The sequence below is a fragment of the Adiantum capillus-veneris genome, chromosome 28 (genome assembly GCF_014529385.1).
Source record: "Adiantum capillus-veneris isolate H3 chromosome 28, ASM1452938v2, whole genome shotgun sequence".
In the NCBI taxonomy this organism is placed as follows: domain Eukaryota; kingdom Viridiplantae; phylum Streptophyta; class Polypodiopsida; order Polypodiales; family Pteridaceae; genus Adiantum; species Adiantum capillus-veneris.
The window spans coordinates 128,855,547-128,927,635 of record NC_140958.1 but is presented as its reverse complement, the minus strand read 5'-3'; the positions used below and the strand labels follow the sequence as shown (position 1 = coordinate 128,927,635).

Here is a 72,089-nt window from a genome sequence, read left to right as displayed (position 1 = left end):
ACGATTGGTTATCACAATTCCCTCTTAAGTGCCATGTCTTAAGTTCAAGAGATTTGAGGTCTCTTAATGTGTTCCTTTGGCATTAAAACCTCTACCTCTCTCTCTCTCTCTCTCTCTCTCTCTCTCTCTCTCTCTCTCTCTACATTGCATGATGGGCAGACGCGTCAAGCGCTCAAATTTCTTTAAGCTCTTTAAGATGAATATGGAAGTAGAGTCACCCATCAAATTTGAGGGCTAGATTTTCTTTATGGACTTCAATAGTAAAAGTAGAGTCACACTTTAAATGACATATGGATACCTCCAGGGCTCATCTCTCTCTCTCTCTCTCTCTCTCTCTCTCTCTCTCACACACACACACACACACACACACATATTTGTGCCCCATGGGAGGTTGTAACTAATTTTCAATAGGTGTGCCCATCCTTTCTTAGCATAGCATATCCTCGAGGTGGTGAGAGAGTAATCGTGGATATATTGGGGATTCAACTTTTCCATGTTTATTATGCTCTTCCATTTTGGGGCTACAATTGAAATTTTTTGGCTAAATTTCAAGCTTGCCTTGAAGAAAATCGGTAACATTTTGTAAGTTTTAGTGTAAATATCCTCAATTCTTTAAATTTCAACTTCTTTATGACACTCTCTCTCTCTCTCTCTCTCTCTCTCTCTCTCTCTCTCTCTCTCTCTCTCTCACACACACACACACACATGCCCAATTTAACTCCAAGACCATTCGACTCTATCCCTTTGCACAAAACTACAATGTGCAATGTGCACATTCTCGGGGCTAGAAGGACAATTATACATAGAGGTGCCAACTGCAATATTTTAACTTTATATTATATAATGCGTGGAATCTTTGAAAGTTCTACATTTTTTGAAGCTCAAGTATATATTTCAAGGCTAGGTGTGCATTTGTATAGAAAGGAAAAGGGAGTTTTTTATCCTCTGCACTATCTAGCACGGACACATTCAAAGGAAATGGATGGTGGGGGTCATTCAAGTCATCTGATTTGACTTGTTGAGTATATTCAATGTGAAAAAGTAAATTTGGTCCAGCAAGTAAATTTTAGCCAGTCAAGATTGTCTCGCACCTTGCACGTCAAACCCTTGACTTCTCTCGTTCAAGGCATGGACTCTAACCACCACGGCCGCATGCTTTTACTGAAGATCATGGTACTCCAATGCATTAAATTGTAAGTGCGGGCTGCTTAGTAAATTCGTGTGTCAATCGCATGGTCTACAATGCATGCACATGCCACCCTTGATCCCATTTGAGCATGCACATGCCATGTAGTGCTCGGTGTTCTTTATGGCCTTCAAAAATGCCAAGTAGAGCAACCCTTTACAAAAATAGAAGTAGTCACCCTTCAAATTTGAAGGTTGGAGTCAATGTTCGAAAAACATGTGTCTTAGATCACGGACACATTCAAATGAAATGGATGGTGGGGGTCATTCAGGTCATCTGATTTGACTTGTTGAGTATATTCAATGCGAAAAAGTAAATTCAGTCCAGCAAGTAAATTTGAGCCAGTCAAGATTGTTTCGCACCTTGCACGTCAAACCCTTGACTTCTCTCGTTCAAGGCATGGACTCTAACCACCACGCTCGCATGCTTTTACTGAAGATCATGGTACTCCAACGCATTACATTGTAAGTGCGGGCTGCTTAGTAAATTTGTGTGTCAATCGCATGGTCTACAATGCATGCACATGCCACCCTTGATCCCATTTGAGCATGCACATGCCATGTAGTGCTCGACGTTCTTTATGGCCTTCAAAAATGCCAAGTAGAGCAACCCTTTACAAAAATAGAAGTAGTCACCCTTCAAATTTGAAGGTTGGAGTCAATGTTCGAAAAACATGTGTCTTAGATTCACCTTGAGCGAGTTGAAAGCTCAAAGAAATTGGTTGAAAGGAGGGGGAAAATAAAAAAATCCGCTTGAAAAATTTAAGAAAATAGAGGTGCATTGTTAAAAATACTATTATTTTGAAAAATTTCCTCTTTGAACCTACCCTAAAGTAAATTTTGTATGTTTGTAAATTTGACTTTTCCCAAACATTGGCCCAAGTGAAACTCCATGGCCTTGCCAAGGGCTATAAATAATATAGATATAGATGAAGTACTAAGCTTTTTGACCTTTTGAAGAACTCAAAAATCAAAGCTATGTCTTTTCATTTCTACCATCATAGTTATTAGTACTTACCCTTCACTTTTGCAAACCAAAAGTTTTTTAAGGCTTTTTTTGAAATGAACCAGAGTGTGACATGTGGATGTCCTCTCTTTTCTAGAAAATTTTAAGCTCTATTATATATAATATAGACTAGTATGTGACCCGAGCGTTGCCGCGGCTACATGTGCGTCAATTGAAGCAACCATTGTTCTCCTTCCCTTCACAAGGAGGGCAAATGCCTATGATTGTCATGTGGTCTTTTATAGCTCTTTAATACACTTGTGCATCAACCACCACTATAACTACTTTCTAGATGACAATGCATGACAACACACAAAGTCTAAGTGCCCTTCACATTCACATCAACCAAGCACAAATCTATCTTTTGGATTAACACTATGTCTACGTTTTCGAGTGTAAGATCGCGAACAACTAATGAAGTGTATTTACTCTCCACATTCTTGTGAATTGACCAAGTACAAATCTCCTTCTAGTGGTCATGCCAAGCTCCAACATACTCCTCCTAATCATGACAAGTTTGCCCCCCCCCTCCCTCCCTCTTCTCTCTATCTATGGGTGTGTGTGTGTTGAGTTCAAGAATTATCAAGTCAATTTAAGGTCTCTTGGGAATGAATTAATTAAAGGGCTCCCTTCGCATGATGTCTTGTCTTAACATCCTATGTTTCTCTCTAAGGAGGTAGCGAATTTGAGATTAGGCTAGAGATGTCCCCCTCACACATTTGATATGGGACCTTGGTGGTAGTGGCCCTCTAAATAGACTAATAGAGAGCTGCTATCCTTATTTGGATATAGTGTTTGCATTGAACGACAAATTCTTTAGATGCATTAGCATCCTCTTTCACCATCCTTACCAATCAAGGCATTGGTCATGATAGCAACTCTCCCATGCTCCTCTCGTGTAGTTTTGGTCTTTCATTTGGGGCATCATAGTCAACTAAGTCATCAACTGGTATTTTTTGGCACTTAGGATGCATGTACCAGCCATGACGCAACATGCCAACATTACACCACATAGTAGTAGAAGAAACTTTGCCATTGGTATGCACAACTAATTTGGTGAGCAGTGTGTTGTTTGCTTCTCAAAGGTAGTATTTTATGATGGGTGTGTGACGCGGGGTGTTGGGGTATAAAGCCCAATGTGGTCGCCCAGGTAAGTGGGCGGGCCGCCAGGTATGTACACATATTCTTTTGTAAAAACCTAATAAGAACTCACTATGCTCTATACATTACAGTAGAGCGAGTTCACCATATCATCGTGCTCTTCTTCTCGCACTCTCTCTCGCGTCGCACTTCCGCTCTACTCCTTCAACTGGTATCAGAGCTCAGATCGAGGCTCGGGGCAGCACTGCAGGAGGCTAGAGTCACCAGCTCAGATTGGAGTGAAATTCGACAGGCGAAGACACGGCCCCAAATCTCGTGGGAAATCTCGAAGGACTTGGTGTGCTCAGAATTGCATTCTGAGGTCATCTCGGTCACCGTTCGGCTTCGACAAAGGTCTGCGCAGGCCATTTTCGACTACGTGGTCTCGGCGGGTGCAGATCCGACTCTGCAAATTTGGGGTTTTCGGCCTACGACTGCAGGTACTGAGGATATCAACACTCCCAGAGTGTTGATTTGTGGTTGTCTACACATCGAAGGACGGCTCACAGTTCTTGGAGGCGTGTCACATACGACACGGGCGCATCTACACACAGACTGTAGGCGACATCCACTAGTTCATCAGGTAGCTTGTGTTTGCTGCTTGATATTCCAAATTTCATCCTGACATTGCAGGTACTTCCACATGGGATGTATTGTCAGAGATGATGTATGTCTGTTGAGGGTTTGCTGGCTGTGAGTCACGCAGCAAACAACCGCCGCAGCGGCTACAGCATACAGTGGGAAATTTGTGGATGTATGACTTTGTGGGAAGTCTATGTACTGTCAGATTTACTGCAGCATTTGTTGAGGGTCGAGTGAGGTTTTATTGAGCTGGGGGATTCTCGAATGTTGAGATCCTTTCGGTGATACAGGTCTTGGAGCGATCCCTCGAGCACCCTTAGATAGGCAGCTAGGATGTATTGACTGTGAGTTAGACAGTTGGGATTGCATCTTTGCTTTACTGCCGTTGAGGCATTGTCGCAGTCTATGCTTATAGGACAGTGACAGGACAGTGAGAGACAGTACAGGTGCAGGACAGGTTTACCCGCATCTTACAGTGTCAGAGAGACAGTGTTTTTTGAGCTGTTTTTTGGTCTGTTTTTGAGTACACTAGAGCCATTTTACAAAGAAGACTCTGCCAAAATTTATGCAGAATCTGAAGCTTTCTTGGTTCATTTGACAGGTTGATATTGGTTCAGAGGTCAGTTTACAAGGGAAACTCTGGCAAATTTTTCCCAAGAAAGTAAACCACTGTGAAGCGTAGCTATGGTTGGATCACAGGACACTGCTCTTTACAATATCAAGAAGCTGGATGGAACCAATTCCCCATTGTGGAAGAAGCAGATTTGGCACGTGTTGGTACAAAAGAAGCAGATAAAACCTATAAAGCTCAAGGGGATAAAACCAGAAGATATGGACGAAGATGAATGGAGCGAAATGGATGAATTGGCACTTTCTACCATTATGCTGACTTTGGCAGAAAGCGTTTACTTCAATGTAGGAGACGAGATATCGGCTTATCAAGCATGGTTAAAGCTCAGTGATCTTTATGAGAAGCAGAGTGCAGCTTCACAGGTATACTGGCTTAAGAAGCTTGTTGACTTGAAGATGAAAGAAGGGACACCTATGTCCAATCATTTGAATGAATTCAACACAATCTATAGCCAGTTGTCAGCTCAAGGTGTCAAGTTTGATGAACCTGTTAGAGCTATGTTCCTGTTGATCACATTGCCGGAAAGTTGGGACACTTTTCGCACAGCTTTGAGTAATTCTGCACCTCCAGATGTTTGAACATAGCAGGTGTAGAAGGAAGTCTTCTTACTGAAGAAACCAATAGAAATACAATGGACAAAGGCAAAGGAACAGCCTTAGTTGTCAGGGGAAGGACCAAATAAAAGTACAAATGTGGAAAGAGGAATCAGTCTCGTAGCAAGTCCCGCAGTGCTAAAGGCAAGAGTGACATAGAATGCTACCATTGTGGCAAGAAGGGTCACATGAAAAGAGACTGCAGAGAATGGAAAGCAGAAAAAGGCAAAGAGAAAGTTGAAGACCATAGTGAGAAGAACAAGTCCTCAGTGAAGATTCAAGAAATAAATGTGACAAACACTGTTGCAGAGGATGACAGTCTAGTGTCAGGAGACATCTACTTCTTGAAGAATACAATGGACTCAGCTCTTCTTACAGCATCTGATGGAAATGCACTGAGTGACTGGATTATAGACTCAGGGGCATCACTTCATGTGTCTCCAAACAAGGAGTGGTTTACCTCTTATGTGACCACTAAAGATCATGTTCGTCTAGGAAATGGGCAGACATGTGAGATCTTAGGTGTTGGAGATGTTCAATTGAAGTTTCAGAATGGCTCTTCTTTCACGCTGAAGAATGTGAGACATGTTCCCGCAATTACAAAGAGCTTGATCAGCACAGGTTTACTTGATGATGCTGGCTACGTCACCACTTTTGGACAGAACATGTGGAAGATATCCAAGGGTTCTATGACAGTAGCACATGGAGTAAATTCTGGAGGACTTTACATGATTTATGTATCAAATGTCTCTAAAAATGTAATCAATGTAACGGAGCAGCCGAACGTTTCTTTGTGGCATAGCCGGTTAGGAAATATGTCCAAGAAGGGAATGGAAATCTTGTCTCGTTCTGGTTATTTGCTTGGCTTTTCATTTAATGATTTTGAATTCTGTGAACATTGTCTGTATGGTAAGAAAACACAGCAGCCACATAAGCATAGAAGCAGTAGAAGAGATACACAGTTGGCACTTGTTCATAGTGATTTGTGTGGACCTATGCCTAGCCTATCTCTAGGGGGAGCTTCTTACTTTATGACATTTATAGATGATTACTCGAGGAAAGTATGGGTTTACTTTCTCAAGCACAAGGATGAAGCCTTTAGTGTTTTCAAAACGTTTGTGACACTTGTGGAGAATCAGAGTGGCAAGAAGCTTAAATGCTTACGCACTGACAATGGTGGAGAGTACGTTTCAAAGGCCTTTCAGGACTTTTTTGAGTCAAAAGGTATAAAACGTGAACTTACTGCTCCTTACAATCCTCCTCAAAATGGTGTTGCTGAGAGGATGAATAGGACCATACAAGAGAAGGTCAAAAGTATGTTGTCTAATGCATAGCTACCAAATGGGTTTTGGGCTGAAGCTGTATCAACAGCTGTTCATCTTGTAAATAGATCTCCTAGCAAGGTTTTGCAGAAGGATTCAGTGCCAGAGATAGTATGATCAGGCAAGGTGCCCTCATACAAGCATCTCAGAGTCTTTGGCTGTGAGGCATATACTCACGTTCCAAAGGAATTTAGGAACAAACTTGAGCCAAAGAGTAGAAAGTGCATCTTTCTAGGCTATGGTAATTCTGGTGAGATGGGGTACAGACTTTGGGATCCCGAATCCAGAAAGGTTTTCCGCAGCAATGATGTTCACTTTAATGAATCCAAATATCATACTAAACCAGAGAGGGTTGAGGAGATTAGAAGAGTTGTCTTCCAAGAAGATGGACCTGCACGTGCAAGACAAAATGTAAGGGCTCAAGAGGAGCAAGGACAAGATAGATTGGAACCACAGGTTGTGGCTGAGCCTGAGCCACCTATTGTGCATAGATCTGGACGTGTCACGCGACCTCCTGATAGGTTTGTTCCATCTATGAACTATGTCATGTTGACTGATTGCAATGAGCCTTCATGTTACAAGGAAGCAGTGCAAATGAAGGACTCCGGGAATTGGCAATTGGCCATGCAGTCAGAGATGACAGCTCTGCATAAAAACCAGACATGGAAGCTAGTTAAATTACCACGGGGCAAAAAGGCTCTACCTTGTAAATGGGTTTACAGGTATAAGATCACCGCTCATGATAGTTAGCCAAAGTACAAAGCAAGGCTTGTTTCCAAGGGCTTTAAGCAAGAACAAGGCATTGAGTTTGATGAAGTCTTCTCTTCGGTGGTCAAGATGACTACATTGAGATGCTTTCTTGCATTGGTTGCCATATTAGATTTGGTGTTGCACCAAATGGATGTCAAGATAGCGTTCTTGCATGGTGATTTAGATGTGGAAATTTACATGCAGCAGCCAGAAGGGTTTGTTGAGAAAGGCAAGGAAGATTGGGTATTCCAGTTGTTAAAGAGTCTTTATGGCTTAAAACAATCACCGAGGACATGGTACCATAATTTCCACAAGTTTATGCTTTCTCAAGGCTACAAACGTAGTGAGTTCGATCACTGTCTATATACAAAGAAGGCTAAGGATGGCAGTTGGCTGATCCTTATTTTGTATGTGGATGACATGTTGATTGCTGGCAAGCACTTGGAAGAAATTTCAGCTTTGAATTCAAAGATGGCAAAATCGTTTGACATGAAAGACATGGGTGAGGCAAGTCATATACTTGGTATGCGCATTGAGAGAGACAGATCAAAGAAGTTGATTTGGTTATCTCAAAGAGAGTATATTGACAAGGTTTTGCAACGTTTCAATATGGAGAAGGGAAAGGCATTGAGTGTTCCATTGCCACCATATGTGAAACTTAGCAAACAAGATTGTCCTGTGTCTGAGGAAGAACAGGCTGAAATGGATAAGATTCCATATGCGTCTGCAGTGGGTAGTTTGATGTATGCAATGATTTCTACTCGCCCAGACATTGCCTTTGCAATGGGATTAGTAAGTCGATACATGTCAAACCCAGGCATGAAACATTGGGAGGCAGTGAAAGGAATATTGAGATACTTGAAAGCTACAAAGAGTATGCGTATATGCTATGGGAGTCAGGAGCTAAGTGTAAAGGGTTTTACAGACTCAGATTATGTAGGTGACTTAGACAACCAAAGGTCTACGTCAGGGTATGTCTTTACATTGGCTGGTGGAGCAGTATCATGGCGTTCTAGATTACAAGATTGTGTTACTCAGTCTACTACAGAGGCTGAATATGTTGTAGCATCAGAGGCATGCAAAGAATCAATTTGGCTTAATCGACTAGTAACAGATTTGGGAATCAAAGAAGAGATGCATGTGTTATATTGTGATAGTCAAAGTGCTATACAATTGGCTCGCAATCCAGTTTATCACTCAAAGACAAAGCATGTGGATGTGAAGTATCATTTCATCAGGGAAATGCTCGAGGATAAGCAACTTCAGCTTGTCAAAGTTCACACCATAGAAAATCCTGCTGATCTACTTACAAAAGGACTTCCCTCAGAGAGCTTTGCGCATTTTCGCAAGCAGTTAGGTGTAGGGTAGTACATCACTTCTCTACATCTCTTGTATATTAGCTTGTATAGTAGCTTCTCTCACACTTAAAGTACCACATTGGACTTTAAGTGGGAGGTTGTTGGGGTATAAAGCCCAATGTGGTCGCCCAGGTAAGTGGGCGGGCCGCCAGGTATGTACACATATTCTTTTGTAAAAACCTAATAAGAACTCACTATGCTCTACACATTACAGTAGAGCGAGTTCACCATATCGTCGTGCTCTTCTTCTGGCACTCTCTCTGGCGTCGCACTTCCGCTCGTACTCCTTCATGGGGGTGATTGCATGGCTATAGAAACTTTGTCTCTATATGTGGATAAATATCAAAATTCACAAGTTGGATTGCACTCAATCTAGCTAGCATGTACACTTGCATCTACCAAGACTCATCGCATGGATGTTAAGGTCTCTTGCAATTGACCATAAGCAAGTTAGTAATGTAAGGTGCATATTGTTTGTTTGTGTACATTTGGGCACCATTGGCACCTTAAAATGTGAGGGCAATGAAAGCAGAAATGTTCACTCAATCGTTTCTCTTTGCAAGAGTTTTGGGAATCATGCTAAAATAAAGGACGTGCTGCAAAATACACACACACACACACACACACATGCATGCATGTTCTTCTTTGAGAGAAAAGACTGTATTCAACCATTCACATACTTGCCCTTACCCATATTTTATACCATAGCAACCATTTGGCTTAGTTCCCAGTCCCTTAAATGTGAGACAGAGCATTGAGGCACTACATGGAGGAGAGTGTCTTTTTCTACACGAATTATATCCCTTAACAATTTGAGAGTGCGCTCATCATACCCTACATGACTTCTCAGCTTTTGATGACATCAAACTTGCTTTACCCACATATTAGTCCATATCGTGGCCTACATACCTTTCTCTCCTAGCCACTTCATGGATTCAACTTGTCAGTGGCCACCCTTATATCCATAGTCTTCAAGCATGTTACATGTTGTACTCGGTCCCATAGGTCAATCTAACTTTTAAGGATGATCTCCCTCTCTCTCTCTCTCTCTCTCTCTCTCTCTCTCTCTCTCTCTCTCTCTCTCTATGCAACATGAAGACTTGTTGCCAACAATGTTTGGATTGGATAAGGTTTGCTCAAACTCAATAGCTAAGAGTTGAGATTAGTCAGTCTCAAGATTAATGGGTCTCAAACCACATCAATAGAAAGAAAAACGTCTTTCTCTCTCTCTCTCTCTCTCTCTCTCTCTCTCTCTCTCTCTCAGGTTGCATGTCTAGTTTGTAGTATTAAAATGAAGCATGTGAGAGGCTAAGAGCCTGGTCACATGTACCAGCGAGCCTGCTTTCTGGCCAGTTATGAGCCGGCTCTTCTCTCTCTACCTATCTAATTGTGGTAGTAAAGAGCCTCAAAACGAGCATAGCGTTTCACATGGTTGACTTTTGAATCCCTCTTGGTTATCAGGAACCTGCTCAAGATCTGTCTTATCACTAAGTCAAATCAAGCATTTATCTTTGAAGCCACCGGTTTTCTTGACTTGCAAACAAAGCCGGAAGACTATTTAGCCATTCCAAAGTGACCAAGCTCTAAATGTAAGCAAATTGGCATGGAGGCAAGCCTACAATGGAGGCACATGCATGGAGGCCGCTCTACTATAAGAGACCAGAGTCATCATTTCTAGGGGGAGGCAAAGGGCCCGCATTAGGTATGCAACACCAAGGAGGATCCAAATGAGCAAAGGATTGCTAACTCCAAAATCAAGGCCAATACCCTCGACTGGCAATGATCATCTCCAATGCAATCACATCAGTGTCCAAGAAAAATCATTGTTTCAAACATACAAAATTTCTTTCCTTTGATTTTTCAAGAGGAAATTTAGAAAATTAGGTTTTTTCGCAGGTTTTTACACTATTTTTCTCTATTTTGGGGCGGAATTTCTCCTTTTCCCCTTGCCCTCAACCGACATTTTTGAAATTGAAAACAACATGATATTAAGCTGAGACACATTTTTTCAAAACACTGAATTGAAGACCCTCCTTGCATGACCATTTGCTGTGAGCACTGTAGCACCAGCATGTAATGCCACTTGTCCCCTTACAGAACCCCTTTTTTCTTGCCTATGTAAGGAGTTCGAGATGTGAGAACTTGGGAAAGCTAAAAAGCTTGGATGGTCACATTGGAGCTCTCAACATTTGCATCCGTTGATGACTGACCGAAAAAAGACAAAGAAAGTGTGGAGATGGATGTGGGACTCTCTCTCTCTCTCTCTCTCTCTCTCTCTCAGATCTACAACACACACGACAGTGCCATAAAAAATGAAACCTAATCTCTCTCTCTCTTAGACCTGCAATGTGTCGTCTCTCTCTCTCTCTCTCTCTCTCTCTCTCTCTCTCTCTCTCTCTCTCTCTCTCACACACACACACACACACACACACACATGTTTGAGGCGGACCAACTTATCGATGTGTGGCACATCTTGCTCCTCCTTATTTTCTCAAGCTCCGAAGTAGAGCCACCTTTACAAAAACAAAAATAATCATTCTTCAAAATTAAAGGCCTTAGTGAAATTCCATGGCTTTGCTAAAGAGTCAATATATATATATATATATCCGAGAAGTCAAAACTAAGTCTTTTCATTTTTTACCATCATAGTACTTGCTACTTACCCTTCAGTTTTACATTCAAACCAAATGTCAAAACTAAGTCTTTTCATTTTTTACCATCATAGTACTTGCTACTTACCCTTCAGTTTTATATTTCAAACCAAATGTTTCTTATGGTTCTTGAAATGAAGGAGAGAGTGACACATGGATGCCCTCTCCTTACTTGAAAATTTTAATCTGAATTATATATAGTATAGATATATATATATATATATATATATACATATATGTGTGTATAAAATAAATATCAATAATATATGTGTGTGTGTGTGTGTAAGTATGTATGTATGTATGTATGTATGTATGTGTGTATATATATACACACACATATATATATGTGTGTGTATATATATATATATATATATATAATTTATTAGAATTATGCAAGGTAAAGCTTTACTTTAGCATTCTAAAAGAATAGAATGCAAGAGAAGTGAAGACATGAGAGGATGTGAAATGAAAGGTGAAATAAAAAGATCCATTTAATATTTTAAAACAAAAAATAACATTTAAAACAAGTTTCAATCATCGCTGAAAACATTGAAAGTATGGCTAACTCAACTCTTGTATGAGGCTTCTTTTAGAAAGTCAAAAAGTGAAGGGTAAGTACTTAGATGATAGAAAATAAAAAGACTTTTTGACTACTAATTGTTGATTGTTGGAAATGTGAAGTCAAAAGATTATCTGACTGCTGATTGTTGATTGTTGGCAATGTGAAGTCAAAAGTTAGGAGTCAAGACTCAGTCTTGGTAATTAAAAGTCAAAAAATTAGTACTCTATCTATATTCACAATTCTTGGGATGGCTATGGAGTGTCAAGGGTGACTACTTTTGGTTTTTGAAAGCCCTTCTTTGAAGAATAGCTCTACTTTGCATTTTGAAGGCCATAAAGAACTCCTCTCTATGTGTCGCCCAATGAACCTCTCTCAACAAGCTTGCACGGACCTAGCATCTGATAAATGATCTTCGATCTCGATGCTCAAAACTCACATGTTGCATGCGTGCATCCGTGTTTTGTGTGTGTGTGTATGTGTGTGTGTGTGTGTGTGTGTGTGTGTGTGTGTGTGTGTGTGTGTGTGTGAGAGAGAGAGAGAGAGAGAGACCCATTCTCTATGTGTATATGAGAGATAGAGTCAACACGCCATTCCCTGACGTATGGAAGTGTTGTAGGGAGGCCTTCTCCATTTGCATTGCATTAATTAAGTAATACGAGCATGAAAATTCAGCCATGGGAGTCAAATGATTTACTATGGATGTCTTGGGACACATTGTGTGTGCACATGAGTGTGTGTGTGTGTGTGTGTGTAGCTATTTTACCATAAATAATAATACATAATTGAACATTTTACATTCAAAAGACGGCTACCTTGAGAGAGAAGGAATGACAACTATAAAAATAACTCAGTTTCAGAATCATCTTTGTACAATGTTTATATGAATGAAGTATCATTCCAGTATACAGATATCAAAAGTACTTCCCTTGTCAAAAGTGTCTGTGTAATCAGGTAAGGACAACTGCTTAAAGCCAAAAAAAACCTCCAAAGATAAGATAGAATCCTTACCTGCATCCACCCAAACAAGACAACAGATATGTTAGTCTTGAATGTGTTTTACAAGTATTAAGTGGACTATACCAGTTGTTATCCATGTCCATCTTTAACAAGTTTTTTTAACAACCTTCAAGCCTTAGTCCAAAGTATTTATTTTATCACCCAAAGTGTAAGGTTTTTTAGAAGGCTATACTACCTTTAGAACTAGCTCCATTGATAAAGCTTCATATTCACTTTGTTATAAAGCAAAAGCAATATAAATGATATTTCTTTTAAGAATAATCAACAAAGTTTTTAGTATTTACAGATAAAGTTTAACCCTAATTAGGGTTCTATGTCCTTTTCCTTCCTCAAATGTTACTTACCTTCATTCTCCGATGAGTAAGCCAATTAGCAGAGATCTTTAGATATAAACACGATGTCTAGCTAGACCAAGTGTAAAAAAATTAAGTGTGTGTTTTCTATGTGCTTTTTTTAAAGAAAATATTTCTTTGTTTATAGCACTACTAAAACAATATAGCCTCAAAAAAACCACCAAGTCTAGTGGTAGTACGCATCCGGTAAGCATTTAATCCAAAACATCCCCCTGATTGAACTTTTATCATAAAGTTAGTTACATAAATGGGAAACACCCCCGCTTTTCCACAATAATTCATGCGCTAAGAGAGCAATTGGTATTTTTGCCAAGTCCAAAAAATACCAGTAAACAATAAGGTATAGTTAGTATGCTACAAGCCAATCGGCTAACCCCTAATCCATGTACAATGTTGCACCACATAGTAAGCAGTAGCGGTCATCCAGCCCTTACTATATAGATTTAGTCAGCCATATGATGGATTATACATGTTTTAAACAGCAAGGAACATTACTCCTCGGGAGTGTCATATTTTGCCAAGACCCACCACACAGTGGTTTTAATTTCATCAGGCTATGCGGCTGATTATGCCCCCCAAAAAAAAAATTCCAGATTTTCAGTTAAGTGCCATTATCAAGAGTAAAAAAACAGTGAATATCGGGTATAGAAAACCCCTTTTTTCCAAAAAAAAAATATGTACCTGCAGTTAAATAATGACCAGCTTCGGAAAAAACCAATAATAGTACCATAGTAATGCTCCCAAAAGAAACCACCTTTACCATGTAATGCCAGTCAAAACCAACCACTGTAGTGGTCCTTTACTAAGCTGAAGAATGAGGAACAGAGCCCACCGAACAAAGTTCCAATCACTTATATCATGCTATGCTAAGTATAGTCATCTCAACTATTTAAGTACACCATTTGCTAAGTACATGCATTTTTATGAAACAACACTTTACCATTTAATCAAAAAAATGACAGTAACGAGATTATCGATGTTAAACTTATTGACCAACGTGAGTTGGCTGAGTTGTAAGCTCCATGCTTGGTGCAACAGAGATGAAAAAACACACAGTCCTCACTCTTGACGCAAGTAAAACACACGAAAACCTAAGTGAGGGGTAGAATGCTCCCACCTCTTTAAATAGAAGAAGGACGACCGCCCTCACTCATGGACTAATTGTTAGCAGTGTATATTGAGTTAATCAAACTCCCCCTGGGGAAATGTGGAAGAGTAGCCGCCCGCAATGTCATCTGGCAAAGTAGGTTAAACTCAAGCACCTCACGGCATGGTAAATGACGGTAATAAGTAATGCATTCATGCCTTGTAACCATCATACCCTTCTAAGGGTCATATCCCATGTTTTAAGAGTAGTAGGTCCCCTTAAATAGAACTTAGAGTATCGACAAGCAAAATACACATTAATCTGATGCTTAAAAAGGATACCAGCAAGTGGTTGAATGTTTGTGTGTGTGTGTGTGTGTGTGCGTGTGTGCGTGTGTGCGTGTGTGTGTGCCAGCAAGTGTGAACTAAGCTAGGAAAGTTTACTCAAAAAATTGCCAGCAGGTGGTGAAATGTGTGTGTGTGTGTGTGTGTGTGTGTGTGTGTGTGTGTGTGTGTGTGTGTGTGTGTGTGTGTGTGTGTGTGTGTGTGTGTGTGTGTGTGTACCAGTTCTAAATATATAAAATTATACGCAAGCGAACACTAACTGTTCACAGACAACAATTCTAGAAAAGTACAGTGTCTTTGCACAGTAATTTATTTGCAGTTGAAAATAAATTATGTACAAGGTAATGAAGATAACAAAATATAGCTCAAGTATCCTTAAACCCAATGTCTGGGAAATCTTGTATAACACTACGAGATCCACCATTTGTTAAGAACTAGACGTTTTAATCAAGGAAGGTAGCCCTCACCTACACACATAGCCACAAGAAAACAGTTCGTTAGCACATGACTGTACGCAGGTGATGCTGGGCATCCCAGTTGTTATCCATGTCACCATAAAAAAAACATAGTTCTTAACTTGAATAATTGATTTTTAAAAAAAAACTTGGTAAGAGTGAAGATCCTTGGCTTCTCAGCCAATCTAATACAGACGGTACCCAATCCCATAGAGTAGCCATAAATTTTGTTTTATTTTTTCTCAAACATAACCCTTATTCCCAAAGTTCCTTATTTTTATGTTATGTCATTCCTACTGCTGCCATATTCCAGCTAACAAATGTATACAACGATATGTTGGACCACTTATTCATAGTGAGCCAACTTAGACTCGGTCCGGAAAAAAAAAATTACCAATCTCAAGTTTATGCCCAGCAAGAGGGAACTGTATGCCATGCTCAACACCATATCATGCATTCCTTCCTATCAACTATCAGAAGTTAGGGTAGTAACACTAAAGTAATCTGTGAATTCAGAGTATCCTTTTAGTTAAATCCGGAAAAAAAAATTGCAATAAAACACATCAAATTTAACCAGCCAAGATCACTTAAGGTCACTATATGTTTTGCCTTGTGGTATTGAGATCAAACTTACTAGTAAGATGTTAGGTAAGGCTAAGTGCCTATATACTTTAAATGAGAAAAAGAAGCCAGCAGAAGAAGTTAAAAAAGGAATTGAGAAGCCAAGATTCGAACGAACTTCTGCCATCAGAAATCTGTCACTTCTCTGAACTAAGTGATAGGTTAATCAGAACCTACCTCTATGACAATGCTGAAAAAAACCAGTTAGAAAACTTGCTTTTTATTTAACGTTAGTCCGGTATGTGAAGTCAGCATCAAGGGCACCATACCCGAAGCCAGCACACAGAATAACCTTTTTAGCCGCTTCAGTACACTAGGCTACCAGTAAAGAAAGTTGAGTTAAATAAACTTTATTTAATCTTTATAGTCGGGTATGCGAAACCTATCATACCCTACTGTAAAGTAATATGCCTGGCCATTATTTCCAGAAAAAACAGTTTTGAATGTCCTTTGAATCCTCTCAATTAGGTTTTTTTTTTTTTAGCACCAGATTTTAGTAACAAATTCAATTCCGGGTAAGTCCTTATTTCCGAAATTACCTCAGCAAAGTCACCAAACTAATACAACCACTTACATAAATCTCATTCATTTAGTGTAAGACATGTTATTTTCAGATCTGCAGTACACCATTCATGAGTACCTTACCCATTTGAGTAACAATATTACCCGAGTCAACACTATATACCTTTCATGTCCTTTATCCTCATTTTTATGCAGTCAAAGGATACGACATACACCTGGTAATCTGCTTTTTTCCAAAAAAAAATTATATAGGACATACAGAAAAAAAACAGTTAGACAGTCTCCATTCATTTTTATAATTTTATTTCCATCAAAACATTACCCAGTAGATACTGGTTTATTTTACCGCATTCTTCATGCCAAGAAGAGCCATGTTTTGGAGCCAGTCTCCCAGTACTTTTACAAAGCAAAAAACATCTTTAGTCGAAGCAAAAAAACCCCATTCCATATACTTTTCTCCCTCTGAATTTAAGAACAGTCATCCGAGCAAAAAAAGCCGTCTACCTACCTGGTTTTTTTTAAACCCAAAGTATCATAATCATTAAAAAATCTTGTTAACCTGAAGATTCAGGAGGTAATTCTAAGTTTAACTTGAGCCATCCATGCTTCTTCCTTTACCAGTAAGAGTCAGATTCCAGAGCTAGGTTATATCTATGTATTTTTTTGTTTATTTTATGAAAACAAACACCATCAGTCAAACGGATAACACATGCCAGACTCTAGAGATAATTTCAGTTTGACACAAAAAAGCAAATCAGAAAACATCCTTTAATTTATTCCAAGTTTCTTTATTCCAAAATTCGATACCTGTAATCTGAGTCTATTCAGTCTGAGGTCAGCTCATGTAAATAACAGTACTCCGACTCCTTAGTATTTATAGCAGACATAAGTTTCTGACATTATAAGCCCACCATTTTCAGCCTATTTATTTTTTTAGATCTTTGTGAATATCTGGCTCTATGTAAAGACCAACAAGACATACATCAACAAGTTGATCAAACCCAGCTTAGCTTTACATTTTCAAATGCAGTCCACTCTATAAACATGCCTTTAGACACGCTCAAGTCATTTTATTCCATTTCCGACAGAGTCAGACTCAACCACTCAAGAAATGATAAAAAACCAGATTTTTCTTTCCCCATCCACTGATTTCACGGACATACACATTAGTCAAAGCAAAACCATAACTTGCATTGATGACAAAGCAAGCCAATCGTATATATCTCCTCATACACCATTCACATGAAAGCTAGGTATCCGGAGATAATTTAACAAGTTTATTTTAAGAAATTTCCAGAAAACAATCTCAGCAAAGCAACTTAGTGTATAAAGAAATTCCTTAGAGCAAGACAGAAATTTTCTGTTAACCTGAAGATTTGGAGACGATGACGCCTCCACACTGGCTTTCTCCAATTTTTTCGGCATGCTTGAGCCACAGCCACCAGTAGATGGAATACGCCAAGTTTTGAAATAACACACGCAGGAAAATGATAATAGAGACGCAGCTATGTGAGTATGATAACTCACCTTAGAAGTCAAGTTTAGATAGTTGATGCTCCTCTGCAGCAGACGCGACAGTTGAGTTGGACCAGAGCAATAATGAGCTCCTTTGTGGGGGCACCAAAAGATGGAGAGGGGAAAAGGGGGAACACACCCCGCAAAGAAGCAGATTGTCTCTCTATAGATAAGGATATACACAACACCCCAATCCACTAGATTTCACCTTCAAAACACTACACTCACCATCGTTTGCACATAACACGATGCACACATGGATTGGCAGAATGCCACACCGCACTCACATTCCACCGATGTCTGTCTCTACCCTCACACCATATACACCAACGCTCTAACTCACTCTCTCCATGCACAGGAACTACCGGTTTTGGGTGGACACACACTTCCACAAACCGACACCGCAAAAAAAAGACGAGAGCAGGAGAAAGAGAAGGGGGGAAGGGGAGAATCGACACCGAAGAGGAGCAATGTATACTCTCTCTCTCTTCAAAAAAACCCATTTACATGGGTATGAGTGCCCAAACACCACCGGCTCAACAAATAGAACACTACAAAGCTTTACTTCATCAAAGAACCATGGGGGGCGAGCCCTCGTTGGCTCCCCAGTGTTCCGTTGCTTCCACAATGAGCTCAACTCTGCAAGCACACCCTCCACAAGAACAACTTCCAAAAAGCACTTCTTTTGACGTCCTCAAAAGGACCCCTTGGTCGGCTGCTGAGAGACCCCCAAAAAGCCACAAAAAAATGAGCAAGAATGTGTTTTATAGGCCCCATGTTTTTCAAATTTTCTATTTTTTTCCCAACTTTCTAAAAAAAGGGACTAAGCACAAGCATTGGTGCTAGCCGCCAGTGCTTTTCACGTGAGCTCTTACTTCTATACTATATATGAAGCAGCTTAGATGTTTTGAGGCAGGAGAAGGCATCCATGTGTCATTCACTTCTTCACTTGAAAGAAAATCTTACAAAATGTCTCACTCTTATGAATCTTGGAATGTGTAAACCTTTTCAACTTTCAACACTCAACCTATCAAGTAAAAATAAAAAGAAGGTTTGACTACTTTTCCAGGCTTTACTTTTCCTTTTGAAAGCCAATTGAAGGGTAGCTCAATTTTGCTCAAAATTTAAGAAATTGTTCGTATGTACGTATACTAGCAAAATTTTGTCAAGTTACTCCAAGGCAAACTTGGAATCTAGCTAGGATTTTGCAATTAATACACTAAACCCCAATTTTAATTGCATTCCAATCTTGAATAGCCTCAAAATGGAAGGATAAAGTGTGTGTGCATGTGTGCGTGTATGTGTGTGTGTGTGTGTGTGTGAGAGAGAGAGAGAGAGAGGTCTCAAAAAGAATGCCAAATCGTTTTTCCTTCATCAAAATAATTTTAAAGTAAATCTATCTATTCTACTTCTTTATGGAATTCTCAAGCTCTTAGCCATGCCACGCGTTGAGGAAAAGAGCACCTCTCAAACGTGTACACGCACACAGTCAATTTATGGTAGCAGGAGCTTGGAGAAGCTGACACAATTCCGTGGCCTTCTCAGAGAGAGAGAGAGAGAGAGAGAGAGTTGCTTGGCATCAGTTGTTTGCAAACATGGGAGTACACGTCAATCAAAGCATGTGTGTGTGTTAAGGGAAAGGGAGAGAACACACACACACACACAGATGTGGCATTAAGTTGGATTGTAAAGACCAATAGCTCGGGTAGGAACCATTCAGACACTAGGTGCTCTCCCTTGTGAACCTGGCTAGTGCTTACGTGGGCGATCCATCCTGCGTGAGTGGTAGCCTTATGCTGATTACTAAGCTAAGCTACGCTAATATGAGTGATTATGTGAGGAGATGTACATCTTTCTCGTAAGAATACTCCTTCTTCCTCCCAATCTAATCTCATACCCCGCTAACTCACCATCTTCAAAGGTGTGTGAGATCTTGGGTCTGAGATTGTGAGGGAATTGATATTGTGTTTGATAAGTGTTTTGCTTAGTGCATGAAGTTTCCATCTTCATTTCACTAGCTAGTATTGAAGGGCCCGACCCTCCATCACAAAACGACTGGCTAAGGCTCAAGGAAGATAAGGAAGACGAACAACGCAAAGCACCAAGGGTGGCAACCCGTTTGAAATGCCGGTTAGAAACCGTGCAAGAAGAGAGCAAGAGCTAAAGAAGGGAAAGAAAGAATCTGCCCAAGTGCCAGTAAAAGAGACGAAATCACAGAAAGCGGCACGTCTAGAGTGGATGTTGGAAAGCTTCAAGGCAGAAAGAGCCCTCAAAGGACATTTAGACGAGCTATGGAATCCGTCTCTAGAAGAAATGTCAGGATCATCGCAAAGGGTGCACAGAGACAGATTCGATGATTACATTAATAATTTTGAGATTCTTGATGCCACAGCAGACAATATCGCACATGTGCCCTTTACAAAAGAGGAAGTGGAGCAAGTCCGACAGAAACTGCTAAAAGACCAGGAAGGCCAAGAGAGAGAAAGGAAGACAAAGGTGGACAAAGATTTCAAGAAAAAGCAGACAACTCCACCGGCCAGCCCTGAATCCAACCCACCGCCCTCACCACCTCCTCATAGTCCTCCACAAGAAGAGAAAAAGGAGCAAGACAAACCAGAAGACCAAGAAGAGTCAAGGCAAGAACAAAGCCAGGAGCAAGAACCAAAGGAAGAGGCTAAGCCTAAAAGTGAGCAGCCAGAGCCAAATGAATCATACAACACATTTCTAGACCTACTAGCTACCGGATATACAAAAGAAGAGGTTGCCACAGTCGCATTCGACTTGGCAAGCACGGATCCAAAGAGCAAATGCAAAGCCTACAGTTAGTAGAGCTAAAGGAGATGGCCACTGATACAATGGACCTGCACCCGCCCACCAATGATTGGGATGTGGTGATGACAAAGCTAACCGGGCTAAGAGCACAGTCAATGGCCTCAGAGAGTGAAATGGCAACTCTCAAAGCCACTGAAGTGCAGATAAAGCTGGAAGTTGACACTTTACAAAAACAAAGCCAAAGGCAGATAGAGAGAGAAGCAGAGCTACAAGCCAGTCTGGCAAAGGCATTGCAAAGATGCAAGGAAATGGAAAGAGAAAATCAAGCAGCAGCTCAAAGACTGCAAGGAGCCGAAAAGGAGTATAGACAACTCTGCAAGTCATTGACAGATGCACAGAGGGAAAGGGATAACCTAACCCTACAACTTACTGAGGAGTCCAAGGAAGTTTAGGCTACCCTATTTGTTGGCTTGGCAGCGTGCAATAGGTTGAGTGGCATGTCATCATGTTGGCTCCCTTTTTACCCATGAGATGGAGCTCTTCACTCAGCTAGTTTGAATATGTAGCTAAAGTGCATCGCACAGAGAGAGAGAGAGAGAGAGAGAGAGAGAGAGAGAGAGAGAGAGAGAGAGTTTTATTGATGTGTGTGTGGGTGTGAGGGCTTGTGTGTGTGATGATAGAGAGAGATTTTTATTAACGTATGCACGTGTATGTAGGTGGGTGGGTGGGGTGTGTGTGTGTGTGTGTGTGTGTGTGTGTGTGTGTGTGTGTGTGTGAGAGAGAGAGAGAGAGAGAGGTCTCAAAAAGAGTGCCAAATATATTTTCTTTGATCAAAATAATTTTTAAGTAAATCTATCTATTCTATTTCTTTATGGAATTCTCAAGGTCTTAGCCATGCCACGTGTCGAAGAAAAGAGCACCTCTCAAACGTGTGCAAGCATGCAGTTGATTTACGGTAGTAGGAGCTTGGAGAAGCTGACACAATTTTGTGGCTTTCCTAGAGAGAGAGAGAGAGAGAGAGAGAGAGAGAGAGAGAGAGAGAGAGAGAGAGAGAGAGAGAGAGAGAGAGAGAGAGGGGGGGAGGAAGTTAGGTGTGTCCATGCTTCGCTCCTCTGCCATTTTTAGAGATGCAGATGCGTGACCTATTCTGTAAGAGAGATTAATTGTGTGTGCATTGTCTACCTTTTTTTTCTCAAGGAAATCTTGGCTAGATTCTAAGCTTGCAATCAAGAAAATCGACAAAATTTTACAAGTTTTAGTGTGAACATCAACAAATGCTTCAAATTTGGACCAAAAAATTGAAAGTATTTCAAGGGTGTTCTTATTTTAAAAATGCTTTTGGCAAGCATTGTGAGTACTTCATGTAGCAACAACATCAAGAAAAGGCAGGTAGTCAACAATAATAAATACAGAAGAGGTACGCCTCTAACTTGTTGGATTAAGTCTCCAAGGAAGTCAATTTCTATCATCACTACAAGTGTGCACATCACTCATCTTTAATTCCCTTAGATCCCCTCGAGAGATTGTACCTTTCAGCTACCAGTCAATTTGATTTATGATTTCTATAGATTCATACCGATTTCAACTATTTTGTAATGGTTTTTCTTGATGTTTGAAGGTGCTTACATGCTTCACACCTCTCCTCTCTCCCATTACACTTGGGAAACCTCTCCTTTGGCACACCAAAGAGCTAGGGATATGCTATTGAGAGACCCTTATTTACATGTCTAGAATATCATTGAAGCCAAGTAGGGTGCGCACACCCACCAAAACACCAAAAAGGCAAAGAGTAAAGGCTAGAGTGAGAGGGGTTGGAGTGGCATAATAACACCATGGACAAAGTTTCCTCACACTCTCAACCAAGCACAAAACAATATCATCATCATAAAACTTTCAATTAGATTAGAAATCCAGGATTAATGTACGTAAGTCAATCCATCTATAGTGAAAAAATCTATAAACCAAGGTATTGTTCTCCAAAATCTGCATAGTATCCACAGAAGGCACCTAAAAAAGGTCCATGATTAGAGAGACATAAAGGATCATCACAACCCGCCATGTCGGTTAGGAGCAAGTACATATATCTAGACCACCAAAGTAAGCACATATAAGCCATGCCAATGCTATGAGCTAGACAAGTATGCTACTATAACCAAGTCAAACCTTCCAAAATGGAGTAGGCCAAACAAGTTTTTTAATAGAAACAATGGCTTTGACTTGATTGGTTTCAAGAAATAGAAACTACCATTTTTACTCTTCATAGAGTAGAATATTTTAACTTGGTAGTCTTTTTTTCAAGCAAAGACTACATTTAACCTAACAACTTTTTTTTTTGTTGGAGTATAATAATAGCAGAAATTTGTCTAATAGTGTCTCACAAAGCCTTAAAACTCCTATTGTGGTACAATGTTCACAAAACATTGTCTAATACTGTCTCACAAAGTCTTAGAACTCCTATTGGAGTACTATGCTCACAAAATCATTGTTAATTATTATATAAATTTAGAGAGAAACTAACACTCTTACTAAGGTTGTCATCAGAGATAACCACTAGCCTAACACTAGGCTTTACATGCAGACTCATTAGTAAAGACTCATCTTACTAATGAGGTAGTGGACCCATACTCAATGGACCTACTACCCATTGAGTATGGTGTCTAAGAGAGGATAGGGCATGCACACACATAAAATTTAGTTTACTCTAAATGTTTTCACAGAATCTCTCAAACCTGGCCCTCTACCAGTGAGCTGCTAGTGTCACTTCTCGCTAACCTACTCAGCTGTATAATTTAACACAAGTTTAACAAAAACCTTTCTTCCTCGTGTGCTTTCTTACCGACCAAGGTCAACACACACACATACACATATTTTGTGTTCTCAAATGATCAACATACATGGTTTTAACTTATAAACTATTCCTCTATCAAAGATTCACCTATCTCTGATGTCGTAGACCACTTTTTAACTCAGCGTTTTAATTTGAGAAAACACAAATAAATCCCTTATTCATATTCTACAAACATTCTTTAAGAAATGTAGCATTAAAGGTATTATACTATCCACAAAATTCGAGTATAAATTGCATAAAGCACACCATGCTAGCTTCATTAAACAGAAAGAGGTTTTCTATAGAGATTCTCCCACACATTGTCTATATGTATCTCAACATTTGAGAAAATATCAAAAGCATGCTTATTACCTAAAATTTGTGTAAAAAATATTTGCACAAAGCAACCTTCAAATTGGGATCAACCTTTCTATGTCAATCGTTCTGTTATTGATGTTATGAGCGCGTATAGAGCTAGTAGAGAGCAAGAGGAGGCGCTCACAATGTACAAGAACTTGGATTGGATGATAAGCTTAATATTGATTACAAGATTTAATACTTTATTAAGAGAGCTAGATACAAGACTTGGATTACATGACTTGAGTACAAGACAGGCTTGATTGCAAGGACAAGACTTGAACATAAGAACTAGAAGAGGGATTTCCTCATAGGAGGCTCACAACTGGTGTTGGCAAGACTGAGGGGCTTGTGGCCCAAGACCCCTATTTATACTAGTGCTTGAGGAGATTAGGACTTTCTAGGTTCTTTTTAAGGAGGTTAGAATCTTCTAGAACCTTCTGGATCCTTCTTCAACTTTCTAGAGCTTTCCAGAAACTTCTAGATTCTTCCGGAATCTTCTCCAAGCTTCTATAAATTCTTGATCCTTTTAGTTCTTCTAAAACCTTCTAGATCCTTCTTCAAATTTCTAGAGCTTTCCAGAAACTTCTAGATTCTTTCGATTCTTCTGGAATCTTCTCCGTGCTTCTAGAAACTTCTAGAATCTTCTAGATTCTTCTCGAGCCTTCTAGCAATGATGTAGGCGATGATGTAGGCAGCGACTGACTCTCAAGCATCCATGACATTACCCCCTCCTCTAGCGACGAGTTCCACGAGGAGCAGTGGTGTTCCTTGAGTTGGGTTTCCATGGATGTTGTTGAGGGAACTCTTGGACTTTGAGAGATGCATGTTATAGATTGTGTGCTGGTTCCCAGGTTCGTTCACTAACATCATAGCCTTTCCAATGCACCAAGTACTGTAACCTGTCACGCGAAACTCGAGAATCTAGGACTTTCTCGACCTCATATTCGTCATGTCCTTGAATCTCAACCGGAGGAGTTGGTTGTAGGGCTCTTCTTGGGATCTTAGATGTGTGACAAGGTTCTAGGACTGAGACATGAAAGATCGGATGGATTTTCATGGATGAGGTAAATCGGAGTCAATAGCTGACTGGATTGACTTGACGGATAACTTTAAATGGGCCAAGCCTTCGATAATCACGCTTTTGACAGGGACGAGATGAACGTAGATCACGTCGGAGGAACCACACTTTATCCCCTTCTTTGTATTTTGCATGCTGCATGCGATGGAGATCTGCACTTTCCTTATTATACTTGGATTGAGCTTCTTTGATATGAATTATAAGTTCTTTGTGAATTGCAGATAACTGTTGTGTAAGATGAATAGCAGCTGGATTCTTGACTTGATAGTGTCTGTGGATATCTTGTTTGGAATGTTGACCATAATTAGCAAAGAATGGAGTGTGACGGGTGGAGGCATGAAAACTATTATTATAGGAGAATTCTACTAGTGGTAGGAGCTCAACCCATTTATCCTAGTGATAATTGATAGTACAGCGGAGATACTGTTCCAGAACTTGATTTACTCTCTCTGTTTGTCCATCACTTTGTGGGTGATTGGCTGAGGAGAGGTTGATTTGTACTCCGAGTAGCTTGAATAAGCTTTTCCAAAAGCTAGACATGAGTTGTGGGCCTTGATCAGAAACTATGTCATCCGGTAATCCGTGATAACGATAGATATGCTGTAGAAAGAGTTTGGCCGTACCTTTGTTGGTGATGGTTTTAGTGGTTGGAATGAAGTGTGCCATTTTTGTAAACCGATCCACGACTACTAAAATGGAGTCAAATCCTTGTGACAAGGGTATCTCTACAATGAAATCCATGGAGATGGATGACCATGGTTTGGTTGGAATGGGCAAGGGATGGAGTAACCCATGAGGACGATGACGAAGGGCCTTTAATCTATTGCAAGTGTCACAAGTTCCTACATACTCCTTGACAAGCTTCCACATTTGAGGCCACCAAAATTCATAGGAGAGAAGCTCAATTGTCTTATTAATCCCAAAATTCCATGCTGCTGATGGAAGATCATGCCGTTGCTGAAGTACCTCCAAGCGTGTTGGTCCTGGAGGAATATAGAGAAGACCCTTATAGTAAATTAGTCCATCGATTCCTTGAAAGTCCTCATTAACCTCTTGTCCTTGTAGTTGTTGTCTAATGTTCTGAGCAAGTGGGTCTTTGGCAATTTGCGTCTTCACCTTAGAAAGAAAAGTAGAATCTTCAGGATCTTGGCTCATGGTGGCGTTTAGCTTAAACTTATCAAGTTTCAAAATCATTAACTCTTGTTGATCAAATGTTGCGTCGCCTTCTCTAGGTGCAAGGTAGGATCTTCTTGATAAGGCATCTGGCTTAGCTTGTTGACGGCCAGGTCTATAAGAGATAAGAAAATCAAACCTTGATAGGATACCACTCCACCTCGCTTGGCGACGATTCAAGACACAGGATGTCATGTAGTATTCCAAATTCATGGAATTTATAATTGATTTCTGCAGTTGAGAACTTGCGGGAATGAAAAGCCATTGGATGTACTCGACCATCCTCTCCTGCTTGGGATAGAATAGCGCCAAGGGCAAAATCTGAAGCGTCTGTTTCTAGGATGAAAGGCTTTGTAGGATCTGCGTGAATTAGAATGGGTGCGCTCGTGAAAGCTTGCTTGAGAGTCTGAAATGCTTTCGCGGCCTCTGAGTCCCAGACAAACTTATTATGGCCTGTCAACCTTGTGAGTGGTGTAACCACCTTGGAGTATCCCTGTATAAAGATACGATAAAAATTTGCAAATCCGAGGAAACATTGAACATCTCTTACCGAGGTGGGTGTCTCCCAATCAAGGATGGTTTGAACCTTCTTTGGATCCGTGGAGATTCCCTTTTATTTCAGGAATTACATAACCAAGAAATTCCACCTTAGATTGATGAAAAGAGCACTTCTCCAACTTTGCATATAACCCTGATGCACGAAGCTTTTCAAGCACTAATCTTACATGGTGCTCATGCTCTTCTTGATCCTTGGAAAATATCAAGATATCATCCAAATATATTACCACAAAATAATCCAAATACTCTCGAAATATATTGTTCATTAAATGTTGAAAAACAGTTGGGACACTTGTGAGACCAAATGGCACGACGGTATATTCGAAGTGGCCATACCTTGTTCGAAAGGCTGTCTTCCATTCATCACCTTCTTTGATTCTGACTAGGTTGTAAGCACCATGAAGATCTATTTTTGTAAATATTCTTGCCTTGCCAAGGTGCTCAAGAAGCTCTGGGATCAAGGGAAGGGGATAGCGATTCTTGATGGTGATCTTGTTTAGGCCCCTATAATCCACGCACATCCGGAGAGTTCCGTCCTTCTTTTTTACAAAGAGTGTTGGAGCTCCTGCTGGGGACTTTGAATGCCCTATGAACCCCTTGGCAAGATTCTCATCAATATTTTTCCGTAATTCTACCAATTCATCTTGACATAGCTTGTATATTGGGCCAAAAGGGGGTTGGGTTTCCTCCTGAAGTTTTATAGCACAATGATAGGGTCGATGATCCGGTAAGAGATCTGCATTCTTCTTCTCAAAAACATCATTGTAATCTTGATATTGACGTGGCAATGCCTCCATGATTTTTGTTGTCGACGTGTCGGTTGGTGTTACAAATATCAGAAAAGTTGGATACTTTTTGGCTGCACGCATGATGACCTTGGCTCCAAGATATGTGGGCCTATTATGCCTTCCCTTCTTCTTTTGGACTTTGTGTGGTTCAATTCTCCGAGCCCTCCAATCGATGTCAGGATTATGTAATTCAAGGCACGGTAGCCCAATAACAATTGGACTCCTTGGGCTTTGTATAATATTGAACGCTATTCTTGAAACATGCTCCTACAATGTTACTTCAGTGACTTCTACAGTTGTTGGATTAGACTTCTCCACAAGTGGTATGCCTTGTTCTTTTGCAAATTCTTTGTCCATGAAGCACGCCATTGCGCCTGAATCTAGTAATGCTTCACAATCCATGTGCCTACCCGGCATATGGATCTTGACTGGTAGCATAAAACTTGAAGTGGAATCAGCGGCAAGAAAGAGACATTTTTTTGCTTGTCTTTTGTCCAACCGGTCGGTCTCTATCGGGGTTGGACGTCCATGTTTTCCGAACACGTTGAGGCCATTTTACCATGATCCTTCATCCTTGGACACAGTTGAACTCTGTGCCCCTGCTCTCCACAATACATACTTAAGCCATTAATGCATCGCCTTTGCTTCTCCTTGGCTGAGAGAGGTTGAAACCGTCCTGAATCAATTTGCATGGGCTCAATGCTTGATTCATGGCCCTGGTGAGGTGTGTAGCCATTATGTGTCACTTCTATTTGGGGTCGCAATGATTCCCCAAGACGCCTCTCTTGTCTCCTCTCGAATAGTCGATTATCACGTTCTATTGCTTGAGTGATGAACTCGCTTAGTGTGTGAACCTTTGGCATAGTCAATAAAAGATTTTACATCATCCTTTAATCCCCACCGAAATTGGCTAATGAAATATTCCTCATGCCAAGTCGGATCACAAGTGAGATGTTGAAATTCGGATGCATAGACGGATGTAGGTCTTGATCCTTGGCGGGGATTTCTAAGTTTGGTTTTAGCAACCCTTGCTCTATCAGTATCCCCAAAGGTTGCAGAGAACTCCTGCACAAAAGCTTCAAAGTCATGAAGAAGAGGAGATTCTTTTTCAAGTAAGGGAGCAAACCAAGAGAGAGCCGTACCCGAGAGGAGGGTCCCAATAAGGCCTACTTGAGAGGCATCATCTGGATAACGCTCTCGTTGCATTCAAATGAAGAGACGCACTTGTTGGAGAAAACCTCTGAACTTTGATTTAGTCCCATCAAATTTTTCAGGCATGCTGACCTTCGGCTCCTTCTTATGTTGTTGAGAATAGCTAGATCTTGCAGCTTGTGCTTGATGTGTGCTTGTCTCTTGAAGCTCTTGAATTTGACGTTGAAGATTTTGCAACACCGGTCCCAAGATTAGGGGTTGCCCTGCTTGAAGTTGAGCGTTACTCTCGCGAAGTTCTTGTAACTGAGCTTGGCAATGCGTTGATGACACCTTCCATCGTCGGCTCCATGATGGCTTGAGAAGATTAAGAGATGGTAGTCTTGCCAAACTATTATGAGCACGTATAGAGCTAGAAGAGAGCAAGAGGAGGCGCTCACAATGTACAAGAACTTGGATTTGATGATAAGCTTAATATTGATTACAAGATTTAATACTTTAAGAGATCTAGATACAAGACTTGGATTACATGACTGGAGTACAAGACAAGGCTTGATTGCAAGGACAAGACTTGAACATAAGAACTAGAAGAGGGATTTCCTCATAGGAGGCTCACACCTGGTGTTGGCAAGACTGAGGGGCTTGTGGGCCAAGACCCCTATTTATACTAGTGCTTGAGGAGGTTGGGACTTTCTAGGTTCTTTTTAAGGAGGTTAGAATCTTCTAGAACCTTCTTGATCCTTCTAGTTCTTCTAGAACCTTCTTCAACTTTCTAGAGCTTTCCAGAAACTTCTAGATTCTTTCGGAATCTTCTCCAAACTTCTAGAAACTTCTTGATCCTTCTAGTTCTTTTAGAACCTTCTAGATCCTTCTTCAACTTTCTAGAGCTTTCCAGAAACTTCTAGATTCTTCCGATTCTTCCGAAATCTTCTCCATGCTTCTAGAAACTTCTAGAATCTCCTTGATACTTTTAGAACTTCTAGAATCTTCTAGATCCTTCTAGATTCTTCTAGAACCTTCTAGCGATGATGTAGGCGATGACATAGGTGATGATGTAGGCAGCGACGGTTGACTCTCAAGCATCCATGACAATTGAAGTTGCTATTGGGACTCTGCTATTTCAAAAAGTTATGGTGGTCGAGTTTACTTTTTAGGGTCGAGTTTATTTTCGCCTACACGTGTTCACTTTATCACGCTACGAAGTGGATGGTTAAACAAGCAAACCCATACGAGTGTGTGGTTAGCACATCCACCTGCCAATGGGGAGGTCGCTAGTTCGAACCCCAATCGGGAGGTGAGAAAGTCATCGTCACCCACTTTTATGGAGCGTCCATGCCTCTCGAGATCCTGGCAAATCTCTACCCCTGGTCGATCCCATGACTTGGGCTTCATTAAATACTCCGTGCCACTTAGTGTTGTGGACAGTGGACCTCTTTTAAAGTAAGTAATTGGAATTTCAAGTAGTTTAATATCTATTTGTTTATCTCTCGCCTTTACCATTTACTTTTGTAACTAGCTATTCATTTGCACCATAAATTATTAATGGTGCACCTCTTTTAAAGTATGTAATGAAATAAGTAACTTGAATTTCAAGTGTTTTTATAATTATTTGTACCACAACTTACTAATGGTGCACCTCTTTTAAAGTAAGTGATGAAGTAGGTAATTTGAATTTCAAGTGTTTCAATATTTATTCTCTGTTGAAGAAAGCACGAGCTTTGCACTTCCTACTTTGCTTGCTTACAAGCAAAGTCCTCTTTTCAGGTGGGAGGAAACTATGGGAAAGGATAATCAACAAACTTGGTGAAGTGAGATTTGGAACGAGCTCTTTTTCTCCCTCCACCCCTATCGTTCACTACCACCATATGCCACCCCTTGTTGCATATACGACTGACAGCAAGTGGTCCTTTTTTTGAGCCATCGTAACCCCTCTTGCTCCTCCATGTTGCACCAGCAACTTCCAACCCCCCTTCTCTCTCAACCTCCAACTGTCCCTCTCTCTCTCTCTCTCTCTCTCTCTCTCTCTCTCTCTCTCTCTCTCTCTCTCTTTGTGTGTGTGTGTGTGTGTGTGTGCACTTATCATAGGTAGCACCATCTCTATCTATCAATCTCCATCTCTTTCATTAATTTTCTTTCGTAACGTCTCTCTTTCTTTCTTCCTTCTTTTCGTCTCTTTCAATCTCCAACCTCTCTCTCTCTCTCTCTCTCTCTCTCTCTCTCTCTCTCTCTCTCATACCCTATCTTTTTCATCTCTGTGCATTAAAGGGAGGCGGATATGGAACGAGCATGAGCATATGACACTGCATCCCTTTTCATAGCCTCTCATATTCCCTCATGAAATGCATTTTAAACTAAACTAAACTAATAGCAATATCTTTTGCATTTTGTTCAAGGAATCACATGACATTATGTTGATAGAAGGGTGTAAGAGAGAGATGCAGCTAAGCAAGGTGAGAGAGAGAGAGAGAGAGAGAGAGAGAGAGAGAGAGAGAGAGAACATGTTTAGAGTGTAAGAGAGATTAGAAACAAAGGGATAGAGAGAGTGTGGACATGTTTAGAGCGTAAGAGAGAGATATAGAAACGAGGGATAGAGAGAAAAAAATATGTTTGGGGGGACGCACACAGAGAGAGAGAGAGAGAGAGAGAGAGAGAGAGAGAGAGAGAGAGAGAGAGAGAGAGAGAGAATTATGCAAGAGAGGGAGAGAGGGAATGGGTGAGAAAGAGGAAAGAATTAAGTTAAAAAGACATGTGGAAGCCAAGGAAGGGACAGAGAAGTAGAGGAGGACATGGTGGTGAGATCGAGGGAGGGAGTGAAATCAAGGGTGGGTAACAGTGTGTGTGTGTGTGTGTGTGTGTGTGTGTGTGTGTGTGTGTGTGAGAGAGAGAGAGAGAGAGAGAGAGAGAGAGAGAGAGAGGGGAAGAAGTTAGTGAGGAAGAAATGTGGAGGCATGGAGGGAGAGATCAAGAGAGTGGAGGACAAAGGATATGAAGGATAAGAGGAGATAGGTGGAGGTGGTAGAGGAGGCGAGGATGGAGAAGAAAAGTGGGTGGCTTTGGTGACCAAAGAGGGTAGCAATAGTGGTGGCCAAGTTTGTGGTGGAGGAAGAGAGGGTGGAGAAGAAGGGTGGGTGGCTTCAATGACGAAAGAGAGCGGCAATAGTGGTGCACCGGTGGGGTCCTCCCAAAAAAGATAAAAAATCCTAAGTCGAAAGACATAAAAAAGCCAACATAACATGTATGTGAACTTGAAGTGTAGATACACCCTCTTTTACGGTTCTTATCGAAAATCTCATTGAGCAACTTTGGGTGGCCTTACTGGGTGTGATCCTACAAAAAGGCTTGCAATAAGAACACTAGTCAAGCTTGATGCTAGGAGTAACAATGAAGTCGGCTACAAATCCAAGGTGATTCTTTGTTGGTTGTTAAGCATGTTTATGGTGTTTGGCAAAGAAAGAATCCTTTTTTTCTTTTTGGTAGTACTCACCAGTTCGTGAGTTTAGACTAAATTAATAACCAAAACATTTACAAGACAACCTCCTGCACAACATGTGCCATGAGAGCCAGCCAAGTGAGCTTAAGAGATCATCCAACCCCACCCAAAACGAAACCATCCAAGACACCATTACATCCGCTAACAAGAGGAGCCACCCCGAAACAGACAGGCAAGGAGATCAACACAGACAAGGAGATATACGTACAGATGAACAGGGGGCCACCCTTGATACCAAGATCCTGAGAGATTGCCACAAGAAATCTACCCTCTACCATTGGGCACAACTCCACCCATGCAAGATCGGTGAAAGACACATCGGGTATCAAGAAGCACGCCGCAAAAGGGAGGAGCCAAATCACTCCATCATCGGCCACAAAGTTGCCTCCACCAAAAAGGGCATGAGCACACGAACCAAAGCACCGAGCACACCCGACAAGAACCGATGCCGAGAAGCACAACTTGCAAACTATAAGGGGAGCCATGTTCCTTCAGAAGTCTTTGTTTGCAACCACAGAGCCTTTGGTGCCCGCCACCAACACCAAAGACTCACAAGCAAAGCAACACCAAAAGTTGAATGCCCTTTGCCCTCCCAAAGGGAGGTGGGAAGAGCGAACTCCCTCGCATTCCAAAAATGTAGGGATCGGCACAGAATGGCCGCCAGCCCAACCCTCACCCCAAAGAGAGTCGCTCCGCTCGACCCCTCACCCTAATGGGTGTCACTACTCACCAACGCCAAGAGAATAGACCTCCAACAAACCACCACACAGAGATGCCCTGCCACCGCAACACCATCACTGACCCCCTAGTCCATGGCCTTGCAAGCCAAGCTCCACGAACCTTAGGCCAAGTCCAAAACCAAAATTTAGAGCACAAGATCTTTAACGTAGGATTCTTTCTTAGCATTTTTTTTGTTGGCAAAGAAAGATTCCTATGTTATAAACCTTGTGCTCTAAATTTAAAGGTTTGTTGGACGTTAAAGACCTTGTTTTAAAGGTTTGTTAGATCTCCCCAATTTCGGAAAAATAAAAGCGCGAGTTCAGTCAAAAGACTTTTTGTGTCTATACAAATAAAGAAGAGATGGTCCAATGCACATTCATACATTTGAGTGTTTCTTTTGCTTACTTTCTCTCTTAGAGCGTCCTTGCACTATTTAGGTGGTGATTTTTTATTTTTTTTTAAGCCATTTAGGTTTGTTAAGCGATTTGAAGCCTGGAAGATAAAGCATATAAATAGGTCATTCGATTAAGAAGACCATGGAAGGGAACGTCTCTCTTGTGAGAATTTTTTATTAGTTAGCATATTGCCTATATCCATTGAAGCATCCAAAGACTAATTTAAACCCCCTAATCTGAAGGTTTTCCATAAGTATAATGCACCCTTTTCTTGATAAATTTATGACGCCCCCTGTACAGAGACTAGTCTACCCCCTTCAAAAAATGCTTTTTGGTTCCAGTTTTGAGGCATGCGACGACGAGTGCCTGTGTGGTTAGCTGGGTCGTGGTAGCATCCTCACTATCCGATCTACTGTTTGAGCCTTGACTCTAAATCCCCCCCTGGCAGTGTTGAAACTGGTCCCGTTTTCTTTACACACAATTTCGACGTCGCCCCATACATCGCCATTGGACTGCCAATCGCGCTTAGATTTCTGCTGGGACAGAGGTGCTGTGCAGAGCTTCCATTTGCGCCTCTTCACGATCAAAATGGTACAGTAGATGGTCGAGAATCCAACCCCGCAAGTTCGGTGCCTCTAAATTGGCTCCTCTACCCTAATCTGAAGGTTTTCCACAAGTATAATGCACCCTTTTCTTGATAAATCTATGGCTCTTTAACCTAGTGAAGATATGAAGCCTTTATTCGGTTACTTGGAAACTGGAGATCTAAAAGATTCTTGAAGCTCATCATGAAGGTGCCAAATATGCAATGAAGACTACTCTTCATATAAAATCTTGCTTCATCAAACTTAGAAATCAGGACCCATTCAATACAACAGCTCACCCATGGCTTCTCCTTAGACGGAAGTTATACCACTTTAGCTTCATGGGCCATTAGCAGTCCCAAGGAATGATCCGAGCCTACTATCCATGGTCCCACACATGATATCCTAAAGGAACACAAGCATGCTTTTCTTCTTTCCAAAGTGCAAAAAATGAATCATAAAGAAGAAAATACAAAAGCCTCAAAGAAAGGGAGAGAGGCAATACTTATAAGAAACATTGTTAATGTAATAGTGTTAGTCAGCGGTCGGTTGGACTTGAGAAGATATTGCACAACAAGGTGGCATTCTTTAAAAGGAGAAAAATGTTACTCTAGCCATAGTCAAGCTAAAATGCAAGGTATGAATCTTCTCTTCCCCTTTTGAGAGAATCATCCTTGTATTTTGGCATTTTCAAACATTGATAATCCCAGTGCACTCGCCTTTTAGACCTTGCAAGCATAGGAAATGCAAAAACTTCAAAAAATAGCTTTGCTTCCCTAAATTGTTTCTCATATGAACTCATCACAACCAAGCCTGTATTTGATCTTCTCATGTGAACTCATCACAACCAAGCTTCTTTCGATCTCGCACATTTGTATTTAAGCTTCTTTTGATCTCCCACATTTGTATTTTAGTTGTTTAAAAAAAAAAAAAAAACAAGTAAAGAAAGGGAGCATATGCAAAGGTAGAAAATGGTTAGAAACCTTTGCAAGTTCATAAGTTCGAGTCGTATATCAACCTCCTGCAACTTACAAAGTCATCTCCTATACATAGGAGAGAACAAGGACTGACTATAAACAGAGCAAAAGCTGTCCTGCCAAGATTCACTCACACCCAAAGTCCTCGTCAAGCTTTAGGAAGAGAGTAAGCCCAGCATAGCCTGATACTCCTCTTGGTTCTAAAGGCATGTAGCCCTCTAGCACCTTCTGCAGAGAAAAAGAATATATGAAGTCTCTCACGTGCTCAAGGTGCAAGGAATACAACGTCCAACATGCAAAGGCTCGGAAGAAGCTTGCTATTACACACGTGTGCAATATTAAAATGTCAGATGCTGAAAACCGCGCAAAAAAAAACAAAAAAAAACAATCTTCAAAAGCTGTTGGCAATGCTATGCCCTAAGCAGTGCTCCATGGCAGTCACAAACCAGCTTACATATACCTAAATGAATCTAGGAAAAGCCCAAATTTACCCATAAAGAAAAGCTTAGCTGTAAGCTCATGGTATTCAACCATAAGACCATATAGCCAACAGCTCTTTCAAGCATAGTATTGAAAAATACTACGACATCCCCACTACCAGCATCGGTGCCCAATACTGGTGTAGAACTAAGTTCGAACATATGCTCCCACATAAACTTCATGATCTAAAGCCACACCATCAAGTTCAGATTGTCAAAGCGACAAGACAACAAAACATCTATGCATGAATCTGATTGAAAGGTTCAGGAAAAAAAATGACAATGTATGTTTACCTTGATGGCCAAAATATTGTGCCTGTTACTCCAAAACCAAAGTGATCATGAATCTTCTTGAAAGAAGGCAACAGACTGCAATACATGACATGGACTCTCAACCCAGTCACAGAATCCTCTCTCAAAGGGAACCTTTCGAAGAGACGAATTCGTGCTACAGTTAATGATGAAATGCAAAGAAACAAAATACAACATGAACCGGAGCCTCATTTCCAGACAAAAACCATACATCGAGAACCAAAGTACACTGTACTCTTGAGGTGGACAACACTGCCAATCCACCTGCTCTGCCACAAAATCTTGAAAGACAGAAGCCTGCTTTACACTCTGAGAAAATTAAAATGATGCTCATAGGCTCCCTAGACTGCATGTGAAACTCGTTGACCAAAATAACCTTATCCGAAGTCCCTTAAAAACAGCCCGACTGAGAAGAACAAATTAGTATGATCATGGAACCTGCAGGACGACCAAGCTCCCACAACAAATCCAGCATGCACCAACAACCACATGAAATAAGAAATGCAAAAACTCGCGTGTCACACGAGAGAGAAAGAGAGAAGAAGAAGAAGAGAAGAAGAAGAAGAGAAGAAGAAGAAGAAGAGTATTTTAACATCGTAGGAAACTATCCCAAGAGACCTTAAAGATCTATCCGACGAGGAGAGTTGAACTCAAGACCAGAGAGAGGCCACCCCATACTCCAATTAGAATTAGGGGAAAGGAAAGGCAGAACAAGGACAAGAACAACAAAAGAACTTGGAGGATGCACAAAAGCTGGAGCACGCCAATTGCTGCTGCTGAGAGCTGTGAGCGGAGGCGGATGAACCATAAGGGGCGATCAATGCTGGCTGGCCTCCTCACTGTGAAATCTCTCAAGAACCCAAAAGACGCCACTCAAACAACCTCAAGGGGTGCACTTCCAAAACTGCAATTGTACCACATGAGATTTTTTTGGTACCATGTGAAAAGAAGCAGCCCACAGCTGGTGCTGAGATGCTCACCAAAGGCCAAGGAAATGACACACACAGGAGCTCCATCTTGATATACTCCCTCTCTCTCTCTCTCTCTCTCTCTCTCTCTCTCTCTCACACACACACACACACACGCACACACACACAGAGGCATCAGGTAGCACACTTTTATCCCTCAGAGATTCCATTAAAAAATAAACAACACATTTAATTATCAAAGCCCCCTCTTTTTTTTGAACATAACTAGATATCCCACCATCATCTTGTAAAACTTTCGCTGCTCGACTCAGAGAGGATCTTAAGCCTTTTTGCCTTTTTCGTGAAATTCCTGAAATGTAACAAACAAGCTGTAAGCAACATTCTCGATAGAATGCACCTTACAAAGTTCTTCAATCTCTTTGTAAGCCACAATAAAAATAGCATGCTTGCTTGATGCGACCTTATCTACAAGTTGAGGCATAACTTTACCTGTAAGGTTCCTCCCCGATAGGCGCAGAAGAACCCATCGAATCGAGACACACCAGTCTGCCTAGAATCTCTGGTTTGTGGATTCCAAACAAGAGCGACAATTTCTCATAGAGTTCCTCATACGAGTCAAACATGGAGAGATCCACTGTCCTTCCTACATCATCACTCTCTCTAAACACTTTGCAATGGTTGAAAGAGTTGTCCGGCACATTCATGACATTCCCTGTGTCCACAGAGTTAGTTGGCTCGTTGAACCACTTTAAGGTAACTATTTCATTGAGCATTGGATCACATGCCTCCTCTTGGCGTACAAGGCTCGCTTGAGACGAAATAAAGCTTCCTTTTCTCTCTAGGCCCTCAGATTGATTGCCAGCAAAGAGAGTCTCGCGTCCTTGACAATCAGAAGAGCTCCCATCGGAAATTTGGGCAGGTGGAGACCTCAACGATTGACTTGTATCTATAGCTTTGCCAAACAACAGAAAAGGTGTAACCTTTGATTTCGAAATCACATCTTTATTCCAGCTTGGACCATTGCTACTGAGCGTAAGCTCACTATTTGAGCTACCAACAGTCAACAAAGTGGACAAAGTGCTTGAGCTGCCCTGACTCACAAAATTGCTCATACTAAGCTCTGTGGATACCTGCCCGCTGTTTGTAGTTGTGGGCTCTTTCAGATTATCAAAATTCTCCCAGAACCGAAATGGTTTAATATTGCTGGGTCGAAAATCTGACATTGCGAGTCCATAGCTTCGATCTTGCCTGGCTCCCTGCATGCCTACAGAAACATTGTCTGCTACAAACCCTAATTGCCAAGGACTGATAGGCCCAAGCATATTGCTGGAAAATGCTGCCATTGGGAACCCCATCATGCCTTGGCCATCATGCTGGAATTCTGGTGGCTGCAAAAGCCTCATCTTCTTCTTCGGCAAAGAAAAAGGAGGCAATTGCATTGAAGACACCAGCTCTACCTGCCAAGGGCTGACTCTTGTAATTCCTTGCAAAAGATCTGGTTCATCCCAAGTAACCTGAATCGAAATACAACACAAAATTGTAAAACTATCCTTTTATCCAGTAAGGTTTCAACATGCCACATGTTTTTAATGCAGAAAATATGTGTACTTAATAAGCAACATCAGCAGGGTTGATTTGCGACAGGCTCCCATTCAAGTTTCAAAAACTTACATATAAGAATCCATCAGGTTGTTACCAGTGAGCCGAAGTGTGGGTGGAAGCACTTGAAGTTGTATGAAGTCCTCGACAATAGCCAATGTAATTTTATGGAAAATTTTGTAAAAGTCTCTATTAGCTCGAAGTTACCATCAGAATATACATCGGTACAATGTAATTTTGTTCTCTACCTAATATAAAATTTCTCTCGCCCTTTATGGCAAAAAAGAAAAAAGATACCCAGAAGAGGGTAAAATGCCCGTCAAAAATCAACCCTCAACATCTGTAACACCCACTAACTTGCAAGTGAACGATAAAATGAGGACTGGGATATTCTCTTCTAGTCAACATCGACCACTTAACTGTAGCTAATTTCAAAATGGGTAAAAATGCCCGTCAAAAATCAACCCTGAATATCGGTAACACCGAATAATTTGCAGGTGATTGATAAAATTGAGGACTAGGATATTCTCTTTAGTAGTACACCGCATGCATGTGCGACCTTGATGTCAACATCAACCACATAACTACAGCTAATTCCAAGCACTTGTGTCCTCAAAAATAGTTTTAAACACTTTGCCTGATGCAATATGAATCTAGGGGTAGAGTTTGCAGACAGTAAGCTCAAACAAAGAGTTTAAAGGGCTGTGTAACTATACCCAGCACTATATCATTTTTCATAATATAAATAAGTAGTCTAAGAAACTCATAAGTTCATCATTAGACAGAACCGATTAAGTTCCTAGTTCAACAAGCTGGAATTAACCCATAAGAAGTTCTTATATATACCTGCAGCATTTTCCAAGGAGAGTTGGGCCAGCGTAGCGAGTCAGCCTCTTGCACTTTGGCTATTGTACCCATGAACCAGCTGATGCGGGACGCATCCTCAGTCTCTACAGCCATCTTAAACCGCATCCCAGGAGCCCAGTTCTGCTGTAGAGATGCCTTCACCACACTCGCCTTGACACAAAACTCAGAAATAGTAGCTCTGGGATAGTAGACGACCTCGAAGGGCTCATTCGATGCTGCCAAGGTTGCTGCTTCAAGGACAGCACTTGCTGTAACACGGGCTCGGTTACGAGCAAAATTTGTCATGTTATCAGAACTTGTTCGAGAGGCTCGCATAGACCCGTCCCTACATATACCAAAAAAGTCATATGGCGACTCCAAGGACTTTGGCTCCCATCGTGATGCTTGCTGGGAGGACATATGAGAGATATGCCGAGGGGATGAGTCTATCGCCATGCCCGCTCCACCACCACCACCTCCAGTGCCACCTTTTGCTGAGCGACGCACACCTACACATAGCTCTCCTGATGCACTTCTCAAAAATACTATCGCATCGCCAGCAACGAGCTTCTTCTGGTTCACAAAGCTGCTCCACCCAGTCGTCAGTAAATGACGGCGAGGAGTGCCTCTGTAGATATGTCGAAATCTCCAAACTGCCCCATGCACATCCTTTGCCAGCACAATTTGCACCGGTGGGTCTTCACTGTAATCGAGCCTCGGGAAAATAGTTTCGGCACAATAGCGAGGAACTGAAAAGCCACCCCCATTGTTGGCATCACTTTGCGTGAGAGTTTTTGCAAATGAAGCTGTCTTCTCGGACAGGGGGGGAGAAGGTGATGCATCATCCGTAAGATCAATGCTTGGGTCTGGCTGCAAGCGAATGCGTGCATACACCTCATCTGTATCTCCATCTGCTAGAAAATTCACAGAGAGAACCCGACAAAGCACAGTACACGCAATGGAGAGAGTGTGGGGAAACTCAGGAGGCAAAGCTGCGTGCTCTGCATGACCCTGAGGGAAATAGATTACCTTGGCACCTACCTGGGGAAGATGCACGAGGGCTCCAGCGCAGGCATGCCATAGCTGCGAGTCGAGGCCATTGATTTGAGCTGTTACATGTGCACCATGCTCGACCCTTTCCTTGCCACAGTGTAAGATACCCAAGGAAGGCCAGCCTTTATCACATGCTCTTTCCCCCATACTCGTGTTACATCCGCTGATGGCAACGGGGAAGGGCATCACCGAAGCGAGGAGGGTGGCAACAAAGCTGCAATGGAGCGAAGCTTATACGCTAGAAAGGAAATGGCAGTCGAACAAGTCAATAACTAACAAAGAGGAAGAAATGGGAGAAGGGGCAATTCAGAGGCGATGGCGATGCAGAAAAGAAATCAAGACGACATACATAGAAAGGGACAAAGGGAGGGAAAGGATGCAGAAGGGTGATGACGAGGGTGTTGTGAGTGCGTTAGCGTATAAGTGTGTGGTTGCATGAGAGAGAGAGGGGCTCGGAAAGAGGAAAAGCTTGGTAGCGATGGCGATGGGGAAATCTTATTAGAAAAAGAGAGAAAAGCAAGAGACAGAAGACACACAGACAGAATGAAAGATGGATGATGGCGACAAGGAGGGAGCGTGCGTAAGGCAAAACTGCGATTTTAGCAGCAGGAAGAAAAAGAGAGAGAGAGAGAGAGAGAGAGAGAGGAAGTTGGAGGTGACACTTCACAAGAGAGAGAGACAGCGGAGAGTAGAGAGAGGAGATCTCGAATCGGGTTGTACCGATGTACCTCGGACAAGCCAGAGAGAGTGAGAAAAGAAGGGGGAAGAGAGAGAGTTTGTTTCAGACAGGAAGTATTAGTAAGAATATGATGAGAATCTAGATCTAGAGAGAGATAGGCTAGTACCCACCTGTAGGCGGTTGGAGAGAGTGCTCGGACACGGGAGAAAATGTTTCTCTGCTCTGGGAGCTTCTGTGCTTCGTTCTTCTTCTTTCTCTCTCTCTCTCTCTCTTCTCTCGTTCACGAAAGGGAGGCAATTTGTTGCAGCTGCGCTCAGCAACGCGACAACACACGAGAAGCGGGTTCTAGGCTCTAGCAAATCTGTGTTGGGCGTACTCATCCCGCCCTTTGTGTCAATGTATTGTGTCATCACTTTTGTGTGTGTGTTTTTTCTTCTTCTTTATAAGACGAGTGGTCCCTTGGTCCACTTCCATTTATTAATGTCCCCCACCGTGTGCCCACCGCCTTGTCTAGCCCCAAAATTATTTCAAACTTGAGGCGCATTCTCACATATGGTTGGAGGGGGTAAAGATGTCGTTACACTTTTTGAAAGTTTTTACCAACGTAAAAGTCTGTTGCACCTACGTTTACGTCGTGTAGCTGCAAAACAAAGCTTGCCTTGGCTAATTTTGCCATTTTCGACAGAGTTGGACTAGCGAAGGCAGCATTGGAATAATAGCGACAAAGCAGTTGACGTAAAATTAACTCCCGCCCTATGTTTCGTGCAGATACGCCCTTGAAGCCACGTCCCACCAAGGACATGGAGGAGCTCAAAGCGCTACAAAAGGCTAGAAATGAGGTCTCGCCAAGCATTTGGAGCGGCTACTTACATACGTTGTAGCTGCTACAAAAAAGTGCTTAAAGCTGAAATTTTACAACGCATAGATGAAACTTTCCTTAAATAAGAACTTTCATCACACGTGTCATCGTCGTGCTTGTAGCACGATTTTGAGGCATGCAGCACATGACAGTAGTGACCCCCTACAACCATTTGAAGTGCTCAGCAAGACGGGGCTCTTATCAAACCCCTTCTCCTACATGTGTAACATAGGGAAGATTCAAAGGAGCCTGTTGCCAACTCTTCTCAATCACTTCCTTTGTCTTGGATGTTCACACAGGATGGAGGTAATCTTCTTAATGCAGTTTTGCATGCAAGCTCTGCATCCAATGATAATAGTGCAACGGTAAAGTCCTTGACTTCATTAGCTTGTGTAAGTGTTCGATCTCTGTTCTCCACATTTTACGCCTACAGAGTGCCATGCATTTTGTTTCTTCCGAGGGGTAAACAACACGACGACACAGCAAAGGCATGACTCGTAAGCCTCAATACGATTTTCTATGAGATAATAATGGAAATGGGAGCGATCGGATTAATGGCATCCCAACTAAGACACGAATCACGAGAACCGAGCATTGGTAGGATATGTCGGGGAGGAAACTTGGATGAGAGGAGTGTTTGATTTAATTCTAATGCCCTCAACCAAAGAGTGTAGGTGAGTTTTGGTGAAAGTGCAGTCCCTTTTGAGACTTAAATTACCCGTCTGCCTACTAAGCTACTTGTTGGTGGATTTGGCTACCACTCTCACTCATTTTGTGGCCAGAACCGCTTTGAGCTTGGATGGGATGGCTTGCCCATGAAGGCAACATACATGTGTAGCACAATGCCTAGAGACATGTCATCTGACAAAAGAGGTTTGGGTGCAATTTTGGGTCGTTGTCCACTTCTGTCTTACCACTCAAATTTCTTGAGATTCGCGTTGATGGCCCACAATTATTGATCTCACTGATCAGCCACATTAACTATCCCATGGGACTCAGTGTTCCATGGTTATAAGGACAAGCACCACACTATCGTACCTCATGAATTGTAAGGAGCTGCCTTCAAGTATGAGTACCCCCCCCCCAAAAAAAAGAGGCCCTTTAATGATGGTCTCAACAGTTTGAGCCGATGACATACGTGCCTTTCACAATTTGAACTGGCATGGATACATCATAGTTCGTCGTTGCCAATTGTAACTAGGAGCTTATATACTGCTATTGCCAATTTTCTAAACCTGTGTACCATTATCCTTGATCCCAAGTCAGTGGATAGTCCTTTGGCATGGAATAGAAGCTTTGCTGTGTTCTAAGTCTGTCAAAGCACTTTGCTTTGCACAACATAGAAATCATTTTCAAATGAAAAGTTAAAGACAAAAAAACAAGCAGAACTTGGAATTGGCTAACCTTGTTGCCCCTCTTAGAATAGTTGCCTTCGCTTGAAGTTGGCTCGTAGCCATGTATGCTTAGAAATTTTGAGTTGTCGGATATACCCTGCATGCCCTTGTGGCTTGGTTCATACCGATTGCTAAAAAAACATCAAGTAGACATGTTGCCAAGTTTCCCCAAGTTCGTATGTAATAGCATATCCCAAACTTTGGAAGCTCACATGCAATATGCCCTATAATTGAAGCCTTGCTTCACATAATTTCATCAAAAAAATGAGACAGAACGCATCTTGAGTGCTCATAGCTAACAGGTGTTCCTATTGACACACAAATGCCAAAGCAAAAGAGAATCAACCTTGTCAAACTTTCATAAAGAATCGGCCTTGACAATCATACAACTCATTGAGAATCATGAGATTGCCAAATATTGAAAGAGATAGCTTGTGAAGCTTAGCTATCAAATGTCATCTAACTGCCAAATGGTACTTGACCAAAGCAACATTTGCTTGTCTAGTTGGAATTGTAGAAAATCCTACAAGATGGAATAAGTTAAAAATATAAACTTAAATTTAAGGTACTTACCGTTTTTTTGTACCCACCACCCTTGGCACCAAAAGTCATAACATCCTTTGGCATGATTGTCGACATTGAAAATCAGCTTATAGCTGTGGCTATTTGTGTGCTTTCAATGTGCTTATTTTGCCAAGTTGTAAATGCTTTGGAGTGACCATGCAGTCAATCATATACATAGATATGGAGTCGTGTTTCTTAAAGCCTTGCTTTTCTCCTCCGCTTGATAGCACAAAGAGGACATATCAAAAGAGATATTGACCAACAAAATCTATGGTCCAATTGACTTACAGCCTTTCTATAACTCAATGCAAGCCATGCTTGCCTTAAATGTTTTGCAAATTGAAAAACAACAATGCATCTTGGCATGTAGAAAATCAATTTCGCAAACTTCAAGCATTCATGTACAACTAAAAAAAGTAGCAATAACTCCTACTAGCAAACCCATGCAGATCAATGGAAATTCCTAAACCTAGTCACAACCTTGTCGGAACAAGAAGCAAAATAGGCTTTAGAAGCTTTTGTATACCCCTTGGATGGTAATCATTGCAGAACCATTTCAAAATTGAAATTAAAGCTAGAAAATGAGTATCTAGCAGCTTGTTGGATGCACCAATACCTTGTATGTATGGGAAAATAACTTTGAGGGCCTTCACCCTCCTTGAGAGTTGGAGGAAAAGAATGACCTGAAAGAAAGTGTCTCTGATTGAAAACAGTCTGGAATCAACAGTAACTATCCTTGCTAGTTTCAATGCCACAAAGTCACAGTGAATCGCCGATGTCTATGCTGAGCTTCGTAAAGCGTCGTCCCAACTTGAGCTTTGCTGCTTTGTAAACACTCATTAGAAAAGACCATGTCTGATCGAAGAGCAAAAACCTAGGATTTTACTCCTTATTCTTCAATCCGTATTTGCCACTAGTTGGTCGGATACCTCTTCATGTATCCGTCTAATTACCTTGGGACCGATTACGGCATCCAAAACTGCCAGAAGTTAAGCCTTGCTAGAGAAATGTTGGTAGTTGCTTTAATGTCAATAAATATTTTATTTTGAAATCAAGGCGATAAGAATTTTTAAGCCTTGCTAAAAATTCTACAAAATTTGCAAGGGCTTGTCTGGTTATTCGACGAGCTAGTGTGTAGGCCACATATCTCAAAGTCTATGTAGCTGAGGTTAGGGGTGTGCATGCACCCCTAAGAAAATTGGTAATATTGATTGTAGCCACCCATTCTGTGTATGGAAGGCCTCATGTGAAAATCCCACCACATGAAGGGGTGAAGCTATGTAGCTTGGCACCATTTGGTACTGTAGGGTCAAGAACTCTTCCTCGGGCTAGCGTGCACCCAACGAAAGCGAATGCAGAGAATTTTTTGTAGGTCGCTGTCTCCCTCCCCTTTGATTAAGCTGGCTTGTACATGGTGGTTTTTTCCTTCGACCTCCTTTGCAAAGAGATTCTACACATGGCCCATCCCAATTTTCTCTCCACGGCTTGCATGATTGAGGCAAAAGAAGACTACGCCTTCATGAGAGATATCAAGAGAGAGACCAACATGCCTCCATGATTTCTGGAGAGGGAGAGATATCGAGCGAGAAACTGGGAGGGAGAGAACAAGATTCCATACATCCTACGTCCTTCCCCTCCTCCATAACTAACCTTTACCCCTAAGATTTGATACCAATATGAGGACAGGGGACTAGAGCATGCAACTCACCACCCAACTATGCCCTATATAGGTCCTTGGTCATGCTATTTATAGGTCCCCCTTTACCTCGTGTCTATCCTGGCCCTTGGCCTGCTTGCCGGTCTTACCCTAGGCCTGACGGGGGGGGGGCTTTGTAAGGGACATAACCCCATTGAGCACACAAAGATGTTGCAATAGTTTTTGAGGATGAGAAGAAGACCATTTGTAGGATAAGCCCCTAGGAGCATCTTTGAATCTTAAGAAAGGTATACACTACGTAATCGTATGCACAAATTTTAAGATCTCACAAAGTCACCTCCCTAAACATAATGAAAGGAAGGCCAAACCAATCTATCTATACACAATGGTTGTTTATTAGAATCCACCATGTTTTATCAATCCATACAAGGCTACATGTGTTGCAAACAGATTCATATGAGTCTTTAGACAAATGATTGGACCAAAATGAATAGATAAGCTTAGATCATAGAAACACTGAATACGAGACGTCTTAGAATGTGGTTCAGATTAAAGCTGGATACAAATGATTCAAGTTTGGATTTATACTAAATAATACAATGGTAGAAGACTCTGTACAATATGAGTGATTTGACAGTCTGAAATCAGGTTCTTGCTTAAGAATCACGCACTGACTTCTCTGAAGCTCTCCCCAACACTCTTAGGCTCTCCTGAGTCATAAAGTGTGAGTCGAAAAGAGTCTAAGAGCTCAAGTGTCATAAGGTCTAAGAGATATAAAACGGGATTAGCAGGTCCTATTTATATGTGCCGCTACTGGGGTTTTGGCTGACTGCTCCCTAGCATACAGTATAGAGTTGTTTCCAAACCTTTGTATGAGAGTGTCCTTCGTATGATATTGTTCTCGCCATCTATATTCCTCATCCCCTTTCTTGAATTTTAGTATATCCAAAATTTTAGATGTAGAGGGCTTCATCTTTTCCGTTTTACCCTCCTCTTGTTTGGTGCCTTCTTTGCTATAGGCTTTTGCATTGTATTGGGTGGCGTCTCAGTAAAGAGAGTGGGTGGACCACAACTTTGTTGACTGGTTGTAGATTGTCTGGTAACCATCTGATTCTGAAGATTCTTAGCGGCCGCATTATCCGTCATAATCAATCTATAGATGACCTCTTGCTCAAGTTAGTCCTTTTTGGAAATCAACATTTTATATTCATAAGGGATAAGCTGATGGTATTTCTTTGTGTCAAGGTCCTGCATGGTTTCCTTACCCTTTGCCAACTTGGCTCTGGCCATCTTATGGCAAATGGAGGCGGTTGTCATCCATCCTGATCAACGAGTTCATTGTATACAAGGTAGATAGCTAGATAAAACCTTGATAGTTCAGCCTCGTGCATATGCAAGGCATACATTAGGGTAGGTGAATCTAGCACAACATCAATGTAGTGCATGACTATATCATTCTCTGCAAACATCATTTTTCAGAAACATTAATCCAGACAAGTCCTTTAGGCTTACTGTACCATTGGAAAAGACCCAATCAACCGCATAAGGTCGAGACCATGAAATATTCATATTAAATATCTTGGGGCCCAATTTAGATTGATAAAATAAAACTAAATCCCCTTTCTAAAATTCCCTAACTTTCAGCTTGCTATCATTGCAATGCTTCCTCCTTTGTTGTACCACCTCATGTTTCAGCATTGCCTGTTGTCTAATCTCATCCATATTGAGTAAGTATTCCAGTCTCTTTTCTAGGCTAGTGTTATAATCCATATCATGTTCAACTGCAAGTTTAAGACTAGGAACTGCAAATTCCAATGGGACTACGTCCTCTATTCTATACACAATTTTGAACGGTGTCATTCCAATAGTGATCATGTAGGCTATTTTGTATGTCCATAGTGTAATCTAAAACTTTTCATATCATCTCAGTTGTGAGGCTCATTTTGAACAATTTTGGTGAGACTAGTCTTTATAGTCTTGTTACTACTCTCAACCTTTCCATTCAATCGAGGATAATAGGGTGTTGATGTTCAATGTTTCATGGAGAATATCTCACTCAGGATTTGAATAGTGTTATTGATGAAATGAACTACCTGGTCTAAGACTATTTCCAAAGGGAAATCATACCGACATATGATATGCTCATATATAAACTAGGCAATGCCCACCTATCACTTTTGCCCACCATAATGTATGTTGCACAGTTTGTAAGGACCCCATATGAAGAGAAGCCAATAGTGCACATATGTTTTTCCATCTTGCATGTTGATGAGGTGTTTATTTGTGATCAATATGGTACAAAGAAAATTTAGGAGCCCAACCTTGAGGTTTGGGGTGCGGTGGGCCCGAATCGCTAGCCCCCCAGGGAGGAGTTCGAGATCAGCACCCCGATGAAAATTTTGAAGGAATATTCCTAGAGTATTCCCTTTAAAACTAGGCCATATGTACATTCCATTATTACTATGCCCGGCCTATGGGTAGTGGTCGGTGGTCAATGGTTGATGGCCGGTGGTCGATGGCCGGTGGTTGGTGGCCGTAGATAGTGGGTTGGCATAGTCAATACCACGCATGCCACACACACACACACACAAATACATGTACAATTTCTTGGTTTTGTCTGGGCACTTCAAATGGCTAGGAATTTCCACTCCTTTCATGGGATACTCTCCTTAAAATGGTAGTTGGCCTTGGGCTTTTAGTCCTCATAAAATTCCCCTCTTAAGGGGGCGTGGATTTTTTCTCCTCCTTAGGAAACGTACTATGCAAAAAATCCCCCTTTCCCACTCTCTATGCAATACCCATTTATGTCACCACATTTTGCTCACGACCATTCTCTCTCTCTCTCTCTCTCTCTCTCTCTCTCTCTCTCTCTCTCTCTCTCTCTCACACACACACACACACACACACACACACACACACACACACACACACCAAAACTATCCCCCCCCCCTTGGGTTAACGTGGTGACTGCCACTGGAGCATCCTCTCATGATAACACAATAGGCCGCAATTTTCTATGAATATTACTCCTCAAAATATGTACCAAATAAACCAGGTGAGGGTTTACACCTCACTTAGCCTTGGCGCTTGTTTTTTCTATGTGTGAGTGCATAAAAAGTGAGCTCTTTTGAGTGCTTGAACTACTGCATACTGAGTTGCAATGGAGATGGTGGAACACAAGGTCACATCTCAAGTTGGTTAAACGGCTATGGTTTTTTTATTTTACAATACTCTACAAAAACATGCTAAAACTTAGTTGGTTAATATTGGTCACTGGTTGGATTAGCAGTTCGTCTGCGTCATCTCTCTGACATGGGTTTTCGCCATTGATCACTGTCTCACTTGCAGATTCTTGTTCACTTATTGGCTTGATAAAAATCCCACATTAATGAGGTTTTTGGCTCATAGTTAAGGATATTGGCATTGTATTTCTCTGGTTTTGTGTTGAAAACTCTCTGGCCATGTCTTTATGCTGCCGTAAAATTGGTGGATCTAAAAACTTAGGGTGGTGTACATACCCATGAAAAATAGTTAGTGGTTTTTGTATTACTAAACACCAAGGGGTGATTGATTGCCTATTTGACTGCATACCGTGATATTACTCTTATTTTTCTAAAAACCGAAGCTCTTACCAAGCTACTAGTGTGGTAATGGGATTACCTTTGATGTTGTAGCATTTTTAACATAAGGATAACTTGACTAGATTGGCTTACTATTTGTGGTATGGTAGATTCCATATAGGATTTGGCTTTGCCTATCCAAGTTGGCTACCTTGAAGCTATCAATGGTTTTTTTTTTTTTTTGGCTCTAAAGCTGTGGATTTGGAGACGTTTTTATGACTTATGATAGTTGGAGAAACAAGACAAAAGTTAGGTTAAAAATCTAGCAATATAATTTGAAAAATGTAAAAATTTGACCTATGGATTTCTTGGAGAATTATGACACCTGGATCAAAAGGGTTAGTGGCCTTCTGATCAAGAATTGTATGTATGGTATTACCTTATAATTTTTGTCTTAAAAAATGGGGCTAAATAGAAACCAATACTTATAACTACTCTAAAGAGATTCTCAAACAATAGAGAACTGGATTACATAAACACTTCGGACAGTTGTTTTAAGTTAAAAAAATTGTAAGTTGGACATGTATAACAACTCATATAGTCAATTGACAATTGTAAAACACATCCAAGGCTAATGAATGTGTTGTCTTGTTTGAAGGGATGCAGGTGAGGACTCTATCCTTTCTTGAAATTTTTTTGGCTTGAAGAAAATGTATGTCTGTGACTTCACTGGCTCCTACTACTATTTGGGAATTACTTCTTTGATCGGTTATTGTCATTTTACATTAGAATGAGATCTCATTCTAATAGCCATGTACAAAGACAATTCTAAGACTGAGTTGTTTTTGTACTAACCATTGTCACTTTTCTAAAGCCAGCTGTCTTTTGAGCGTAAAAGTTCATTGATGTCTTATTATATAAGTAAAACAGCTACACACATGTCCTATACATAAGGTTTCTCCAACTCTTTGGGAAAACCAGGACGTGGCTTTGAAAACTAGTTCGAATCATAGTTCTAAGATGGACCCACTGTCTATAATTCCTTTATGGGTTGGCTGGTCTTAGGTGGTCCCTCTTAGACTATTATTCTGGATACTTGCTCATGGCTATTATAGTCTCTGATTTTGCCGGTTTACGGAGTGCACGTCCAACCTACAATACTAATCATAATTTTTTATTAATTTTCAAGATCACATACATTATAAATTGACTACTCGCATGAGAGTGATCCATGACCCAGAGAAGCATACAAGAATTTTAGAACAAATTAGGTTCTACCTAAAGGACCATTCTCCAAAAAAAGCCTTGGCTGTTAGGACTAGACCTTTTTTGGCTCTACGAGCTGCAGCCGATTTATTTTCTCCACTCAGTGGGCGTCCAAACCCTTAGGGTTAGGGGCCAAACTAAATTTTTTTGCAAGTAAGGGTCGGTACCCACAGCAGAGATTCCCCCTTTTGCTCGTGAAAGAACGGGATTGTTTCTCAGGCACCGTAAGCTCGTGGTAACGACCAAAGAAATTGCTGGTCGCTTCAAGCTCAGAGCACAAACAAAATTAGCAAGGCTAATTACCGGTGTCTACGAGATTCTTTCTCGATCATTACCGGTTGCGGTGCATCCTACATCTACGGAACATCTTCTCGACAACAGGTATTTTTCTTGCTCTTCCTTCCACTCCACTGTGTCGCCATGGATTCAGATATCAATATGACTTTTGATTTTGAGCATAATATGCATGATCCTTCCCTTGATGGCTCGCGGCCGGATGCTCTCACGGAGAGTGCTTGCGCCGCTACGGTGGGTGAAGACGCTTATGAACTGCTTGATATTCAAGAATTTTGTGCACTTCAGAAATGCATATCAGTCATGGAAGGAAATTTTTCATCTTTAAATGAAAACATCACTAAATTATCCACGTTAGTGATACAATAAATGCAACAGCAGTCCAAGGGTCCTGCTGACACACACATGCATGAGCACGTTGCTACACAGGGGCAAGGCCCTTCTAATCAGGGACAAGGTCCATCTACCGATGATTTGCACACTCTCACTGCAAAAGAGGTGGATGAGTTGTTGAAAAACACCAAACCACCGACTTTTAAGGGAGAAGACCGAGATCGCAATAAGGATGCAATGAATATCTTTCTCAGCAAGTGGGATGGAATTCACGCCTTACGGCGTACTCCGGACGCAGATAGAGCACTGCAAACAAGTTTAACTCTGGAAGGCAAGGCCTACAAATGGTGGATGTCTCTCAAGGAGAATAATATCATACCACAAAGTTGGGAAGCTTTTGGAACTATGTTTTGCAAAGCATTCTTGCCTACAAATAAGGCAAATCAAAATTGGACGGCTTGGGACACGTGTTCCATGCGCCAATACCCATCATTACTTGAATATATATCTCACTATCGGGATGTTATCATCAAGTTGGAAGGCCTAGACACCTTTCAACAAGTATGTGGGTTTATCCGTGGTTTGACACCAGAGCTTAAGAAGCACATCAAGACTCAAGACCCTAAAACACTTGAGGAAGCCATAGTGAAAGCACATATTCATGATGATCCAGATGAAAAGAAATCACATCATAATCACGTGCCTACTAATACACATGGTAATACACACACATAGTACGGGCACAATAAAAGGAAATTTATAGTAGCCAATTCAGAAGCATCTAAAAAACCCAAGGGGTCTAGAGGTCCTCTTTCTCGTGAGGACTTTGATAAAGATAAGAAAGAGAAATTATGTTTCCAATGCTTGGGAAGCAGGCATGGCAAAAAGGATTGTCCCAAGGGAAAATATGGTGCTCAGGGCAAGGAGAAAGCAGTGCACACGGTGCAACCGTGTGCACTGCTACCTCTTGATTCTTCCTCACGATTCTCTACAGTGGAAGTAACACACACCGAGGTGGTGCATGAATGCTATCTCACAGCTTCCATCAGGCAACAGACCTTCGGACCACATGAGTTAGTACGTATGCACGGATCTCTGCAAGGGCACAAGGTGCGCATCTTGGTAGATGACGGTGCCACTCACAATTTTATCAATTATGGATTGGTGAAGAAACTCAAATTGCCTCAAACTCCGAGTACCCACCGCTACAAGGTAGCAATGATGAACGAACATGATGCCAAAATCTAGGATATTCAAGTCCGAGCCGTCCCGTTGGAAGTACAAGGATACTCCACATCCTTGGATTTTCAGGTTATAAACATGGAGAGGGCAGACGTGGTCCTTGGTAGAGAATGGTTGCATAGCCTAGGACCATCACTGAAGCGTAGCTATGAGCACAACAGCTTGATGTTCGAATCCCATGGCGCACATGTGTTGTTGTTAGGAGAGAAGGATGTACCTTCTTCACCATTGATATGTACAACTGAGCTTATGCACCTCGTTTCTGATAATGAAATAGATCAAGTTTTATCGTGTTACTCATTGTCTCATTTTCTCTCTAACATTGAGTCTGTGCTGTTGAACATTCCTCAACGCCGCATGCTTCTCTCTCATCTCTTCCACCAATGGCTACTTCCCGACAAGCAAAAGTTGCTAGTGAGGTAAAAAATTTATTAAAGGAATTTCACGATGTTTTTCCTAATGATCAGCCACCAGGATTACCGCCGACACGATTGGTGCAACATAGCATCGATGTGGTTGCAGGCAGTAAACCTGTCAGTAAGCCGCCCTAGCGCATGAGTTACTCTGAAGCTGCTGAGGTGGAACGTTAGCTTGTTGACTACCGTAGCAGAGGGTTCATCCAACCCAATTCTTCACCATGGGCTTCTCCTATCCTATTAGTGAAGAAAAAAGACAGCAGTATGCATATGTGCGTAAACTACCGTTGCTTAAATACGGTTACTGTTAAGAACAAGTACCCATTGCCACGCGTGGATGAGTTGTTCGACAAACTCACTCACCAAGTTCGTATTTGACTTGCTGATATACCCAAAACTGCATTCCGAACAAGGTTTGGACACTACGAGTTTTTGGTTATGCCGTTTGGGTTTACCAATGCGCCCACAACATTCATGACACTTATGGATAGTGTCTTGAAGCCGTACTCACTACAAGAGGCTATTCATATTAGCGACGCTCACACAGCGACGCTCAAAAAAAAATTCCCGGCGTCGCTATGAGCGTCGCAAATTCACAAAGAAATTTGCGACGCTCATAGCGATGCCGGCTGGGCTAAAAAAATAACCGAGCGCGCCCAAAAACTCAGATCTCAGATCTAAGTTTTTCGGCGTCCTCAAACAAGGAGCAGGTAACGCTCTCCCTCTCTCTCTCTCTCTCTCTCTCTCTCTCTCTCTCTTTTTCTTCTCCACACACACACACACACACACACACACACATACACACGAGGAGAGGAAGGAGAGCCAAGTATGCTCCTTCCCTCTCCTCATTCTCATGTTCCCTTCCCCTCTTTCTCTCTCCCTCTCTCTCTCTCTCACACACACACACACATACACACACACATAGTGTTTTTGAGAGAGAGAGAGAGAGAGAGAGAGAGAGAGTACAAACAAAAACAAAAACGCACACACACATACATAAACAAAGAATGCACACACACATTGAGAGAGGAAAAGAGAGAGAGAGCATGCATTAAAAAAAAACGCACGCATTGAGAGAGGAAAAGAGAGAGAGAACATGCATAAACAAAAAACGCACACATTGAGAGAGGAAAAGAGAGAGAAAACATGCATACGATCCAAAAAAACGCACACACATTGAGAGAGAAAGAGAGAGAAACTAATTTAACGTCGTAGGAAACTAATTAAAATTAAAAGACCTAAAGATCTAGCCGACGAGGAGTTGAACTCAAGACCTATTATTCAAGAGGGAAATGGCATAATCAATCTATGATACTTGGCATGGGTGATAGAAAGGTTATACCATTTATCTCTTTTTATTGGCACACACATCCACACACGCGCACACACACAAGAAGAAGAGAGTTATAACGTTGTAGGAAACTATCTTAAAAGACGTTAAAGATTAGGTTATATGTAGACTTACATTAAATTAGATTTAGGTTTATTTTTAACTAGATTTACGTTTATTTACGCTAGATTTAGATTTACGTTATATTAGATTAGATTTAGGTCTCCATAGACTGCGATGCCTGCATGAAGCGGGTGAAGAAAGCCCTCAATGGAATATAGGGTATTGCTACCTTCACTCATGGTGGGCTCCGTCGATCCAAAAGTACTGGTGAAATGTCTTCAGAAGATAGGGAAGAAGGTGGATCTTCAGGGCGGCAAGAGTCACTACATCCCAGACACAATGACCATCTAGACAACCTCTAGTCATTCAACGGCAACTTCAAAGTTAGTAACAAGAGCAAGAACAGTCTAAAGGGCCAATTGTTGTCGTCAGATGTGGATAGAGATGAGGCAGCGTCACCGCCGGAAGTTAACTCTCACATCTTTAGTGATGAGAATGCCAACTCTTGCCGAGTTATGTGAAAAATTATGTGTTAAATCAGTTTTAAGGTTCTTATAATCCCTGTTAGTTTAGTTCTTTGTTTTTAATATAACATAATTTACGTTAGATTTAGATTTATGTTATATTAGATTAGACTTAGGTTTATTTAGATTTACCCACACGCACACACACACACACACACACAAGAAGAAGAGAGTTTTAACGTCGTAGGAAACTATCCCAAAAGACGTTAAAGATTAGGTTAGATGTAGACTTACGTTAAATTAGATTTAGGTTTATTTTTAGTTAGATTTACGCTTATTTACGTTAGATCGAGTCCACGCAAGAATTACTTACGGTTTAGGGTTTAGAGTTAGACGAACAGTGAAAAGATCTACTGTGAAAAGATGTTAAGATGCTGTGAAGTGCTACAGCTAGAGAAGAGGCAAAGGGGTTTTGTCCACTACATGCAGTATCATGTAGACGTGGGTGTGTAGATTTCTTGTACCCACAAATATAGGTATTGACCAATAAAGACGAGATTATAACCCGGTGGTTCTGATCTCCGTGCACCTCTAGACCGAGGTGTGCGGGGATTGGACATGACTAGAGAATGTGAGGTAAAGAGAGAGAGAGAGAGAGAGAGAGAGAGAGAGAGAGATAAGACGAAGAATGCCAATAGAATATTAAATTTGTTGTCCAGGTTATAAGTTTTTTATCCTCATTATGAGTAGTGACGAGGATGTGGGACCGTCCAACCGAAACACCTATCTCTCAACGAGGGTCTTATGTCCTTGTAATCAATGCAAGCATGCTGTGCGATGGACAAGACGTGTTTCTTTGCAGCACGTTTGCGAATTTGGCGAGTTCGATCCATCTATTATAGATCGAGTTGTTGCCAATTATAACTCGTCGGACTCTGACGCTGGCCAACAAGCAGCAATCTTGCAACCCAATAGACGTGTTCGCAGGCGCTTTGGTCAAGCAGCATATGTGAGGCCACAAGATGTAGCCTCTGACAGCTCGGGGGATGATCATGTAGAGCACATTCCCAACGAGGCAATGTTTGAGCCTGAGATTGATGAAATGATCGAGACGATCATGGATTCAGAAAGGCTTATCTATGATGATATGAAAAGTGAAGCCGATATGCCATTGTATAATGGAGCACGTATGTCTAGATTGAAAGAACTCCTGGTTCTTCTCAACATGCAGGCAAAGTTTGGATGGAGTGACACTAGCGTCACAGCGCTTTTCAGGTGATCTATTACAATTAGTTTACTTTAATAAAACTCTAAATGTATAATGATCTGATAGATTTTTACACGACTGTATCATATTTTTATGTTGTGTAGATTGCTGAAAGAGCACATACTACCAGCTGACAATGTGATGCCAGATTCCCGAGATGAAGCAAGAAAGATTTTGCGAAACTTGGGGATGGATTACAATTCTATCCACGCTTGTCCTAATGACTGCATTCTTTTCAGAGGGGAATACATAGACATGGAGAAGTGTCCGAAATGTGATTCCGAAAGATATCGAGTAGATCTCCACGGGACAAAAATTCCACAAAAGGTTTTGCGACATTTCCCTCTGCTTCCTTGCATCAAGCATTTCTTCGAATGTAAGTCCATGGCCGCCCTAGCATCATGGCATGAGGAGAATAAATCTTCGGATGGTGTGCTACGAATTCCTGCAGATTGCGTAGCCTGGAAACATATAGATGGAACATGGTCGGATTTTGCCAGGGAAGCTCGAAATTTGCGCTTAGGCCTGGCTATGGATGGCGTAAATCCATTTGGTCAAAGATCAACATCTTACAGTGTATGGCCCGTTGTCATCGTCAACTACAACATTCCCCCGTGGTTGACTACGAAGAAGGGGCACCTATGGCTAAGATTGATTGTGCCAGGGCGATATAAAGTGGGGAATATGGATGTGTATCTTTGTCCACTATTGGAAGAGCTACAACAATTGTGGATTGGCATAGAGGTGGTGTATATGAGCCGACACACAGGACGACGGAATGCTTTGATCAGAGGCATTCTAATGTGGACCATGCATGACTATCCCGGGCTAACAGAATGCTCAGGTGATCTATTGACACTCCTCACTCAGACACTGTAAATCTTGTTTTTTCCCATAGTTGATCTATTATCATGTGTATACATGCAAGGCTTCAAACAAGCGGATACAGAGCATGTGTCACATGTGGACCTAGACTGAATGCACGTAGGGCACCCTCACTGAAGAAGCAAATCTACGAAGGTCATCAAGCGTATCTTCCAGAGAATCATGTGTTACGCGACGGCTTTTTGGGAAGAGAGCCACCAAGGATGTCTGCACAAGCATGGTTAGAGCAGAAGGAGATGTGCGATGACGGATTGCCTCCAGGGATGAAGAGACTATCTCTATGGTACGAGTTACCATACTGGCCCCGACTCATGATCAATCACTTGCTCGATCCAATGCACATATTCAAGAATGTGGGTAATCTACTATGGGACCATCTGACCAGCAAGAAAGATACTTTGGGAGCCAGAGTTGACCTTAGAAATGTGGATCATATGGAGCAATATTGGCCGCAAACAGCTTCTGATGGATCGATAAAACTCCCTAAAGCACCATGGATTTTCACAGGAGCCCAAGAACGCAAAGTAAAAGAGACCATTCGATCTTTGCGGACCCCCACTGGCGTAATGGACTCGCTCCGAACGTGTTTTACTAAAGAAGGAAAGCTTACCGGTTTGAAGTCACACGATTGGCATAAAATGTGTCAGGTACGTTCATAGTGGACTTTAATATCATTGCATAAAATGTGGACTTTAATATCATTGCTGCACATACTTTACAGTTTATTTTACCGGTTGCCATTGAGGGATGTTTGTCTCTCGACATCCGTAACACAATCTACAAACTTGCAAAGCTGGTGCAATGGATCTCACAAAAGGAGATCAACGTAGACTCCATACCATTCGCCAAACTAAATGCTGTGGAGCTTGTGTGCATGTTTGAGAAACATTTTTCTACTACAATGCTAACCATTCAGGTGCATCTTCTTGTTCACATAGTTGATGAGGTGGAAATAGCTGGCACACTTCATTCCAGATCGGATGTTCTTCTTAGAACGTTTCATGAAAACGCTTAAGGGATATGTGCGTCAAAAGGCACGTCCGGAGGGTAGCATGGCAGAAGGTTGGTTGGTATCAGAGTCCCTAGTGTACATTGGAGAGTGGCTAGACGGATTTGATAAAGCCCGGGACACGCTATGGCGAACCATAGATGATGAGCGCATATCTGGGATTGTCATGTGCAATCTCGGTGTTGAGAAGAAGATGACGGAAGATCTAGAGGCTAAAATCAACCGATTTTGCATGCTTCACAATCCAGTGATGCAAAAGTTGATTTCACAATATGAGGATGCAAAGCAAGAGCGACAAAGGGCACGAATCGAGTGGAGACGGGGAAGACGATCATCGATGCACTATCCAGCAGTTTTGGAGAGCCTACCAACCTTCATGAGCTTAAGATGGTTGCACAACCAATTGAAAAGCGCACAACAATGCGGTGACGAACTGACTGAGGAAGAGTGGGAGTACTCTCGGGGTTGCGCGACCAAGGTAAGTTTGCAATGTACGACTAGCAAGTGACGTTATTTATAAACGTTTGAACGGCCACTCATAATCTTTGTTAGTTGTAGTATAAGTCATACACAGCAGCATGGTGTAAAGGTCGACATTTTAGGGTGGAACGAATCGACAAAAAGCGTTTTACTCAAGATTGTGGAATCATGGCAAAATTTGAACAGTCTAGTCGACGACGTTCCTCTGATGCAGATCCTGTGGTGGCGGAACTCACTTACTTCGGCACGCTGCAAGAGATTTTGAGGATCGATTACAGAGGATTTTTTGTCGACTTGTTCGACGTGCAATGGTTCAAGATAATCATGGAGGGTCGCAACGCTACTGTGCGTAGAGGAGAGTCTGGTTTTCTTGAGGTGGATTCTACTAAGAAATGGACTGACCTAAGAGACACTTTCGTACTACCCAAGCATTGTGAACAAGTAAGTATGTAAATAGTTAACATCCCCCTTTTACAAGTTATGTGCTTGAAAGCTCTCATGTAAGTTATGTGGCTCTGGCAGGTAATATTTCATCCTACAAAGTCTACATCAAACTGGTGGTACGTCATAGAGGTAGCCCCTCGTAGTGCAAGGACGTATGAAGGCTACCATGTGCCAATCACAACGGCATCAATGGAGGAGATCAGAGAAGATGCTCAATCAGAAGCCGCTGCGGTGGTGCCAGACGAGCATCAAGATGCTACTACTCTATATGGGGTGCATGCAGAGGAGCTACAAAATGAAACAGAGGATATGTGTTTAAACGGAGAGCTCTATATAGATATAGGAAGTTATGCTGAGTTATGCGAGGATGAGAGAGATATCTCTTAAAGCCACAAATATTGCATTTGAACAATTTTGCTCCATGTTGTAAAAGCTCTGGCTCTCTAAGTACCTTCCATGGTGTATAACACTCTTTTCTACTCGCGCTCACATCTTTTGATTGAAAATTCTGAGTTTTCGACTTGCCTCTTCTATCACTCAATTCATTGCATCATTGTATTTATATGCGTCATTACGTCATTGTATTTAATGGTCTTTGCGTCATTGTCTACTCTATTCATTCAATATTAAGTTTAAATATTCGTGTGTTTAATGCAGGTATGGATGATGAGGAGTTTCTTTCTTCTTTGTCACCGCAACAGAGACAGTGGTACGTGGAGCGTCATCGCTCTGGCGCATCATCGCGCGTTCCTACTCCATCCGCATCTCCCTCTCTTTCAGAGCATTCGACGCGCTCCGAAGCTTCGGCGCCGACGAGACAAGCTTCACACTCGTCTAGACACCAGCGCTCTAGTGGTGGCGATGGCGGTTGTTGTGGGGATTCCGCCACCGATGCCTCCACACCGCCTCGTGTTCGACGAGGCTCTTTACCCTCCCCTTCTTTGCCCGCCCCCACACCAGCCACAGCATCGCCATCTACGCCAGGTTTTGCATGGCTGACTGTTCCTAGAAGCTACACACCTCTACCTACTCCGCCAGGAGCCACCCCACTCGACACTACTCGCTTCGGGGCCCAGACGCCGGTGGAGACACCTGACGTCCGTACCCCCATCGACACGCCGCTAGAGACCCCTGCCGGGACACCCAGGTTCACGCATCACCGGCCAGAGGGCTTGTCTTACTCCATCGACTTCAGCGGCGGCATCATCATGGATGATGACGGCAAGAAGGTGATCTCGCGCATGCGTGGTCTTTGCTCTCAGCTATTTAGACACTACATACTAAACAAATGGAGTGAAGTACCAAGTGATTTAAAAAACAGAGTCATCAGCATACTTCATGATGAGTTTCCCGTTCCAACACGGGATCAGCGCTTCAATGAAGACCTGATGAAGATTCGAATGCGTGAATACTGCAAACACAAGTGTTCCAAAGTGCAAAAAGCAATCAAGAATGGGTGGAACAGCCCAGATTGGCTGGCCAAAGAAGATTGGAAGAATGCGAAGAAAGCAGCGCGCGAGAATCCCGACAAGTGGAAGCAACAAAAGGATGCAACCAGAGCGCGAGTAGAGGCAGGGAGCTCGCACCACTTGGGGAGCGGTGGATGGGCATCATTTGAGGCCGATTTTGTAAGTGTTTTCGCATTGCTCTTTATGTTCGATAGTTTAGGGTTTATGAGTTTTTTAATTCTAACATAATGAAATCTTTGTATGTTTTGACAGTGGTCGATGACAGGACGTGATCCCACACCGTACGAGCGCGAGTACGTAGGCAGGAAGGGCTTAAACGCCCTGATGGACATTCTCAGTTCTCGCGGCGGCATGGTTAGTATTAGGGTTTACTCTTTTTATTTTTTGTATTGTTTTATAAATGTCGTTATATGTTTATACTTACTGAAAGCTGTCTTATTGTCTTTTTTTGCAGAATCCGACGGATACGCCGCTTGGACGCGATGAGACGTCTGACTAAACGACGTCAGTTTAGCCGTAGCTAGATAGCATTAGTTTAGGGTTTCTCATAGCTTATGTATCATGAGACGGATTTTATACGTCTTTTTGAACCATGTATACTATTACATTTGTCACCGCAGTTCCTTTTGCCAATCAATTCTTTATGCCTATGATGTTGTACAATTGTCATTATTACATTTGCCAATCAATTCATTTTGCCTATGATGTGTACAATTGTCAATTTTGCAAACAATGCGTCTTGTGGGTGACTATTTTGGGTCTATTATCTACCCTTGCACTTTTTTAAAAAAGTGAATCAAGTACAATATGGTTGATGGGTTGAATGCCCTGCCACCAAAAAAAAATTCTCTCGGGCGTCGCTATTTATGGCTCTGTAGCGTCGCTATGAGCATCGCTATAGTCTTCAGTGTAAACGTCGCTATAACCGTCGCTATGAGTGTCGCTATGAGCGTCTCTATATAGAGACGCTCATAGCGACGCATATAGCGACGCTCATAGCGACGCTCTCGTAACGACGCTCGTAGCGATGGTTTTAGCGACGCCGGGGGTTATAAAAACCCAGTGTATTTCCGTCGCTAACAGCGTCACAAGAGCACACAACCTCTTGTAGTGACTTGGGCAAATTTGTCATTGTTTTTCTCGATGACATTCTACTCTACAGTGCTTTTGAAGAAGAACACTTACAACATCTGAGGCAGGTGTTCAAATTGTTACGAACAAATAAATTATATGCCAAGGAATCTAAGTGCGATTTTCTAATAGAAGAAATTCACTATCTTGGCCATGTTATTTCAGCTAATGGGCTACATATGGATCAATCCAAAGTGGATACAATCCGGCAGTGGCCTTCTCCTAAAAATCTGGAAGAGTTACACATTTTTTTAGGATTTGCAGGTTTTTATCAAAGGTTCGCTAAAAACTATGCTAATATTGTTGTTCCCATGACGGACCAACTGAAAGGCAAAGGCAAAGCTTTTCAGTGGGGACCCGCTCAACAACATAGTTTCGATACGCTCAAGGATGCATTAGCTACAGCTCCAATACTAGCTATTGTAGATCCTTTGAAACCATTCATTTTGGAAACGGATGCCAGTGATCGTGACATTGGAGCAATCCTGTTACAAGACGGGCGGCCAATTGCATTCGAAACCAAGAAGCTTAATGCAACACATCAGAACTACTCTGCTTATGAACGCGAACTCTATGCAATAGTGTCTCCCTTAAAAACATGGCAACATTATTTGTATAGTGCTCAGTTTCAGATCGTGTTTGACCATGAAAGCATCAAATGGTTTACACAACAAACTGATTTGAAGGGTCGGAAATCCAGATGGACTGAGATTCTTCAGGAATATGACACCAAGCTTCGATATCGTAACGGACGATACAATGTGGTGGTTGACGCTCTAAGTCATATGCTAGAGATCAATTCTCTCTTGTTCACGGAACTTCGAAGTGAATTTTCTGTTGGAATTAGGGTTGCAAAGAAACGCACACGGCTTGGAGAAGACGAAGGAAGCTCAAGGCGCACAATAGAGAGTGTGTTACTTAGTGTGCAATGGAAAGATAGATAGCCCTAGAGTGATGGGCGTATATATCATGCACGGGGGAAAAGACCTCCTAAAGAGGGAAAAAATGCCCCGGCGGTCCTAGTGTGTTCACACACATCACTACCACATGTATATGGTAACAAATCCCCCCTGGAGTGATGCGGTGAATGAGAGCTGGCACATGAGTAAAGGGAAGTGCCATGCCCTAAGGACATGATCAATCCACAAAGGAGAGTAAGCCCAAAGCTTTGCGGAAAGCTTCAAGCTTCTCACGAGACAATGCCTTTGTGAAAAGTCTGCAAGGTTGTCCTGTGTTGGCACATAAGCCAAGCTGATCTCTCCTGCTGAGAGCCTCTCCTGACATAGTGGTAATGCACCTCAATGTGCTTTGTGCGAGCATGAAAAACTGGGTTCCTCGCAACTGCCAATGCGCTATGACTGTCAGTGTAGATAGTGTTGACAGTGTCCTGTCCAACACCCAAATCATCCATAAGGCGTCTAAGCCATACACACTCAACCGTAGCTGTGAAGACTGCCCTGTACTCAGCCTCACAACTCAAAGTGGCCACAGTAGGTTGCTTCTTGCTCAACCATGATATACATGAACTGCCAAGCATGAAACAAAAACCACTTGTGGAAACTCTCGTGTCAAAACAACCAGCCCAATATGAGTCTGAAAAAGAATGTAAGTTTGGCGGCAATGATCCCCCCTTGGGATAAAACAAGCCAAGATGTAAAGTGCCACTAAGGTAGCGGAAAATCCTCTTGATAGCCTGCCAATGCTTAGACCCTGGGCTATGCATAAATCTGCTGACCTGTGAGACTGCAAACTGAATATCCGGCCTCGTGTTGCATACATAAATGAGGCAGCCAACAACAGTTTGATAAAGAGTGACATCAGCAGGATCGCCAGCATCATGTAGAATCAACTTCAAACCTGTTTCCATGGGAGTGGCAATAGGTTTGCAATCCTCAAGTCCAAACTTACATAGCAATGTCTCTATGTAGCTTTTCTGACACAAGGCAATACCACCATCACACTGCTTAAACTGTAATGATGCAACAGCCCCAAATCTTTCATCTTGAAAGTAGCATTCAAATCGGCCTTAAATTTAGCAATATGTCTCTCATTTGGTCCAGTGATCAGCAAATCATCAACATAAAGAACCACAATAAGAAGTACATCACCCTCACGCTTTACATACAATGTGCTTTTTGTTGGACTGTTACGAAAGCCTTGTTTGACCAAATGAGTGTCAGCTTTCTCATACCAAGCACGAGGAGATTGCTTCAACCCATACAAATCCTTGTTACATTTGCACACTTTGTCCTCTTGTCCTTTTATGACAAAACCACGAGGCTGCGTTACATAAACTTCCTCAAATATGTCACCATTCAAGAAAACAATAACAATGTCTGATTGATGTACATCCCAACCAAAATGAGCTGCCAATGCACATAGAAAACGCACAGTAGTCATACGACAAGTGGGAGAAAAAGTCTCTTCATAATCAATGCCTTTTTGTTGTGCATAACCGTTTGCAACAAGTCGAGCCTTATGGCGATCGATCTCACCATTCGGCTTGCGTTTCAACTTGTAAACCCACTTCGTACCAATGGCCTTTTTACCAAGAGGCAAATCACATAAAGTCCATGTGTCATTTTCTATGAGTGCATCATATTCTGATTGCATGGCAGCCATCCAATTTTCTGAATTCTGTGCTTCATCAAAAGACAAAGGCTCCTCAACATCATGTAAGCTAGACACAGCCAAAGCATAACAATCTGATGCATAAGATGCATGGCGAGAGCCTGAACGAGTACGACTAGACAAAGGTGCATCCAATTTACTGTCAGGCAAAGTGTGCACCAACCATTTTGGCATACCTATAGCCTACTCATTTTCAGCCCTTTCCTCATCAAGTACATCAAGTACATCTGCATCAGTAATAGGCTGATCTAGAACATTTTCAGAAACCCCCATAGGCTATACATTTTCCTCATTGGAACTTACATTCGTATTTCCTTGAAAAGAGGCAACAAAGTGTCATAAATGTCCTGTGAGCTTACATTACTGTCTCTAGTACATGATAGCAAGGGCTGAACAGAATCTTCCACAAACACTACATCTCAAGAAACCAAAATACGTTTTGTTTGCGGATGATACAACCTGTAACCTTTGCTTTCAACACTATAACCAACAAAAATACATTTGACAGCCTTATCATCCAATTTTCTGCGCTGCACTTGTGGCACGAAAGCATATGCCAAACAGCCAAAAACACGCATGTGCTTAATAGAAGGCTTTCTATCATGCCATGCTTCATATGGAGTAATACACTGCAAAGCTTTCGAAGGACGTGGCATGGGACTCTCTACGATGACGTGGCAGTGGCGGACTTCAGACCAGCGCGTAAATCGCCGACAGTAGTGCCGAATAGCATTGCGCTGCTATGCTGAGAGTTTTCTCCTTCATGCTCACCACGAACCGAGCTGTCTTTTGGCCAGCACGAGTCCCCCTGTTTTCCCTGCGTCACTCGCTCTCTGCCTGCCCGCCATCTCCTTGGTTTTTTTTTTTCCTCCCTTCACACACATAAGGCCTATTATTTCAATCAAGTGGGCGGCCATTGAAGTGGGCTTATGGGCGGACACCACTTGGTTGCCTTTGGGCGGCCCTAAGCACCTTAAACTCATGGGCGGGTGGCCTTTGTAAGGGCATCACATTTGGCATAAACATCGACCAAAGCATTGCCAAGCACAACTTATTTCTCCCGGCAGTCCTTAGCTAATAATGTCTTCATGAATTTCAATGTCATAAAGTCTTGAATAGTGCCGCATGCCCGCAAGATGCAAGTATAGGTGATTGCATTTGACGTAAGGTCTTCCCATCATAGTCAGTCAAAGATGGTCAGACTAGCCAGGCATTTCCAATTACGACTACCGCCGGCCAACATTGGGCAGTCATTGGCGTGCATACCGGCCAAGGCAATGTAGTAGGCATCAAATTTGGCGTACATATTGATTAAAGCACTGCCATCTCAAGCACTTATTCTGCTGTAATCAAAACCCTTGCTGCTGCTCAAAACTCCCAGACGGAACACCGACCGAGCGGATCAAACTGGTACGGAGCCGGCCCCCGGCAAATTTTTAACTGCTAATATCTTGGCAACCGGAACTCCGATCGCTGATATGAAAAGACCAATGCACTCCACAAAGTGAGGACTTCGGGCCCATGCATTCATTTAATTTCTGTCACCTAAGTTGCAGTTGCCCCATCCGGTACAGATTTGCAATCGACTTAAACTTTAAACTGCAATAACTTCTTCACCGTAGCTCCAATCGACGAGCCGTAAAGAAAGGCCGGTAGAGCACTTCAAGCACTGCAGTTCTAGATCATAATCTTCCATCTATGCTCACTTCAAGCATACGCCTTTTTGGCATCATTAAGGCATCTGTTGGCCCTTTTAAGCCGCATCTAACATACATTAATCATTAGGCTTGGCTTGTTAACAAACCCTGATCACTGACCATTAAATGTGTAGGCTTTAAAAAATCTTATCTTGCATTTCTCTGCTCTTTTTCTCTTCATGGCAGCAGAGCTGCACGACAGTGCTTCACAAACAACGCAATTAATGCATGAGCCTGCACATCCTTAACATCCCAACGAGCTTGTTCTGCCGTAGGCAAAACAACTCTAACAGCAGCAATCCTTGCAGCAAGACCTGCAACATCCTCAACATCGCCTACATCTTCAGAACCAGGACATACATCAATGCCCTGCACAATGTTCCAGACGCCCTTTGACACAAGAACATGTTGCATCATATAAGGCCACATAGGGTAGTTATCCCCATCCAACCTGTCCTCAGCAGCAAACATCTTGAACACATCTGTGTTGTTGTTGTCAGCCATGGTAAATACTGCACTTGATGTGAAAACTGCCCGAAAATAAGAGAAATGGAGCGGGAACAATACGTGCTATATAGCACAAACCGTAGAAGACTATAAGGCACCTGTTATGCAGAAAACGGCACTGACACAAATTCTGCACAAAATGACGAAATAGCCTGTGCAGTACTGCCTGTAGTGGAAACGGAGGCCGAAGTGACCTGCGAACGCTTGCCAAAGCTCATTGAAATCGGAGAAAGTGAGTAGGTGTGTGCTGGAGCAGCTGGTGACTAAGCCCGGGAGGACGTGACCTGCTCTGAGACCAATTGTTGGAATTAGGGTTGCAGAGAAACGCACACGGCTTGGGGAAGACGAAGGAATCTCAAGGCACACAATAGAGAGTGTGCTACTTAGTGTCCAATGGAAAGATAGATAGCCCCAGAGTGATGGGCGTATATATCATGCACGGGGGAAAAAACCTCCTAAAGAGGAAAAAAATACCCTGACGGTCCTAGTGTGTTCACACACATCACTACCACATGTATATGGTAACATTTTCGGATTCTCTAAAGGGCAAATATGAGCATGATGACGCATATTCCAAAGTGTGGAGCCATGTACAAATGAGGGATCCTTCTCACTCCAATGATGGTAGTGTAGCGTTAACTTCCACACATAGTTCTCCTCTATCGAGTGATGAACTACAACGATGGAAGCACTTCACCATCGACAATGGGTACCTATTCCATAAGGGGAGAGTTTGTGTACCGACGGACACAGATATTCAGTGCCAAATTCTTTATGAATGTCATGATAGTCCAAGTGCAGGGCAGCCGGGTATTAGAAAGACTTATGCTCTCGTAAGACGACAATTTTACTGGCCAGGTTTACATGGCTTTGTTCAAGATTATGTCTTGCATTGCCAAAAATGGCAAGTTAACAAAGCAAAGCACCTGAAATCAGGAGGACTCTTACATCCTTTGGAGATTCCCAATGGTAAATGGGAAAGTATCTCTATGGATTTTATTGTGGGTTCACCAACCATTGTACGGGGTCATGACTCGATATAGGTGGTCGTATACGGTTGATTAAACTATGTAAGTTTATTCCAACCAAATCAATGATTAAGACTCCAGAACTAGCCAAGTTATTTGTGGACAACCTATACAAGTTGTATGGTTTACCAAGTAACATTGTCAGTGATCGTGATCCCAAGTTTAACAATCTACTTTTGGAGGGGTGTGCTCAAATGATTGGGTACACAATTAAACCTCAATACAGCCGATCATCCAGAAAACTGATGGTAAGACTGAACGAGTTAACCAAGTGCTAGAGGATATACTAAGAGCATACGTTAGCAAGAAACAGTCAAATTGGGAAGAATATTTACCTATTCTCGAGTTTGCCTACAATAGTGCTAAGCATGTCACAACTGGATTTAGTCCTTTCATGCTCATCTATGGTTTTCAACCTAGGTCACCTGTTACGGTGGGATTGGCAACTGAAAAACTCCAACAAGTTAAGGATTTTCTCCAAGACCACATGGATATGCTGAAACTCGCTCGTCAGAATGTCTGACAAGCGCAGGATCAGTATAAGAAGTACGCTGATGAGAAACGTCGGCAAGTATAAGAAGTACGATGATGAGAAACGTCGGCAAGTTACCTTTGAGGAAGGGGAGGAAGTATTTTTATGTGTGCCCGAACATTCCGAAAGTCTGAAAACTGGGCCAACATCTAAATTATCTCCACGATATTGTGGGCCTTTCAAAATACTCAAGCGAGTAGATGATCGTGCCTACAAATTATTGCTACCTACACATTCTCGTATTCATCCGATGTTTCATGTAAGCCGTTTACGTAAGCGGTTACATGGGGACGACAATGTCATTGACCAACCACTTTTGGTTGGTTTCATTGAACCTCCTACCTTACCGCATGAACCTGAACGCATTCTCAACTATCATGATTTACGTACACATCATCATGTACTTCAACAAGCCTTAATCAAGTGGAAAGATTGACCTGAGGAAGGCACCACTTGGGAAAACATTAGTATTCTTAAGAAGAAGTTTCCCACTTTTGTTTTCGAGGACGAAAACTCTTCTTTAAGGGGGGAGTAATGTCAGGACAAGGGCAGAGCCGGACAAGGGCAGATCCGGACAAGGGCAAGGGGGCTAGGCAGTGTGGAAAGAAAGTCTAACTAGGGCAAAGGGCTAGGAGCCATGCTATATAGTGGGAGGTTGGGAGGTGGACTCCAAGGCACTAGTTCCCCTAGTCTTACAACCCAAGGCTACTACCAAGGAAATGATCAAATCTGGGTGTCAAAACGTAAATTGTGTTCTTACCTGTCACCTGAGCCATGTGAGTCAAACCCTGTGACGACAAAGCCGATGAAAGATCGTGGAAAAGGAAAAATCACAGAACAATATACACCAGATCCAGAGCTAGTATGGGTTCCCAAGCGAGAAAGGCTTGTTTTGCTCAACTCAACCATAGAAAAAATGAATAAATCTTCTAGCTCCTCATGTAATGCATCCATAAAGGTAAAAGCTTCTACACAACCTCCACCTACCATAGGTAGCCTCCATGAAGTTACAAAAGATTTGACACCTCCCATTGTTCAATTATTACCTAATGCACTACTTTAAGTTCATTCATGGGAGAGTACCTTACCACCCTTGCAACTTGATGAGGCACCCAAGGTAATAGAGAACTATTGGCAAAAATCCTCACCTATTACCAATTGGAATAACTGGTTCCAAAAGGTGATGACATCCTTTTAAAGTATGATCTACCCAAGGAAGGGGGGAGTCTTCATTTACGTCAGCCTATTGATTTATTTCCCTCTTACCCTTCTTTCCCTCACCCTTGAGCTTTTCGATCTTAGGGAATGTATATATAAAGCCTTATGATCACAAAAAACAAAAAATAGTAAAGAGCAAGAGCAATTAGCAAACAAGTGTGCGCAATAAAAGTCAAAACATTGACCTAGACCTACACATTCACATTTGATACACTAAAACAGAAACCTATGTCATCAAACACCTTTGATCTCATCACTCGAGTGATGGAGGGTATGTAGGTTTAGTACAATAGGAGTGTTTCTGTTTTAGAGTTTAGTAATTAGCAAAGTTCTTTTTTTCCACTGATGTGCTTCCTAGAGGTAGTCTTGTGTTTCATAGTGTGTACAGGAACGTGTTGCTGTGGTTAGGATTTGGACCTTCATGGAATCTTTCTCTCGTTCACTCTTCAAACCAAGCGTGATCATCAACACAAACAGGTGTTTCTTGTCCATTAGCATTGTCCCTTATCTTTTTTGCATCTATTTTTGTTTGCTTTAATTATGATTGGTAGCATAATATTCAGCGCATTTGCTTAGTACCAAACATCAAATTCAATGTAACTTTTTGTCATAATCACTTGTCTAGGTTTAAAAAGCAAGCAGTCCGACTAAGCTAGTTTGACCAAGCTAGGAGTTAGAGATCTTCTCTTAATACCATGGGGAATGCCTTCCTAATTGCAGTAGAAGAAGAAGAGGAAGAAGATATGTCAACGCTATCTTCTGTGAGGATGTCTAATAAGGGGTTTAGACACTATCCCAAACCCAAATTTTGGTGGCAATAGCTACCCTCTTTCATTAGATTCATCTTTATGAGCCATATGTAGTTTCCCAATGTAGCCCATACTAGACTCCATGATTAGAATCCATGCTTCTCGCGTAAGCTATAGCTTACGAGGATGGTTGTAGGGGTAATCTGTTAGCTCACACTTTAAAATGATAATCCCTGAATCCAAGCATATAGTCATGCACCTCTATGTGCATCGATGCATTCTTCTACATAAAACTCCCTAGCCTCACTCATGCTGCTATTGCTATGCACACATGCTACTTGTTGCAGCCCACATGCTACTTTCCATCTACCATGTGTGGTGTATATCCCTCTCACCTTTATCTCTACCTTTCATCTTCAGCCTATAAAGACACTATGCAAAGCTTGTATCACTATCTCTGATTTTCTTTAATCAATCAAGAAAAGTTTTCATTCCATTGTGTTGAGTACACTCTATTTAATCTACCTATTCTCTATCCACCATAGCTCTTACACATGCAAATAGAAGGCATTTTTTTAAATCAAAACTCACAATTGTGAGTGAATGTATTAGAATGTCATAAAGAGAATTGCAGACTAACCTCAAGCTCATCCCGAGTCTTGAGGTACTGAGATTACATCAGATTCAAGCTAACAAACTATTATCAAGAGCACTCTTAAGGGCTCGTCCGAATGGCACGGGTCACTTTGAGCCAATCATCCGAGTTATGACTTTTACCTATCACATACATAAGCTCCTAACTTTCTTGTACAATCACTGAGAAACTAGCCACATAAAGGTCGTTATCAAAGACGCGACAATTCTTGACCTTCTAGATATTATAAAAGAAGCGAAGTCTAACAATTTGGGTACAAACAAAAAGTGGGTACAAACAAAAAGGGTAGGACTTTGAAAGTGTTTCCCCCCTAGACACAAATCCTTCTTGAAGAAACCTATCTTCCACATTCTTTGTATCCACTTGCACACCTTCCCCGCCATTCCTCTAATAGTTGGACATTCCATGAAAAGGTGTCCGAGGCCTTTGCTAGCCCCTGGGCAACCTAAGCACCTATCGGATCCTATGCCCCGTGCCTGGATCTTGACACCCGTCGACAAGGCCCCCCACAACACTTCCATAGAAACACCTTCATATACTAGAATCCCTGTGGCCCCCAATTTTTCATCGTGACCATAGCCCACTCTATCCTCTTCTATTGAATAGAAAAATTTTCATCTTTCACAATTGACCTAGCTACCTTCTTCTGTAATTTTGTCTAGGGATATGGAGGTACTCTATGAAAAAAAACCCATCGAAACACTATGGATCATTTTAAGAACCATTAGTGGCATATTAAAGAGCAAGTGGAAACCTTGTGCTCCGTCCTTCATGCATGTTGTTATATGTGGAAACCTTGTGCTCCCTCCTTCATGCATGTTGTTATATGTGGAAATGGCGATGTGGTTGAGTCTTCTAGAGTCCTTGCACTTTGCTTTGACATAGAATTGGCACTTTTGTAAAGAAAAGGGGACATTATAGAAATAGCACTTTGTAGTACACTTGATTGAGACATGTGGCTCAATTAAGCGTTTAGCATCCTCTTTGCTCCCTTTATGCCCATGTCTAAAACAACTTTCATCAAATATTGAGGGCTTTCAATCTTTAGACATAAATATGTGGTTACAAATATATAATTTGGATAATCTTTTCTATACAAAAAATGTTTATTATAAAGTAAGAATAAAATAGTAAGAAATATAGAACCAAAAAATATACATGGATACCCTTTCCATACACAACATGTGACCAACTAGGGAGGAGACATATAACCTTAAAAAATTGTTTTGACAGAGAACTGCCCATAATTGGTTTTAGAATCTTAAGTAAACAAAAATGAAAAAGCAAAAACTGAGTATACTTCTTGTACGACGTGAGCTAGTGACCAATGGACAAAGGCTATCATTGTAGGCTGACATTTTACCAAGTCAAAAATATGCAAGAATGCAACACAAAATGGAGATGATTAATTTGTCTACCTAGTGGTGTGTAAAGTACACCATGGCCATGCCCACCAAGTTGTACGTCGCACTACAAAGGTGTCAAATTGATGTGTAACAAGTTGCTAAAAGCCTCCTTCTAAAAGTAATAGAGAGAAAATATTAGATTTTAAGCAAGGAGAAGTTGAAGGAAGGAAGGAAGGAAGGAAGGAGAGAGAGAGAGAGAGAGAGAGAAAACACATATCAATCTTGTTTAATAAGAATACGTTCTTGGGGGGGGAGGGGGGTAGTTGCTTTGAGCTTCTCTTCAATAATAGGGTAGTTGAATCAAGTAGGTTGCGAGCTAGCCCTGCTATTCTTTGCAACTTCCTCACATCCACTTGTCTCTTCACTCAAGGATAGTGTTGCAAAAGAGGAGATTCAAGGACTTGCTTTGCTAGGGGAAAACAATTGCTAGCTAAATTGTTTACTAACTAATCTTTGCTCTTCATAAAATCCAACTCTTAATTGTTCCAATATTTGCAATTGCATCAGGCTCTAAAGGCAACATAGAAGAATCAAGAAGTTGAATTTACTCATTGAAAATGACTCGTTTGACCTCACCGAGTGGTCGGGGGAGATTATCTCCAAAGGCAAAGTGTTGAACCACCTTGGGGCACCATTAGGGGTGGACATCACATATTTACAAAGATATGACTTGGTCGTGAACAAAATTAGTCGTAAGATGAGCTCTACCCCAGTAGTAGGCATAGGATGCTTGCAGAGGGCTTCTTATACTCTATTGATCAAATGCCTTTCATTAAGATTCAAACTATGTTGCACCACCAACTGTCGATATCCTTTAAGAAAAATTTGGCATCGTCCCAGAATTGTGCCAACATGGAGATCCCTTTGTTATCACCTTTCTGGGAACATCCCTCCAAAAGGAACTGAAGAAGCATCCTCCTAGTTTGGAGAGGAAAGGGGACTAGTGTAAGATGGAGCATCTGAAGTATCTGAAGGTCTCCACCCACTCTAGTGATGAAGCCACTTTGTTGCACTTTCTTATTAACTCTTCCATGCAGCTCCCTAGCTTCAAAAATTCCAGCTTGGTGCTAGAATTTT

At 41.7% G+C, this 72,089-nt stretch overlaps 3 protein-coding genes across 3 annotated transcripts; 1 reads left to right on the top strand and 2 right to left on the bottom strand.

Annotated features, from left to right (window-relative positions):
• Positions 1-31,945: 31,945 nt before the first annotated feature.
• Positions 31,946-32,602, top strand: LOC147421302 (uncharacterized). Its single transcript, XM_086505079.1, has one exon. It carries the CDS (start codon positions 31,946-31,948, stop codon positions 32,600-32,602), a length of 657 nt encoding a protein of 218 aa, XP_086361205.1.
• A 1,970-nt stretch (positions 32,603-34,572) lies between these two features.
• On the bottom strand, positions 34,573-36,317 carry LOC147421301 (uncharacterized). The gene is made up of 5 exons (XM_086504276.1): positions 35,568-36,317; positions 35,339-35,360; positions 35,205-35,230; positions 35,057-35,074; positions 34,573-34,793 (listed from the first exon to the last, which is right to left on the bottom strand). The coding sequence occupies exons 1-5, from the start codon at positions 35,706-35,708 to the stop codon at positions 34,692-34,694; spliced, it is 309 nt and encodes a 102-aa protein (XP_086360402.1). The 5' UTR covers positions 35,709-36,317; the 3' UTR covers positions 34,573-34,691.
• A 147-nt stretch (positions 36,318-36,464) lies between these two features.
• LOC147421300 (auxin response factor 16-like) lies at positions 36,465-40,623 on the bottom strand. Its single transcript, XM_086504275.1, has 3 exons — positions 38,731-40,623; positions 36,775-37,799; positions 36,465-36,634 (listed from the first exon to the last, which is right to left on the bottom strand). Exons 1-3 carry the CDS (start codon positions 39,967-39,969, stop codon positions 36,565-36,567), a joined length of 2,334 nt encoding a protein of 777 aa, XP_086360401.1. The 5' UTR covers positions 39,970-40,623; the 3' UTR covers positions 36,465-36,564.
• Positions 40,624-72,089: the final 31,466 nt, after the last annotated feature.

Excerpts from the sequence above, each read along its gene's own strand:
- LOC147421300 (XM_086504275.1), bottom strand. The coding sequence starts at position 39,969 with ATGCCCTTCCCCGTTGCCATCAGCGGATGTAACACGAGTATGGGGGAA. Across the intron at positions 37,800-38,730 it reads CTCCTTGGAAAATGCTGCAG|GTTACTTGGGATGAACCAGA; the intron begins GTATATATAAGA and ends ATTTCGATTCAG. Across the intron at positions 36,635-36,774 it reads ATCGGGGAGGAACCTTACAG|GAATTTCACGAAAAAGGCAA; the intron begins GTAAAGTTATGC and ends GTTACATTTCAG.
- LOC147421301 (XM_086504276.1), bottom strand. The coding sequence starts at position 35,708 with ATGCAGTCTAGGGAGCCTATGAGCATCATTTTAATTTTCTCAGAGTGT. Across the intron at positions 35,361-35,567 it reads AGTGTACTTTGGTTCTCGAT|GCACAATATTTTGGCCATCA; the intron begins GTATGGTTTTTG and ends TTGGAGTAACAG. Across the intron at positions 35,231-35,338 it reads ACAATATTTTGGCCATCAAG|ATCATGAAGTTTATGTGGGA; the intron begins GTAAACATACAT and ends GTGTGGCTTTAG.
- LOC147421302 (XM_086505079.1), top strand. The coding sequence starts at position 31,946 with ATGTGCCATGAGAGCCAGCCAAGTGAGCTTAAGAGATCATCCAACCCC.